Source organism: Cannabis sativa, chromosome 5 (assembly GCF_029168945.1).
Source record: "Cannabis sativa cultivar Pink pepper isolate KNU-18-1 chromosome 5, ASM2916894v1, whole genome shotgun sequence".
NCBI lineage: Eukaryota > Viridiplantae > Streptophyta > Magnoliopsida > Rosales > Cannabaceae > Cannabis > Cannabis sativa.
Genome location: NC_083605.1, coordinates 54,241,500 through 54,313,588, shown reverse-complemented (window position 1 = coordinate 54,313,588; position 72,089 = coordinate 54,241,500). Strand labels below are relative to the sequence as shown.

Below are 72,089 nucleotides of genomic sequence, written 5' to 3'. Positions count from 1 at the left end.
TAAAACGATAGAAAATTAAACACATAAGAGTATCAGAAATCTTACATTGGGTGCAGCGGAATATATGTCTCCTCCCACTCAGATCTCTAACCCTTGATTCCTTTCTGTAGCAGAGTATAATCAAGATCTGAGCCCGATAGTCCTTCTTTGTTGTTTCTGAATTCTACACAGCCTTCCTCACTATGATTGAGGTATTACTTGATGTGTGTGGGCACTACTCTAGCACTTATACATTTCGAAACAGTGAAGAAAGAGAGAGAGAGAGGGTGGCGGCTCAGAGAGAAAATTCTGTCAGAATAATGTTGTGTATCAGTTGTACAGTTCTGTTTAACTCTGAAGCCTTTGCCTTCTATTTATAGAAGACCACCTAGGGCTATGATTGAATTAATTGACATTTAATATTGAAAAAATCAAAGGGAAAAGGGAAGCTAAGTGGCCGGCCTAGGCATTGTGGAAACAAGGCTTGCCACTTTTCCAACTTTCCTTTTCCTACACTGATAGTTTCCTGTTTTGTCAAAAACTGCCAATTCCTTTGTTCAACCACATAAATGTCAAATCTAATTATTTAATAATTAAAATTAATTATCAAATAATATATTGTCATTTATTTTATTAATAATGAAACTAATTAAAGTTTCCTAATTAATAAATATGCCCTACAAAATCTCTATTTACTGTTTTGCCCTTAATAAGTGATAACTTCTCAAATAGACAAGTCTATCTTGAGAATTTTTAATTGATTAATTAAAATCAATTAAATGAGTCTTACAAGTAATATTATCTCAACTAGTGAGGGGACCATGGGTCTATATATCCGAGCTTCCAATAAGCAGATCTAGATTTTACCACTTAAATTCACTGACTTATTAATTCTTCATTGAATCCACACATAGAACTCAGAATTGCACTCTCAGTATATAGAATGCTCTATATGTTCCACCATATAGACACATCATTAGTTATCCATTGTTATAATCCTAATGTGATCAATGATCCTCTATATGGATGATTTACACTGTAAAGGGACTAAATTACCGTAACACCCTACAATGTATTTTATCCTTAAAACACTTAACCCTGTATAAATGATATTTCAACTAAGTGAAATGAGTACTCAATCATTTATCTCGTTTGGTTAAGCTCGAAGGAAATCACCCTTTGCTTACTATTCGCCAGATAGAAGCTATAGATTCCATCTTTATGTTAGCGCTCCCACTCAATCGCACTACCGTGTTCACAAAATGTATGTATTGCTCAGATTAAAAATTAGGCTTAACTAACAAATCAAAGAACACGAATAATACTCTTGAAATTGAGCCTAACCATATCAGGATTTCGATCATGTGATCTAGGATCAACTTATGATATTGAATTGAATAGATATTTACGGTAAGTTTCAAAAATCTAATTCAAAGTTCAATATCGGTCCATTCCAATGCATACTCCATGCATCCAACCTGAGCTTTACTTTAACCTATGTTCTGGAAAGAACATAACATTTCTCCAAATGTAAGTAAACTCTGTTGTAGATTGTCATATCAGTAAAACCCAGTGTTCTGATAAATCTAGGAATACTTTATTCACATAGTCATGTTTATTTTCCACTGTGTTGACAACACAATAAACATGATCAAGTATGTGAAAAGGGGTTTGGATGAATTTATAAATCAAATAGACAAGCAATTGATTAAGTGAACCAAAACATACACAAATGAATGAAAAAATACTTATGTTACTTTATTGATATCGAATAATCTGGATTACATTGAAACAGAGTTTTATTTAGGGCATAAAACCCAACAGTCTTTGTCTCTCTTGGTCTCCCTGCACAATACCAAAGCTGGGGCACGACCTTAACTTGTTCAGATCCGCCCTTGACCATCTCGGATCCAGTCTTAGCCTGCTCAGGTCCATCAGAACGCCCTCCGCGGGAACCTTTGGACTTGGCGACCTTCAAGGTAGAATGGTCCACAGTAGGTTGTTCCTTAGAGAGATCAATGGCCTCTTCAACTGGTGCCTTCTCCTTGGATGGAGTCTCACCACCTTTAGACTTCTTGGCCTGAGGGGACAAGCCCGAGCTCCCCCTACTCTCTTCTTCACAGCCTTAATCATCTTTTGAGACATTTCTGCACAGAAAAAACAATACAGTCAGAAGGAAACATAAAATATATGAAGTCATAAGAATCAAGAAAAATAAATGCAAGTCGAAGTACTCTGCACGCTGACAGGAGTGTTCTCTCGAACAAGCACGGATGGAGCATCATCATTCGAACAGTGTTCCTGCTCCTCCAGGACGGCTCTTCCTTTTCCCTCTACAGGGGTCGATGGCCGAGCAGGCACGCCAGGTTCCCTAATTTGAATAGCATGTTCTATCGACCTCTGCTCAGTCGGGAGGGTTTTCTTCTTTTTGAGCGGCCTCTCTTGCTCTAAATATTCTTGAGCCTCCTCCTGCTCAGAATATTCTTGAGCATACTACTTGGCTCCAGCATCACCCTTCAACTTAGCCTCACGCTTAAGTTGAAGAAGCTTATTCTCTTGCCCAACTCTTTTAGCCTGGCTCGGCCTGGACTTTTTCTTCTTCCCCTTTGTAGACTTGGGTATAAAGTCTGCCAAATAAAGCTTGTACTTCACAAAGTTGGCCTTTGAGGTCAACAAAGTGATATTTCAAGCAGCATCCGACAGCTGGAGAATTTTCTGGGCCCTTTTCCTAAGTCCCAATGTGAAGGGTGGACCGCAGTACATAAGGATCTATTGAAACCGAGTATAGGTAGTCTCCATGTCCTCCACAAAGTACTACTCGTCAAAAAAACCCCCAATCTTGCTAACCTCCGTGTCCACGGTGCCCGTCAGCCACTTGTCGTCTGGCTGAGAGAAGTAGAAGTACCCCGACCAGCTCTGCTTAGGGGTAGACTTCAAATCAAAAAGCCAGTTGATGTCGTGTAGGGACGGCTCACCCCATCCTTAAGTGGCGTAGAGGAAAAACAGGGCAGATAAGTACTTGATGCCCTTGGGAGTGAACTGTTGGAATTTATTTTACCAGGATCTTAGATCTACTCACAAGTATGTTTATTAACATCCTAAATAAGAACTTTCTAAAACGATAAATTAAACACATATAAAGTTTAAGAAACCTTACATTGGGTGCAGCGGAATATAATGACTCCTTCCGTTCAGATATCTAGCCCTTGATTCCTTTCTGTAGCAGAGCATTATCAATATCTGAACCTGGATCTCTTTCTCTGAATCTTTGATGCTGAATCTCCTTTGCTGATGATCTTTCTTCACGATCTTCCTCACTATGATTGAGGTATTGCTTGATGTGTGTGGGCACTACTCTAATCACTAAGGATTTCGAAATTCAAAGGAAGAAGAAAGAAGAAGTGGTAGCTAAAGATAGGGAGAGAGGAGGCTCAGTTTTTCTGAATCAGAAAGTCTGAAGAAAAGTCTATATATTTTTCCTGAAGCCTTCACTATCTATTTATAGCATTCCACTAGGGTTAGGTTTGAATTATTTGGCATTAAAATAATGAAAAAATCAACTTAAAATAGTTACATAGGTGGCCGGCCATAGCATTAGTGGATTGGACCTGGGGCTTTGCAATTTTGCAATTTTAACACCTTTTGTATCTGATTTTCTCAAAAATGCCAATTTCCTAATTCAAACATTTAAATGCCAATTCTAACTATTTAATAACTATAAATAATTATTAAATAATATTGTCATTTATCATATTTATTAATTGAACCATACAAAGTATCATAATTAACAAATATGCCCCTATAAACTCTTTCTTTACAATTTCGCCCTTACTTAGTGAAAAAATCACAAATAGACATAGTCTAATTTGAGAATTATAAATGATTAATCAAAACCAATTACATGAGTCTTACAAGCAATATTATCTCAACTAGTGGGGGGACCATGGGTCTATATAACCGAGCTTCCAATAAGTAGATCAAGAATTTAGCACTAAAATTCACTAACTTATTAATTCTTCGTTGAATCCACGCATAGAACTTAGAATTGCACTCTCAATATATAGAATGCTCTATATGTTCCACCATATAGACACATCATTAGTTATCCATTGTTATAATCCTAATGTGATCAATGATCCTCTATATGAATGATCTACACTGTAAAGGGATTAAATTACCGTTACACCCTACAATGTATTTATTCCTTAAAACACTTGACCCCGTATAAAGGATATTTCAGCTTATGTGAAATGAGTACTCCACCATTTATGTTCGTTTGGTCAAGCTCGAAGGAGATCATCCTTTGCTTACTATTCGCCAGATAGAAGCTATAGATTCCATGTTTATGATAGCGCTCCCACTCAATTGCACTACCGTGTTCCCAAAATGTACGTATCACGCTGACCTAAAAGTATGCTTAACTAACAAATCAAAGAACACGAATAGCCTTTCAAGATTGAGCTTAATCATAACAGGATTAAGAACATTTGATCTAGGATCAACTTGGCGATATTGACTTGAATAGATATTACGGTAAGTTTAATAAATCTAAGTCAAAGTTCAATATCGGTCCCTTCCGATGCATACTCCATGCATCCAACCTGAGCTTTACTTTAACCAATGTTCTGGAAAGAACATAGTATTTCTCCAAATACAAGTAAACTCTTGTTGTAGATTATCATATCAGTAAAACCCTGTGTCTGATAAATCTAGGAAACTTTATTCACATAGTCATGTTTACTTTCCAATGTGTTGACGGCACAATAAACAAGATCAAGTATGTGAAAAGGGTTTCAGATGAATTTATACATTATGTACATATAATCATGAAATAAATCATGTGAACCATGCAACATTAAATGTTATTTCTGATCTATATTAATAAGTAAATCTGATTATATTGAAATGAGTTTTATTTAGGGCATAAAACCCAACATGAACTGGGTCGGACAGAGGTGAAAATAGTTCGCACCTCTCTTCAAATACGGGTGCAAAGGCAGCAGCGCCCCTTGCTTCGTGTGGGCCCCTGACCAGGCATAATACCCTTTCTTTGGGTTAGTTTCCCGGTGATTTGGAGAAGCGAGATAACACTCAAGTCCGCACAGGTACCCAGCCTCGTCCAAATTCCTCAATTGGCCCTCAGTTATGTTGGACGGAGGACACACCCATCTGGCCCCTAAGGCACCTTGCCTCCTATGGGGGGCCGCTTCGGCAAACGCCTTGGTGACCTAGTCTTCTCCCTCAATGAAGAGGTCACCTTGCTCGGATACTGGCTCCCTGACCTCATTACACCCTCCAAAGCGTGGATGCCCGGCCACTCCTTCCTCCTCAGCCTCGGAAGGGCTATCAAGACAGATGTCGTCCTGCTCCTCTATCTCTTGGACCTCAATGTCCCCCTCATAATCTTTCTCCTCTGCGGCAGGCAGATCCTATTCGGCACGTGGCAGTGTGGCATGATGGGCCACATGAGGGTCAGATGCATTAACTCTCCGCACCGTCTGCTTGGTTCGAGCCATCATCCTTCTCTTGGACGGATATTGATGTGTATGTCGTGCAACAATTACAGTACGGACAACTATTGGAATACCAAAGTTACCAGAACTTGGTTGGCCTACGGGAAGGGTATCAGCAACACCAAGTCGGACATTATAAGTCCAGTTGGATGGAAGATAGCGCCTCTAACACTTCCGTAGTTCCCAAACGAAGCGACCATAACCTTCTCCTGCGATCTGCTCGGAGTAAAAGTGGTGTTGTAGTTCGGATTCTGGAGTAGGAGAATGTTCGCTACTCACTCCCAGTCCTCAAAACTTGAGTTAGAAAGTCCATCACTCGAGGAGGACGAACTGGCGCAAAGACGAGGTTGGTCCTCGTAAAGAAGTTGAAGCAGATCCTGGTCAATACGGTGTTCGCCTCCCCAAAACTCACTAGGATTCATCTACAAAAGACAATACATGAGATGAGTATTTGGCTGGGATATCGAACAAAAAATAGGCAACACTTAGCAACAAACCTGCACGGACGTGGTCCTCCCAGCCGAGTAGTGGAGAATCCGAGCAGCACACCAACACTTAGCAATTCCAGAATTTACATCGTAAAGCACAAGAGCAATCCCTATAAATCTAGGATCGTATCACAGAGATATGGCAAGCTGTCCCAATCCCACAATCTTTGTATTCTAAATATGTAATATGTATTCTTACCAATTATAGATATTGCAAGTAAAAGGGAAACCTTCCCTCAAGCATGTGGCCCTATAAATAGTGATCCATTCTCATTGGTAAGGGGGTCAAAAGAATCACTTGAGAGAGAGATCTAAGAGAGCATACTCAGAGATTTCACTGTAAGAGCTTTAAGAGAGAAAACATTGTGTTCTTCATTCTTAAGTTAATACAAATCTAGGGGAGTAGGCTATTACCGAACTGCTCGGAGCCGAACCTCTTTAAAAACCTTGTATTCTTTATTTATCTTCTTATATTACACCTAAATCATATCCTTTATCGCTTATTATTAAGACTCACTGTCGTTGGCTAAAAGCGAGGTCAACAGCCTGAAACCAATCTTAGGGAATTAGAAGTAAGCCACTGCTTGATTATACTTGGAATTAATTATCAAACATTAAATAGTTAATTCAGATTAACTTAAAATAGAAGTTCAAGCTTCACAATTAACCCACGTTAACACAGCCAGAGTATTCAGGTTACTTAAATTAATTGATTTAGGTCAATTAAAGAGTTAAGTTTGAAAAAGCCCTAAAAATAAGTGATAAATTTCAACAAAAGGTTCAAATCCCAAATAATTAATTAGCTTAGGTTAATTAGTTATTCGAGGTTCTAAAGAAACCTTTATGTAAGAAATTTTTTGCAAGAAAATATCTAAGTCTAAGCATTTAATCGAAAAACTAAAGGTTCAGGCCTTTAGAACCAAAACCTCACGAGGCTGGAAATATTAAAACATAGCAAATTCTATGATATAAACATAAATATCAGAGTAATTAATAAGATGGTTCCAAATACTTAAAAATCCCACGACAATGGTATAAACTATTATCTCCGCATACGCAAAGAAGGGGGACCTTTGTTCGCCAAAAATAAGAAAAAAGAGAAAAAAATAAAGATAATGTAGTTTGAGATAAGCAAGATTAATCAAGGCTGAGTAGAGTCATTCAATGGTTGCACATCTTGAGCTTTAATATTAGATGGGGCCTCCAGCATCACAGATTCGATTAAAATAGGTACTTTAGAAGTAGGAAGAGCATAGTCATCCACCTTTTCATCAACAAGATGGGTGGTTCCAAAATTAACCGCTCTAGATTCTTGAGATGAACCCTTAGCTTTCTCTGCCTCCTCCAGTGCCAAAAGCTTGGGAAAAAGCTCTTCCTTATCTTTGGCATCAAGGAGATCAATCATTGATTTATTGTGCTGCTAGAGGGTATATACTAAGTAGACAAAGGCCTATTGTAGAGCCTTGTCGTGCTGGGCTTCTTGCTCCTGAAGACGTCCCTTCAAATCTGGACTTTTACCCTCCACTTTGGTGATTCTTGCTTGGGATTCCTCAAGAGCCTTCATAGATACGGCCAGTTTACTCTCAACCTCATAAGTTCTCTTGATAGCCTCCACCGCAGCTGCCTCCGCCTTCTATTGCATCTCGAGATGATGCTTTACCTTTTTCTCCATGACAGGCTCCTTGAAAAAATTTTCTTCGATTATCTGAGCCTATTTATCGTACCCTTGGGATAAGATGTTAATCTGTTTATCTTTCTCTTAGACATCAAGCTTGGCTTGATTTAGGTCAGCTTCCAATTCTTTGATTTAGGTAAGAGCCTTGGAATGCAAGCCTTTGTACTTGTCTCCACGCTCCCTTTCTATTTTGTTCGCCTTCCTTTCATGGGTCAAAGTCTTGTCCAAAGAGTTAGACAATCTTTGCTTTATGGTAGCTTCCATCTTGGTAATGGCTTCAGCTAAAGCCCTCTTTGCATCTTCTCTTCTATACTCAGCATTGGCATGCTCCGCCCTCAGCACCTCTAGGTCATAAGCCAGTTGAACGACCAGGGAGCAGATCCTCTTTGCCATCAAGCCAATCTAAAAAAAATATATAAATGTTTCAAAAAAATATATATATATATATAAATGAATTAAAATAATGGAAAGACACGAAGCGTTTATTCATATCATAGAAGTGTTAGACTTAAAGCTAGCCTATGTCCTCACAAAGTCATCCACATACATCAGATCCCTACTTGCCATCATGGCAAACCTATCTACCTTGAGCCTACAACTTGTAGTAGCACTCTGTCACAATAAGTCTGCCAAAAATGGTGACACATCAGTCCCAATGCGAGGACACAGTTTCTCCATCAACTTAACTTTTTTCACAAGAGGAGGGTTGGCTTCGTTCCATCTGTCATAGTCAGCAAACTCGACATTACGCCTAGAGGAGATACTAGTGGACAACTTCTTCATCTCCTCAAATTCACAACCATGCCTCTTATGGTAGAACTGATCCACAACTTCCAGGCAGGCTTCATCCCCTTCCGTCAAATGCAAAGGCCTAACAGGAAGAGTGAAAGGTGTCAGAGGTAGTGGAGGTAGTTCAGTCATTTCCCTGGATAGTTGGCTAGAGGTGGCAGGAATAACTTTAGGCACTGTGGGGTGGAAGAGGAGGATCTTGATTGTCCTTTGATGTCTAGGTGCTTTGCCTAGGTGGCCTTCTGCTGTCAGAAGCGTTAGACCCCTTCTAGGACTGAGTATTCGTTGTCTGCCTCCTTGAGGTTGCCAACTACAAGACCTTCTCTTTGATCTCCACCTTTGCCTTTTTACTGGCACCACCATAAGATGAACCAGCCCGTTAGTCACCACAGGTCCATTGTAGTTTGAGCTATCCCCTCTAGAGCTCTCCATAGGAACTTGATTTAAAGGCTCCACAAACAAGGCAGCTCAGTCAGGTTTGTGATGACAGTAGACGCAACCTCCATGCCTGGAGCCTTAGAAGCAGCTTCTGAATTTGAGGCTGGAGGTGCTGGCTCCTGAGATCTACTTTCAAAAGCCTAGTTCTTCTTTTTGCCATCTCTACCTCCTTGCGTGATCACTTGAATCTCGTCAAATTGAGTTTTGATGCTACCTAAGAATTTTTTTAGTAGTACCATTTACAGAGTGACTGGTTGATCTACACAAAGCAAACAAAATATTCATCAAATTAAATTATAACAAAAGACATGGTTTTCACAACACATCAGCATGCAAGACATTAGAAGAGTCCAACCCACTAATACTAGCATAATTGACTTTTCCCCAAGCAAAAAGAGTGACGTCCTCTTGACCTAAGTTAGTCTCATATTGGAGGAAGCCAAGGAAGTAAAGTTCACTAAATACATCCACTCTGACATGATGGTGCACAGGTGGAATGAAATGGTTGGGACTCGAGACGATACAATCTACTCTAACTATATATCTACTGTATGAATACTTATGATGCTCTAAATTCAAGAAATATGGATCAAACCCACATTGATTAACCGTCTCAAAATTAGACATAGTGGGAGCCCTAATTATATGGAAGGGTGTCTTTCCACTACCGGAAGTGCTCGCTCTCGGAGCACCCTCGTTACGTACCACCTCCTTAAAGTAGATGGCAAGTTCTTCAGCCTTGCTTAGGCCCTCTAGGAATTGTCTCCTCCAATCCGCCAGTCATTGCTCATCAGCCTTTACTACTTTTAAAGCCTCCTCAGTAGTAATAACTACGATGGCCTCTTTAACTCTGTTTGGGTCCCCCCGTAGGGCATCCTAGACTACATCCTTCATGGAAAGGTGATCCACGTCTTGATGTGGGGCAATAAGACCCACTTCCCAAAGGTTCTTTGTGGTCACTAGTTTTTCCACTTGTAGCTCCTTGGGTGAGAAGGATTTATAGAAATTCACCCTGTCTTCCAGCTCTGGAGTCAGAGGTGACTAGGGAAGGCTATTGGGTTTTATGGCCTAAATAAAACCCATTTCAATATAATCAGATTTACTTATTAATAAAGATCATAAGTAACATTTTATGTTGCATGGTTCACATGATTTATTTCATGATTATATACATATAATGTATGAATTCTATTTAAGTCCAGAACATATGAATTTGTTAATGATTATAGTGTTGTCAACACAGTGGAATATAATCTTAATTATATGTTCAAAAGTATATTCCCTGATTTGTTAGAACACTGGATTTAGACTGGCATGGTATAATCAGCGATTGGTATTCTAACACCTTGGATAAGTGTTATGTCCTTTCCAGGGCATTGACAAAGTTTACCAGTATCGGATGTATGGAGTATACATCGGAAGGGACCGATATTGAACTTTGATTAGATATATTAAAATTTACCGTAATATGTATTCAATTCAATATCACCCGTTGATCCTAGATCAAATGATCTTACTCTTGATATGGTTAGGTTCGATCTCAAGAATATTATACATGTTCTTTGATTTGTTAGTTAAGCCTACTTTTGAACAATCAGGGTGATACGTACATTTTGGGAACATGATAGTATAATTGAGTGGGAGCGCTAACATAAATATGGAGTCTATAACTTCTATAGGAATTTAGAAGTGAAACGATGATATCCTTTGAGCTTGGCTAAACAAAGATAAATGGTGGAGATCTCATTTCACTTCGCTGAAATATCATTTATACGGAGCTAAGTGTTTTAAGGATAAAATACATTGAAGGTGTAACGGTAACTTAGTGCCTATTCAATGTAGATCATCTATTAGAGGGTCATTGATCAAATTAGGATTATAACAATGGATAACTAATGACGTATCTATATCGCGGAACATATAGAGCGTTCTATATGACTGAGAGTGCAATTCCAAGTTCTAAGTGTGGATTCAATAAGGAATTAATAAGTTGGGGAATTTACTTGGTAAATTCGGTTCGACTTATTGGAAGCTCGGTTATATATGCCCATGGTCCCCATACTAGTTGAGACTATACTGCTTGTAAGACTCAGTTAATTGATTTTGATTAAGCAATTATAATTCTAAAGTTAGACTATGTCTAGTTTATGAATTTTCACTAAGCAAGGGCAAAATTGAAAGAAAAGAGATTCTAGGTTATTTATTAATTAAGAGACTTTATATGTCTAATTAATAAATATATTAAATGACAATATTATTTAATAATTAATTTTTAGTTATTAAATAATTAGAATTGGCATTTAAATGGTTGAGTTTGAAAATTGACATTTTTGAGAAAATGAGATGCAGAAATGACAAAACAGCAAAATTGCATAAGTGAGGCCCATTATCCAAAGCCCATGGCCGGCCACACTTAATGGATTTTATCATTTATTTTTTCATTATTTTAATGCCAAATAATTCTAACTTAAACGTAGGTGGTTACCTATAAATAGATAGTGATGGCTCTCATTCACACTTAACTTTGTCAGATGAAAAGTTGAGCCTCCTATTCTTTTCTCTATAGCCGAAACCACTTCCCTTCTCTTTTCCTCTTCAATTTTGAACCTTGAGTGAATGAGTGAGTTCTGACACACATCAAGTGGTATCTCAACCATGGTGTGTAAGACTATAGGAGATTCCAAACAACAAGAAGGAGAATCAGCATCAAAGGAAGGAGAGAAAGAGATCCAGGTTCAGATCTTGATTATGTTCTGCTACAGAAAGGAATCAAGGGCTAGAGATCTGAATGGAAGGAGTCATTATATTCCGCTGCACCCAATGTAAGGTTTCCTAAACTTTATATGTGTTTATTTCATTGTTTTAGAATTCATATTAAGATGTTAATAAAACATACTTGGTAGTAAATCTAGATCCTGGTAAAATATTTCCAACAAAGGCAATCTAGCAGATATAAAAAGTAAGGGATCAGAATATAGCAAATAGGAGGAAAAATAGAATCTTAAAATCCAAATGAGGGAACAAGACTTACTTGCAAGATTGAAATCCAAACTGAGGGTAGGAACCCTCCTTAGTGGGAAGCTAGAGGTGAAGAAATAGTAATCCCTAAAGTCATGCATGTACTCCGTGTAACTTGTGGGGTAGGGAATACTCTTGTTGTATCGCTCCAACCTATAGAAGCCTACCTTCTTCTTGTGACCTCTCATTGGTTGGGACTTGATCTTGTAGAAATACAAGAGCTCCTCTGGCATCGGCACAGATTTGTCGTGTTCAACACAGAAGATGTAGTACCCAGATAACAAGCGGTACGCTTGCGGGTAGATGCACAAAACTTAGCATAATTGCACCTTGAGGGTAGATGCACCTCCACTTCAACGTGAGCCTAGCTCTAGCTGCTGAAGCCTCCTTCTGCGCACTTGTTGGGCCTCTCCTCGAGTATGGAGAGTGTATTCTTGAACAGTCCTAGAACACTTTCGAGTCCGCGTAGGGTCTCATACCTCCTTAGATTATTGTAGAACCTGAACAGATTGACATACTGGTCTGATTCCCAGGGACTGTCATTCAGGACTAACTTGAGAGCCTCTTCATACTCCATTGCTTCCTCCTCTGAGTCAACCTCTTTTCGACATGGACGCTTAGGCATAGTTTCTGTACAAAAAGAAGAAAATCCAAGCAGATAGCCCCCCAACTACTTAGCATAGAAAGGGAGATGGGGGTCCTCCCCCATAAACTTCTTGGAGAGGTCCCCAACTAGACTAACTATCCAAAAATGAGAACTCCTAGGAGGAACTCATTCCAGATAGAAAGTCAAGAACAATGCAGGAAGAAAGATGACAAAAGTTAGCATCAAACCCAAAACTAGAAGGATTTTGGGAGAAAGGAAGAACTTGCCATCACTTCTACCACAATTTGGTCTACTTCAGAAATTTCTAAACAAATTTTTTGAAAGATTATGTAATTCGTGGTGCCTAAATTTATTTAAGATGGTAATTGCACAAGCAAAAAACCCTAATTTCATCCCAAAACAGAGCGTGCAAATGTAATTCAAAACAACGAGTTTGAAAAACACAATCCATCGACAAAGAAACAACGTACCTAATGTTTGTAATGGAGATGTTAAGCTAATCAACGTTGTATCAGGCTGGGGAAGTCGATCACACCTTTTACAAAGACGAGACGCTAGAGTGATCAACAAATCAATATCTGCGTTGAAATCTAGACTTGCAATTTCTCTTCCCGTAGAAGTCCTGATCACTGGGGGTCGATGATATGGGAACTCTCGTGCTCTAATCCTCAACAACAGTCAAAGACAAATCTACAACATTTTCCAGATTGAAGAAGAAAGTTTTGATTCGAATTCAGTCTGTGGTTCTAGAGATTGTAAGGAGACTTGTGCGCTTCGAAGGATTGAAAATTTGAAAAAGAACTAAAAGTGGTAACTAGGAGTTATCAAGGGAATTTATACCCAAAAAGGCAATCCACGTGAGAAGGGTATAGACGACTACAATCTTTTCTCCAGAAGCACACCTTCCATCCGAAAATCGAGGAGTCAAACAATCTGAGCATATGATGGCATTTAATACACTTCAGAATCAAGATTCAAAGAAATGATAAAAATGCCCCTTTTTTGGTTTTTGCGCCGAAAATTAGACAATCGTCAAAATGTAGTCGTTCCTAGAAAGCGACTCCTCGATGGACGCACCTTGTCATGCACGCACGACTGACACGTGGATGCATTGTCATCACAGATAGAAGCCACCTTCTGTGGTCAAGTCACATTTGAAATATCACTATTTCATTCCTCGATTTCCACATGTCCAAATCAAGAAAGAGATACACGATTCCACCTTTCGCAGCATTTTGAAAGCTTGGGGGTAAATGTTATCTGTGTTTCCAGCATTTGACACGTGGACTCTAGATCAACATTCAAGATCCATCAATGGGACCCTCATTAAAGATAAAATGGGCCAAGCCCATCTAGGTGTTACCTTCCAGGAACATTTTGTGGTTCCACCCTCACAAAGTCTTTCGCTTTCAACAAACTGAGCCCAGAATACATGTCCATCACAATGAGACGGGAGAGGCAAGGCACCACGTTCCCATTAGACCCTTCCGATTTTCTTTTATATTCTTAAACATAAATAAGGAAACTCTAGTTATTAGATCGCAATAGTGCATCGAATCAAGATTAAAGGGTAAACTTCCAACAACAAATATTATACAATTAATTCAGATTAATTGTCCACAATTTGTGCACACGGTGTTGACCAATTCAATCACAATTCAATCCGTCTAGTCAACAAATCGTCTTCTTCATGGGCTGGACCTCATGAGAAAGCCCACAAATATTCTTTGTTGTTAACTCCCCAGTAGAAAGAAAAAAGGAAACCTAATGTAATTCTCAAACTGCTATAAATACCCCATTAATCTCATGGATTAGGGGTTGACCTCTCTTGCATATTTTGCTCAGGAAAACTTGAGAATAGACAGTCTGTGTATTTTCCTAAAGCATTTACAGGCATAAGCTTACTGAATAAGATTGACTCGTGTACTAAGGCTACTTAACGCCCCAACCACATTAAAAGTTGTTTATCTCGTTTTATACTTTCTCTATTGATTGTTCATTCTTCAATTCATATTATTTTTATTCTACTTTTAAAAATCTTGATAAACATTTAAGAATACTCGTCATAACACCATGTCTCTAGACTTAAATTTCATCTCTTTAACATTGGAGTTGTAGTGTCTTACCACTCTTTGGTGATACACTACCTTTCTTAGCTCAAACCTTTTAAATAATCCGTGAACTATTCATAGTATTGTAAATTGGTCATTCGGTCAAGTTTTGTCACACGTCAAACAAAATGATGACATGCTAGTCAATTGTGACATTAGTACCGTGTGTATAAATTAAATTAAAAAATAAAAATTATGCATTTGTTTCAAAAAATCATTTAACTAAAAACTAATTAATGATTAAGATAATTACATAAAACTAATTTTAAAAAAAATTATTATTTTTTTAAAATTAATTACATACCTGGTATTGACATGACACTAACGTAGTAACTGATTAAATAACCATGTCATCATTTTTTTTGCTACGTGTGATAAAACTTAAAAGAAGAACTAATTTACAACACTATAAATATTTCATGAACTATTTTTAACGAATTAAAAAATTCACTCGCATAATAATATATCTTACTATTATAAATATGGCTTATTGGTGTGATAGTTGATGATAAATTTGCCCTTTTTAAAATCTTACTATTACCAATATTGCCATTTTGTTGACTGGTCATAAGTGAAGTTTTATTATTCTTCCTTTTTCTTCTATATTAATAATGTCACCATTTTGTTGACTAATTCAACCAAGTCAGCTCCCATAAACTTTATTCTCTTCCTCTTCTTCTCTCCTTCTCTTTCTCTATAACTACACTTCGTCTTCACATTACGTTGGTGATGATGAGTTTGGGTGATTCAACCACATCCTCTATCTACACTTAGTATTATTATTTTTGTTCTGTGAAGAGTATATATCTATTTGGAATGGATTTGAATGGTGTGGTGTGGTAAATTTTCAGCTTCGACATGCACATCTCTAGATTGATTTAGATGTTAATACTAGGTATGTTTATTGATTTCAAAATCCCTAATCTTTTACCTCTCTTTCTCTCTATCTGTACATAAAAATGTAAAATCCCTAATTTTTTTATTCATATTACTCAATTTTTTTTCAAATCCCTAATTTTTTTACCTCTTTTTCTCTCTATCTGTATATATAAATGTGAGATCCCTAATTTATCTATTTTTTCAATATTTTTTCATAAATAAAATTTACAACCAATTACTATTTTGATGAAATTTATCTTCCTTTACACATATTTTAATTTCATTTTTTTATTTTTGAATTTCTTGGACTGATGCATGTTTGGTAATTTTTTCCTTAAAAGAAAAAGCAAAAAAAATATAGATAATTTTTGGTTTTTTTTTTAAAAAAAAAAACAAAAAATATACAACTATTTGTTAATTTATCTACATTTAGCTTACTCATCAAATACGTGTTACAATGCTAAATTTTTTATTTTTCATAATTTCTGAATGTCTGTTAGTAGAGTTTTCGAAGTATTTGAAGATAAATTTTTGATTTTATCTCATATTTTGCTACGTTTTGAACTAATTGATATATTAGTGCTGAGTCATTTTATATACGTGCTATATGATTTGTCAGATTGAGAGTTATCCTCTCTTTAAAGGTTAGTATAAGTATACTATTCTAACATGATCAAACTTATCAAATAAAGAGTTCTAAGAAGTGGAACTTTGCTGTAGAATACCAAGTTGATGCTCGTAATTGCTTCTGTAATTTAACTTCTTCAAACTCTCAGGTTTGGTTTACTGAGTCATTATATAGACTTATTTTGTTGTATACTTAAGTCATGCTTTCATGTATATATGATTTTATTTAGTGAAATTTATTATTATGTATTTAAGTTTTATGCTTTGATGGGTATATATATGTATGTTCTCGGTTTGTGATTGAATCTTTGTGAATTTTTTTGGGTTTTTTTTTCTTATTTATATACTCTTATAGTTGTATATGTGAGTCTCAACATCTCTCTCTCTCTCTGTTTTCTTTTTCTTTTTTGCAGGCATGTGTTAACTCTGTTTTGGTAGGTTTGGCTTACAAAATTCTCTCACACTTGTAAAGGTCAGTTTTTTGAATTGTAAAACATATTTACAGTAATTGATTCTCTCGTTTTATTCCAATTATTGCTAAATATTTCAAATTTTGACTTTAAGGGGTTCAAAAAAGCATTCTTGAACTCAATCTTATCTTTTGTTTTGAAACAAATGAATATATTGCACTAAAATAATCAACTCTGTGTTTTAAGAATCTGATACATGGGGCTTAATTTTAAAATTTTATATATTATTTAAACTTTTCTTCGATGACTTGATTTTTGGTTTAAGAAATGAATTATTTACATTTGATTCTAAAATAGTATATATACCTCTATTTCTTTCTCTTTCTCTTTTAAATGGAAAATTTGACTTTCTATCCATAGATTGGTGTTGATGCACATGTACCTTTTCTTTTTATTGGATTTTCATTTTTCCAATTTAGATTTAATAGAAATTATTGACATATTAAAATTAGGGTGGTTCTTCTAGGTTGTGTCTTGGACAAACGAAAGAATACTTAAAATATTTTACTGGCTGAGTCAAAATTATATGAAAAAAATTGATGTAATCATGTTATTCTCACAATCACTTGATTAAGATACTTTTATAATAGTAAGAAGTAAGATCTTGTGTACTTTTGCATTGAAAATAAAAAAAATCATAAAATTTCTCTAAATGATCCTTTCTTGTTGTGATATTAAGTTCTTTTTGTTACTCTTTATATCCGTACTACCGCTTCAAGGACTAACAGTAATACTCAAAATCTCACACTGTTATTGTTCATATATTTGCTTTGTTAGTTTGCTCTGCTATCATCCAACTAACAATGTAACTTATTGGCTTCTTTAATCTGCTGTACATAAACACTGACTTATTTATGAGTGTGTGTAATAATTCATTCAAATCAATAATACAGAAACACATTCTTCTCTTTCGTTCTCTCTCTCTCAAACTCAACATCTATAAACTTACCACAGAAAAAGGAAAATGGAAATGAGCTTCAAAATTATGAAACAAATAGCAAAGACTCAGAACTTCACCAATTTTCGCACATAGAAAAACACATTCGTCATATTGAAAATTTTGATTAAATATTGCTTCTTTATGACTTTTGTAATAAAGGTTCTTGTAGATACATGAACCAAAGTCATCTCTGCCAACAAATAAACAAAGTAAATACAAAATTACCGATATAGATTGTATACAAAACATGGCTCATGAATCATGATAAAATTGTTGACTTATAGTGCTCCTTTTTTGACATTTTGGCAGAGAGTTTGGTAGGTTCTTTACCAATTTCTAAGTTCTTATAGATATATGTATTACAAAAAATTCTTTTATATGTATTACTAAGTTCTTTTATGAGTGATAAGCCAAAAAATCCTAGCAGAGACATATAGAAACATAATACATTTTGTAAGAAAAGTAAATACAGTTTTAAATGAAAATCAAATTCAAGTGACAAACTAAACATAGAACGAGACCCATAACAATGATAGAAATATTTTATTTTGTTCAGTCTCTAGTTTCTTTTGTCACAACTCTATTAGAATTTATAGTGTAAAAAGATTATTACCATCTTTTAATTAAACCTTACATAATAGTGTACTATGGTGCTCTATTTTTAATTGTCTCAGCTCTCAACATGTTTCAGCTTGCGTGAATAACTTTTGTATAAACATACACTTACTAAGATTGACTTATAAGTTTCAACTATTATTTTTAAGTTTTTTAATTTATCCTTACAGTTATGACTTCGGTTGTTTACAATTTTAGGAACTTTCTTATTCTCTTTTGTGTCTGTTAGAGACTTAGGATTATGACTAAATTTAAATAAGTTTGATTTTGACGATTGATTTATGTTTCCTTTTCTCTTCTTTTTAATTGTATAGTATCATTGATTGTAATTTATGATTTTTTTTTTTAAAAGAAAAACTCTATCTTATCTATGGTTATCTATATGCCTTTAGAACAATCAAAATATGGGTTAAATATAGCTTTAAGATTTATTATTTGAAGTTACATGAATATAATTTTATTATTATTGACTTTATTAAAAATTCATTTAGTTTCAAAAAATAACTATATATTTAATTATCTTCTATTAGTGTAATTCTTTATTAGTGTATATATTAAAGTTGGTATTTTTTATTAGTGTATACATTGATATTAATATTACATTTCATTTTTTTGTAGATATTAAAAGAAAAAAAACCAGCTATATATTTACTCTCTACTGTTTCTTCAATTTCAACTTCAATAAAAGTATATTTTTTTATTACTTACATAAATAATAGATTAACTTTTTGTTCTATTTTTTTTATTAAAACATTGTTTGTTTTTTCACAAACCTATATATATAATTCATGATTATAAAATATTATTCAACTTCTTGTAAATAATAATTTCATAAACTTATTATATTATTGCTATACTCTTAAAAATAATAGATAAACATGCCACTCGACAAGGAAGAAAAAAGGAAACGGGCAAATTTAGCTACTAAAAAATAGCACTAAAATCTATCGGAAGCTAGAAAAAAAGAAATAAATGAGAAAAACCGAATTGCATATCGAACAAAAAAACTCAAACAAACAGAAGCTCCTGGTTACCAAATAGGTTAGTTTATATTCTGAAATAATTCAGATTACACAATCAATATAAATAAAAAAAAAATCTTAATTACCTCTGCTAAATTGATAATCCTATTTTCAAATAAAACAACAATAATTGATGATCGTTACCAAAATAGGAGTACCGTATTTGAAGTTGGTTAGTTATATATACCCTTATCTCTTACTCAATTTTTATGTATCTACAAAAAATATTAACTTAATAAATAAACTATTATAGGATCTACATCTTCGCAACAAGAACACAACAGATCTAATAATGGACCCAAAATACACACCAGTCTTCTTATACACCAAACTCTAAATGATATACCAAATGAACCAACATTATTACCGCAACCTTCTACTTGCAAACACTGTCAAGCAAAGCGATTTACCCACGAACCTAATGACTTTTGTTGCCTGGATGGTAAAGTCTCATTAAAATTAAATGATTGTCTGGCTACACTTTATGAATTATTTACATCTTCAACATTAGAATCTGAACACTTTAGAAAGTATGTTCGCGCTTATATTAAATTATTTTGCTTTCACCTATTTCGGGGCTAAAAATGACAAAACTTTAAGCAAAAGAAACAAATGAATATACACATTTAGAGTACAAGGACAGGTTTATCATTATATTAATGAATTACTTTCACATGAAGGCCCGCCATCTTTTTTACAGTTGTACTTCTATGATACAGAGCATGAAGTAGAAAACCAAATCAATACATCATTAATAATGAATCAAACAATAGTTGCACAACTTATAGAAATCATAAATATGAATCCTTATTCTTTATTTTTTTCGAAGTCTAAGAAACATTCCTAACTTACAAAACTACACAATCCATATACAGTCTAATGTAGGATTAGATCAAAGAGTATACAGCGCTCCTTTAGCTTCACAAGTAGCTGCAGTATGGATTGATGATAACTCCTCTAGAGAAACAGCAGATCGTGAGATTGTTGTGTATAGCCATTCAGGCTTTAGTCATAAAGTACAGTATTATTATGGTTGTTACGATCCATTACAATATCCTTTGTTATTTCCTTATGGAGAAACTCGTTGGCATGAGAAAATTAACCGAGCTGATAAAAATAGAAATCAATCTTCTCATGATAGTGAAATAGTTATTGATCCATCTAGAGCCACCTTTGCTGAAAAATTATTACAAAAAGAGAAAAACTTAACTAACAATAATAAAAAGGGGTTGGTTGTTTCTTGTAGAGAATACTACTACTATAAATTACAAATTCGAACAACTGATAAAGGGATATTACTTCATGCAGGTCGACTCTTACAACAATATGTTGTAGATATGAATGTTAAGCTTGAAATATCTAGACTAGATGTTTTTCGCAAAAAATAGATCAAATTAGGTGTGATTTATATCAAGGTGTAATTGATAGTATACAAGTTGGAGAAAATCGAGGTTCACAAGTTGGCAAACGAATTATTTTACCAGCTTCCTTTATAGGTGGACCTAGAGATATAAGGAAACGATATGTCGATGCAATGTCATTAGTTCAAAGATTTGGGAAACCAGATATTTTTTTGACAATAGCATGTAATTCAAACTGGCCAGAAATTAAAGAAGAATTACTTCCAAATGAAGAAGTACAAAATAGACCAGATTTAGGTGCAATGATCTTTAGAGCAAAATTAGCTGCCTATATTTATGTCATAGAATTTCAAAAAAGGGGTTTACCACATGCACATTTTCTAATTATTTTAAAATCACAATCGAAGATTATAGCGCCAGAATCCTTTGACAGATTTGTCTGTGTTGAATTACCCAATAAAAATATAAATCAATACCTTTTCTCCATTTTCATTAAACATATGATGCATGGTCCTTGTGGTCAAGTTAATCCATCAAATGTATGCATGATAAAAAATAAAAAATGTCAAAATCGTTATCCAAAATTATTTTGCCCTCAAACAACTTATGGAAACGATTCTTATCCAAATTATAGAAGAAGAGATAATAATGTATCAGTTAAAATACGAGGTAGAAATCTAGATAATCGTTGGGTTATCCCTTATAATCCTTATCTACTTGCAAAATATAACTGCCATCTTAATGTAGAAATTTGTTCGACTATTAAAGCTGTCAAATATTTATACAACTATGTCTATAAAGGACATGATCGTATTGTTGTTCACATTAATTCAGAAAATGATAAAAATGATATTAATAAAAGGCTAATTAGTAATTTTTCCCCTCGAAATTTGACATGTACCAAATCATGCCCCCTGAACTTTTTTGACCGTTAAAAATTCCTCCTGAACTATTGAGATTGTTAGATTTAAGGACTTTTGTCTAATTTTAGTAAAAAAATTCTAACATGGATGAAAGTTCAAGGGGCATGATTTAGTACATATCAAAGTTTGAGGGCATGATTTGGTAGATATCAAAGTTTGGGGAGCATGGTTTAATACATAAACAATCACTGAAACAGTAAAATTGAATGAAATTAGACAAAAGTCCTTAAATCTAACAATCTCAATAGTTCGGGGGGAATTTTAATGGCCAAAAAAGTTCAGGGGCACGATTTGGTACATATCAATGTTCAGGGAGAAAAATTACTAATTAGCCTTAATAAAATAGATCTCTACCAACTTGGTAGATGGGTCTCTCCTCCTGAAGCTACATGGAGAATATATGCATTTACATTAAATGAGATGCATCCACATGTACAAGTGTTACAAGTTCATCTTAAAAATAAACAATCTCTTACTTTTAAGGATGCAGATTATTTAAATAATGTTATAAGTGATAATAATATATCGAAATCTATGTTGACAGAATTTTTTCAAATGAATAAAATTGATGAAAAAGCTAAAACATTACTTTATAGAGAGTTTCAAGAACATTTTGTTTGGAACCAACAATATAAAATTTGGACTATTAGAAAGCGCTTTGAAACTTTTGGTAGGCTTGTTACAGTATACCCAATAGAGGGTGAGAGGTATTTTTTACGTTTATTATTAAATCATGTTCGTGGGCCAACCTCATTTCACTATTTAAAGACAGTTAAAGGTAAATAGGTAACCTCTTTTTGAGAAGCTGCTTTACTTAGTGCATTATTAGAAGCTGACACAAATCTAGAACAATTTTTATTAGAAGCCTCATCATTTAATATTCCCTATAGCTTACGTCGTTTGTTTGCTACCATCTTACTATACTGTTAACCTACTAACCCTAAAGAGTTATGGGAAAAATTTGAACAACCAATGTCTGAAGATTATTGTACTATAACAAACACCCCATCTACAATAAGAACTCATGTTCTAAATCACATCACATTTATTCTAGAATCAATGGGAAAAGATATCAATGATTATAACTTAGTTGATAATTATAAAAGTGATAACAAAATTGATAAACAATATAAAGAGATTAATGAACAATTAGCAATTGTTGTTAGCGAAGATGACATATTAGCTGCTAATTTATTAAATTTGAAATAGAAAAATGCATTCGACTTAATATTAAATACAATTTTCAACAATTAAACTGGCCTTTTCTTTAATGATGGTCCTGGAGGAACGGGAAAAACTTTCTTGTATAAGACCATTTTGCCTGCAGTTCGTTAAAAAAAATGATAGCACTAACTGTTGCATCTTTAGGTATTGCAGCTTCTATTTTACCTGGCGGTCGAACAACTCATTCTCTATATAAAATACCCATTCACTTAGATAATTATAGTTCTTGTGCAGTAGTAAACAATCAGGTTTAAGCAAATTATTGCAACGAACAAAACTTATTATTTGGGATGAGGCACCATTGTCAAATAAAGAAGCTATTGAAGCTTTAAACACATGTTGAAAGACATAAATAATTCCACTCTTCCTTTTGTTGGTAAAGTTATAGTTTTTGGAGGTGATTTTCGTCAGGTATTACATGTTGTTCCTAAAGGTACAAGAGAACAAATGATTAATGCAAGTTTAGTAAAATCTGATTTATGGCCCTTATTTAATAAAATTACATTAACAGACAACATGCGTGCCAGACAAGATCCCTTATTTAGTAATTATTTATTAAATATTGGCAATGGAACCGAACCAACTATAGATGGAAAGATACAGCTACTCTCATCGATGATTTTACCTTATGAGGATGATGATACTTCGCTAAACAACTTAATAGATTTCGTCTTTCTAGATATTAATAACTACATAGAATAGAAAATATGAATACAATACTCAATCGCGTAATTTTAACTCCTAAAAATAAGTATGTTGACCACATTAATACAATTCTTATTAATCGATTTCCTGGTAATTCCATAAAATATCATAATTTTGACGAAACCATAGATAAAAATGAACAAGGAGTACAGGAAGACTTTATGAATAGCTTAACACCAAGTGGATTCCCTGCCCATGAATTAACACTAAAATTAAATTGTCCAATTATATTACTTCGTAATATTAATACTTCTGAAGGATTATGTAATGGAACACGTCTAGTATGTCGACAATTTGGCTCTAATATTATTGATGCTGAAATAGTTACTGGTGATCATTGTGGAAAGAGAATTTTTTTTACCCAGAATACCTTTTACTCCATTGGAAAATGAAAAAAATATATTCCCATTTAAGTGCACTCAGTTTCCCATTAGATTAAGTTTTTCTATGACTATTAACAAAGTTCAAGGACAAACTTTAGATTCAGTTGGTGTATTCTTACCAGAGCCTGTTTTCTCTCATGGACAATTATATGTTGCTCTATCTAGAGCAAAAACTTTATCAGCTTTAAGAGTTCTCATTAGACCACCATCATGCAACAAAGCTGATAATAATCATACCTTCAACATTATTTATGAAGAAATCTTATTATTAAACAATACTATATAGAAGTTCTTATGTATGATTCTCTCTTATATATCTTTTTACTTTTTATCACCAATATTTATTATACATTTTAATTTAACTTATTACTATTATTTCTTTTTACATATCAAAGATGAATCCTCAGTATAAATTACTACGAGAAATTACACCAACTACTAGAGGATGGATAGCAAAAGTTATTGTTATTGAAAAACTTATCCCACGTCTCTCTCGCAATGGAGTATTGTACCAACGTATAATTCTTGCTGATATTGAGGTATGTTTATTACAACTCATAAATCTAAATAAACTGTATAAATTAAATTTAAATTTTGTTTCAGCTACAAAATATAAGATTATTAATTAATTAGCTATAAAATCTCTACAAAAGATACTTTCTTAAATCACTTTGTGTATTTTTAATTCATTATAAATAGAAAAATCGTACACAAGCTACTCTATATGGGAATGCAATCAATCATTTCGGAGATACCTTAAATGTTTCACAAGTCTACTTAATTTTTAATGCTTATATAAAGCCAGTACAAGAAGAGTTTAGAATTGTTGACAATCAATTTGAATGTAGCCTCAACACTTCTACATCAATTGAGGAAACAACTGAAGAAAACCAATGGAACTTTGAAGATCTCTACAACTTGTATTATCTTGATCAACTAGACGCATAAGTTGATACAAAAATTTTTGTTCGTAATATTTATATAATTTTAATTTTTATGATCATAATTATTATCAAATTACTAATGATATTTCTTTCAATGTTAATTACAGATAATGTTGCAGTTGTATTAAGTGTTGACCCAATGAAAAAAATCCACGCAAGGTCTGGACCTGCAAATATTCAAGAATTCCTCCTTGTTGATCAAAGGTCTAAAACTAATATGTTTTATATTTTCAAAAATTACTGCATATGTTATGTTAATATTTAACAAAATATATTTGTGCAGCTTGCAACCAAAAACTTTAACTATGTGGGACGAACTAACTGAGACCGTTGGAAAAGCAATATGTGAAATTCTTCCACAAAATCCTATTATAATAAGAACATGCTTGAAAGTTGTTTCACACAATGGTTAGATTTATTTCAACTAATTATTTAGTATTATTAAAAGTCATCTTATAATATATTTTTTAAATAATTCAATAGGTATATCTTTATCATCCAAGCAACAAAGTTCATTTATTATCAACCTTACGAACATTCCACAAATAAATGAGCTCCGTCAATGGTAAACTAATTTAAACTTATTTTTTATAAATTATTTCTTATTACACCTATCCATAAATAATTCTTATATATCTAATAATTTTATCCTATAAATTAATAGGAGCATTAACAATGAAGAATACCTATCTGTCATGGCTTGCACAAAATGCCGTCAAAAAGTAGATCTTGACAATGAAATATCATGTTTTAAATGCTACGGATGTAACAAATTATCTGTTGAGACAATTCTAAGGTTTATATTAACTCAATTTAGCACAAATCTTATTATTATAATTTGTTACTTAAATAAATTAATTTGTATTTGAATATATTAGATGCCGCTTTCAAGCTCAATTTACAGACCACACAGGCTCACTAATAGCAACATTCTTCGGCGAAAATACAGAAAAGTTTTTAAATTGTACCGCACAAGAACTTATTCACATCCCAAATGTAAATTCTACTACTTAAACTCATTCACTTTATTAACATACATTAATATTACTATCTTTCTCAATGATGTTGTTAATAACAGGATCAAAATATATTATCGGTTGCAAGACTTTTTACAACTTGTAAAATTTTTATTTACTTAAAAGCAAGAGCGGATGCATATAGTGGCGGAAGTCAAACCAAATACAACGTTATCTCACTGCTCGAAAGTGATGCTGAGTCGAGCACTTCAAATATTTCTAATGATACTTGAAGTATCTACAAAATAATATGAATAAACATATAAATTATGTACAAATATTATAAATACTATGTAAAATATATTTAAATAATAAGCATCATATATAAGACACATTAGATATGTAGTTAAAATGCTTAATTTTAATTAGCTTGTAATTATTGTTGTATAATATAATATATATTTACACTTTTTACTTTATTTTAAAATATTAAATCTTTTTTTTGAGAAAATTCAATGTTATTATAACTGGCAATCGTTTACAATAACAGAGAAAATAGGATTTGGGATTTCACCCATCCAACAGACATCTTCATCCACCTCGAGAGCATACTTAGCTAAACCATGTGCAGCTTGGTTAGCTTGTCTCTTAACATGAGAGACAGTTACTCTTGAGAAAAAGGACAAAAGACAACTAATATCAACTATTAAATCAGTAAAACTAGAGAGGTCCCGGGAAACTGAATTAATGGCCGAAGAGACACGCAATGCATCAGTCTCTATATGTGTAATCGGAAGTTGTAGTTGTAACACCCAATTGAGACTATGAAAGAGCGATTTAGCTTCCATTTCATCATATCGAAAGCATCCTTGGACTGGTTTAGAAAGAGCAGCTATAACATTACCATGATGGTCCCTTACTATCGCTCCACACCCCAGAATTTTTAAGTCTGTGTTTACAGCAACATCAACATTTAATTTGAGACCACAATCTGGTGGTGGTGTCTAGGGAAAAGCCTTGAAACTACGATCTGAATGTTGGTGGTCTGCATGTACAGCAGTAGAAGTGCTAGCTCTTTGATCTGTAGGGGCATACTCGGATGAACATGTACAGTTTGTTGCTGAATAGTGCAGCAGCAGTGGCTGTACTGGTGCAGGAAAAGTGAGACCGGTTTTTAGATCTACTCCGAGCATATTTCTCCAAGTGCGTGCTTGCAAAAGTGGCAATGGTGAGACTTGATCTTGGGACACCCCCATGAGTTACCTTGTTGCGCTCATGCCAAATAGCCCACATGGTACATATAATCAATTCAAAGTCCTGTTTTGAGTGAATTGAAGACAAGTGAATGAGATAATCACCATTGTGCATATTATGAGCATGATTATGGTCTATTTTGAACTTAGTTTCCCACCATACTTTCTTTGCCTTTGTGCAATTAAACATGGCATAACCAATTGACTCCCATGCATTACTACACAATGAACAAGTGGCAGAATTTATTACTTTCCTTCGGCAAAGAGCAGTAGCCACAGGGAGAGCATTTTGCATTACTCTCCATGCAAAGATCTTCACTTTTGATGGTAGACTTAGGCCCCAAAAAGTTTTCCACCAATCCTTATGTGTGCTTGATCCAATTGAATCTCGGATTTCGGCTAAGTTTTCAGCCAAGTGAAAACCAGAGTTTATAGTATATAGTCCAGTTGTAGTATGATGCCAAATATACCGATCATGACTAGGGAAAAATCTTAGTGGAATTGCAACAATTTTATCCACATCAATTGGTTGAAAAAATTGATTAAGCAGAGGGAGATGTTGGAAATTATTTTACCAGGATCTTAGATCTACTCACAAGTATGTTGTTTAAACACCCTAAATATGAACTTCCTAAAACGATAAAATAAACACATATAAAGTTAAGAAAACCTTACATTGATGCAGCGGAATTAATGTCTCCTTCCACTCAGATCTCTAACCCTTGATTCCTTTCTGTAGCAGAGTATAATCAAGATCTGAGCCCGAATGTCCTTCTTCTTCAAGTTTTGATCCTTCACAGTCTTCCAATCTATGATTGAGTTACTGCTTGCTGTGTGTGGGCACTTACTCTTTCACTAGGGTCACGAAAAAGATGAAGAAGAAAAGACAGAGGGTTTCGGCCAAGGTGTAGAAAGTGGGGAAGGCTCAGTTTTTCTGAAGAGAGAAATTTCTGTCAGAAAAGGTTTGTGAAAACTTATATTTTGACTGAGCCATCACTTTCTATTTATAGGCAACTACTAGGTCTAGGTTTAGAATTATTTGGCATTAAAATAATGAAAATATTAATTTGAAAAACTCCATTAAGTGGCCGGCCTAGATGTTATATTGGGCCTCACTTGATTTTGCAGTTTTACCAAATTTTATCTCTATTTTCTCAAAAACGCTAATTTTCCAATTCTAACCTTTTAAATGCCAAAACTAATTATTTAATAACTAAAATAGATTATTAAATAATATTGTCATTTAATTTAATTATTAATTAGACATATAAAGTCCATTAATAAATAAATAAACCTAAAAACTCTTTTCTTTACAATTTCACCCCTGCTTAGTGAAAATTCATAAAATTAGACATAGTCTAACTTTAGAATTATAATTGATCAATCACGAATCAATTAATGAGTCTTACAAGCAGAATGTTCTCAACTAGAATGGGGACTATGGATCTATATGCTGAGCTTCCAATAAGTGAACCAAATTTACCAAGTAAATTCCTACTTATTAATTCTTCGTTGAATCCACTCTTAGAACTTAGAATTGCACTCTCAGACTTATATAGAGCATATTGTATGTTTCACGATATCAATATACTATCTCATTTAACCATTGTTATAATCTTATTGTGATTTAAAGATCCTCTATATAGATGATCTACATCGAGATGGGATTTCTTTACCGTTCTCACCCCTCAATGTATTTCGCCCCTTAAAACACTTAGCTACCTGTAAATGGTGTTTAGTGATCTAATAATTAGTCAGTTAAACAAGAGCTCATCCATTTACTTCTATTTGCTAAGCTCGAAGGGAATCATCACTTGACTTCTATACACTAGTAGAAGCTATAGATTCCATATTTATGTTCAGCACTCCCACTCAATCATACTATCATGTTCTCGAAATATACGTATCACCCTGACCCGAAAGTAGGCTTAACTAATAAATCTAAAAACATGAATAGCACTCCTGAGTTGAGCCTAAGCATATCAGGATTTAGATTCTATTAATCTTAAGATCAACTACTGATATTGACTTGGAAAGATATGTATAACGGTAAGTTTGTAATATCTTAACTTAGTTGCAATATCGGTCCAGTCCAATGTATACTCCATACATTCGAAACTAGTTTACTTTACTAATGTCCTGGAAAGAACATAACACTTACTCCAAGTGTAAGTACACATCATCGCTGATTATCACATCAGTGTAAATCCAATAACACTGATGAAACAGGGACCAAAACTTTTGATTCATATGATCACAATCACATTCCACTGTGTTGACGATACTGTAATTGTGAATAAACATATGATCTGGATTTAACTGATTTTGTGTGTATGAATGTAATAAACATATTAAACATATTAAACCATTAGCATGTAGAATTCATGCAAACATCAATCACTTCAAATTTCTTATATTGATAACTAATCAGATTGTAAAGAGTTTTATTTAGGGCATAAAACCCAACAAACTCCCACTTGCACTAATATAAAACAAACTGTGCAAATAGGTCAATCTGATGTCTTGATCTTCAGATCAAATGTATACACTTATGAAACATCCTTACTATATGCTTTACTTATCAAGGGATACTGAAATCTTTACTGTTTTAAAAGTACATCTAAATTAACAGAAGACATATCTCTCATATTTTAAAATATGTAATTGAGATAATACAGTGTAGACTTTTCTTCAGTGATATAACTTTCTTGGATTTCGAATACACAAAGTTATAATTCTTCTCTGGTAGAGCTTGAATTATTATACAATAATTCCTCCACCCCCAAAGTAAGCACCATCTTATAGAAATCGAAATTAGATGGTGAGATACAAAGACAACTGATACACAGTTCCTTAATATCTGACATATAGATCACTTTCATAAATCTTTCTTGAATATCTTTTAATGTTCCCTATTTGATTACATCTCAGATAGCTCCCACTCAATAGCAGATGTCTGGTTAAATAAAACTTTTAACCTCTGATTGTTTAGAGAGTTACCTAGTTGTGACTTTTGTATTAGTCTGAAACTTTAAGTTAAGACTAAGTCATCAACATAGCAGACTGGTATTTGAAGTGAAAAATACATGCTAGAGATAAAGTAATCAAAATTAAGATACCATAAAATTTTATGAGGATTAAGAATTCTTGGTTCAAGTCATTCGAATGGACTGAAATAGAGTTCTTTATCTTATTCTCATAATTCTGATAAGCTATTCCTATCCATGTGAATGGTTAGATTTGCTTTTCAGTAGTGTTCTTAAGTACCTATCACAATTATCAACCTAATGAAGATGGGTATAGAATTTTAAAATTCTCCCACTCAATTAAGGTAGTGTGAAACTTTAACAAAGAACTTTTAAAGGTATCAAACTTTTACTTACAACAGTAAAATCGAAATGGAACATACAATCAAGATCAAGAATTTATATTGATAACAGCTGACTCATTATATTACTTCCATGTTTAAACAAGATATGTGTTTCATAGGGAATTGTGGAATAGACTCCACCCCTAAGAATATACATATAGGGTACTATGGATTACCTCCAACCCTAATTATATAGAGATTATGATCCACCCCTAAAGGTTGTAAAGATCATTATTCTCTAAGTGTGATAGAGTTTATGTGGAGTTGAATACTATCTAGAGTTCATTAGATATAAAAGATCGTTGAACTGCATAGTTTTCTTAACTTTTCTCCACCCCTATCAGATCATAAGATCCTTTTATTAAACAAATTCTTAATAATTGTATGAGAATTAACAATTATTGATAAACATAGAAATAATTTCTAGGGTTTATTTAATATAACTCTATGAAGAGTTGTAAACATTATAGAATTTGCATCAATAATAAAAACACTTACACATTCAAACATACAAATATAATGTTGTAATAATTGATGAAGATAAAATTAAATGAAGCTCAATCTCATTAATTGCAATAGGGAATTTCGAAAAAAAAAACTTTATTAATATTAAAAAAAAGTATTGCAACAATATGAGAGAAACAGGGATAAATATCCCTAACTAAAATTTGAAATCCAAATTGTCTTTAAACTAAAACAATTAATTCAAAAATAAATTGAAGAGCTTCATCTTCATCTGGACGATTTCACCCTTTGGTCCAGCTTTCTGATCCAACTCAATTGAGTTCAAGTAGCTTGGCCTATTAGAAGAAGAAAACAAATAAACAAAGTTAGTCCAGAATCATAAATCCAATTGGATAATAATTCACTAAAACTCTTAAAGTTTATAAATGGAAATACCTTGTTTCTTTGCAAGAAGTTTAGGACACTGGGGTTTCTAATGACCTTTCTCATTGCAGTGGAAACACTTTCCTTTAAGTGTAGCATCACCAGAAGGAGCAGCCTTTTTCATGGCTTTTGTTCGCTTCTTGGTGTTCTTCCACTTCTTCTTCGATTTGGGCTTTGAAGTAGAGGCAACATTTGCTTCAGGTTTTATCGTCCCATTACCATTCCCAGGATTGTGAGGTTTACTCCCTTTCTTCTTGGGTCCTCCAATCAAATTTTCATAAGTTTGAAGGTCATTGACTAATTCATGAAAGTCAATTTCCTTCTTATTCATGACATAATTTGATGTATATGGCAGAAATGTTGGAGTCAGGCTATTCAAGATAAGACTAACTTGAGTAGCACTGTCCATTTCAGCACCATGATTCTGGGCTTCTTGGAAATAACTAGACATGAGGAGAACATGGTCACGCACGTTTTGATGAGGTTCCATCCGTGCATTAATGTACTTCTTAGTCGCGTCAAAGCGTGACTGAAGCGATGCCTTACCGAATAGCTCATTTAACTTCGTCATAACTTCAGCAGCCTTCTCAGTTTTAGAAAACCGAGTTTTGAGGGTGTCAACCATGCTAGAAAGCATAAAGTATAGAGCTTTGTCATTTGCTTTCTGCCAACGCTCATACTTTTCTTTCACAACTTTGGATGCATTGTCCCCAGGCACTTCAGGTGACGGCTCAGTTAAAACAAACAAGGCACTTTCTCCTATGAGAGCAATATTTATGTTCTCATTCCATTTATTAAAGTTAGATCCATTCAGCTTGTTTTCAGTCAACAGTGATAACATGGGACTCATTTTGACAAAATAGGATACTACAAAATAATAGAAATCAACAAATAGAAATTAAATAATGGTTTAACACACAAAAATATTCAGAAATTATAAGCACATAGCAAGTAGGAATGATATGAGAAAATACTTAAAAATTCAATCCTAAATAATTTCCAAGGTTTTCAACAAACTGATATCAGTGTCCCGTTTAGGCGAGAGTCAAAGCTACCATCCATTGAATAGAGTTGTCAGCTCATCTAAAATGTTAAACATTCTAGCAACCTTTTATTTGATCAAGATCAGAATCCAGCGTTGTCCCGTTTAGGCGAGAGTCAAGGCCATTCTATCTCATGAGCTTCTACCATTGTTTCGCAATTTGCAAGTCAAATATGGTCGCCACCATTAGGGTGATCTATACCATATAAAATACTTACAAACCACTTATCATGCGAGATTAAACGGTGCGAAATTGCTAATGAACGTTCCTCCATTAGGGAGGATTACTCACTAAAACAAACGCGGTGTAAAACACACAATGGAGATCGAATATCTTAATAATAATAAAGCTCATTATTTAAAATGTATTTTCCTTATTATTCTAATAAATAATTCTCATTAAATTCTAAATTAAGAATTAAAATTCAAAAATAAGAATTTAATATAATATTTATAAAATTATACTTAGATGGTGATTGAAATTAATTATTTCCATCTTAGTAATAATCTTAAATATAAATATTAAGGAAATTAATTTAAGTTGAATTAAATTAAATAATTAGCAACTTAAAAATTTCCTTTGAGAATATATTTATTGGGTTCGAAAATTTAAAGTATATAAAAATACAATTTTCGAAAATAATAAAAATAGAAAAGAAATACTTCAAGCAAAAATATCACCTATCTAGATTTTCTTTTGACTAGTTAATTCAATTTCTAATAATATATATATATTTTTTAAATTCATTTATTTTAAATTAATCAATTAAATGAAAAAATCATTGATTGTAGTTGGTCCAAGAATTAATTAAAATAAATAATTAATTTACAACTCTATCTATTTTTCAAAATAAAAAATTCGAAAATATTGCATAAATAAAATGCAAATTTTGAAATTAATTAATAAAATAAAGAAAAATATATATATTGAAAATTATTTAAATTTAAGTTGAATAATTAAATTTCAACCTAAAAATAATTTTCTATTTAATTAAGTGTCATGAAAAATCAATAAATATTTAAGTATCATGATGAAAATCAACTTAGATATTTAGATTTTTCAAGTTAATTAAATGTATTAAATTCAAGAAATAAATAATTAAGTGTAGAGAAGGCTTAATTATTAATTTCTATTTAATACTAGGAAAAATATACTTAATAAAATTGTACCAAAATTAATTATTTAAATAATTAATTTCACAAAGTATAATTTTCCTATTTAAATATTAGAAATAATAAGTAGTCTAGAAATTACTATCTAGAAAATATCTTATTTGACTAAGTATCTTTTCAAAAAATTTGAAAAATATCTAATTTAAGTTAGATAGAAAAAATCTAAAACTTAAATAATTTCAAATTTAGATTCAATTAAATATCAAAAATTAAGTTGTAACCACTTAATTTGAAGATATCTTTTTAAAGTTAATATTTGAAAAGATATTAACCAAAAAATATCTAAAATATTCCATTTTAAGTTAATATTTGAAAAGATATTAACTTAAAAAATATCTTAAGAATCTTTAATAACTAATGCCTAGGATTCCTCAACTTGATTTAAAATTTAAATCAAATATTCAAATTTAAGTTAGATAAGAAAAATCAGTTGTTATAACTAATTTATAACTTAAATAGGAATATTTAATTAAATAAGCTCCAGAAAGAATCTTAGTTAGTTAAAATTCTATATTTAATTAAATACAAGAAAAATACAAATAGTTTGTATAGAATTAATATCTAAACTAAAAGTGTTTTTCTTAAAATTAACTTTAAAATATTAAAATGAAAATAAATTTCATATATTTTAAAAGTTAATTATGTTGCTAATTCAATTTTATTAGGTCAAACTAATATAATTAACCTAGTACAATTATTTAAATCAGGCCAATGGGCCTTCACAATTGGGGTAGTTCATGTGAGGGGGTGCTGGGTTCAGTATGTCGTACCCACTTCTATGGCTCCCAACTCTCACACGGCCCAAAAGAGAGGAATTTAACCTTAAAATAAATAACTGTTATTAATTGAATAGGTCCAATAACTAAATGGACCTAAATAAAATCTATCATGGTGTGACATTTTATTTAGCAACAACCTATATGCATCTATATAATAAAATAAACATATAGGCTCACACAGGCACACTTTGGATGGATCCTATCATGTTGCTAGGTCATACACAGATGAAAGAAGATTGTAAAATTTACCTGTTACAAATTATTAACTTGACCAAGGGAGCCATCAGATCATTAGATCTGGCAAAAAGTAACCATGGCTATTTGCAATCAAGTAATAATAGGTTTTGAAAAAACTTACACACAAGTTTAAACCATATACTCCTGCAACAAGGTTAGCTGGATAGTTGGAAGTAGGATTTATTTAATTTTAAATAAATAATTTCGAAAAATAAATAATTAAATAATTAAAAAAAAATTAATTTTCGAAAAATAAATAAAATATTAATTTTGAAATTATTTTAAAAAAAAAATATTTAAAATTAAACCTACTTTTTGAAAAATTAGGTTTCAACCAACCTAAATATCATTTCAAAATTTGCTAACTACTTTTAAAAATTAAATGTTATTTTAAAAATAAAAATTAAATAAAAATTAGAAAAGATAAATGAAATATCTTTTCAGATTTTAAATTTAATTTAAATAAATAAAATAACAAAATTTAAAAGTTAGCAAAATATCTTACATCTATTTAAAATTACATGATTATAGATATCTTATTTTAAATTTAAATAAGGTCAAAATATCTAAAAAGATTTAATTTTAAAAAAAAAAAAATCTTAAAAGATAAGATATAATTAAAAATATCTTCAAAGATAAGATATCTTAAAAATATCTTAAAAGATTTTATAAATATCTTATAAAATCTGACCTTAAATTTAAAAATAAGATAAGATATAATCAAATTTAAAAATAAGATAGATTTTTTAAGCAAGAAGATAGATACTAATTCTATTCAAATTCAAATTACACTAATATCTTGAATTAAATTTAAAAAAAAATATTAAATTAATTCAAAATGATAATTAGAATTGAATTAGGAATAGTAATAGCATATATACAAAACCATACAAAAAATTGGAAGTTAATTCCATGAAAAAGCATGAAAAATCGAAGAAAAACGAAAAAATTCGAAACTGGACAGATTTGCGATCGCAGGAAAATATCAGCACAGCCACGATTTTTTCAAATATTCAAAAAATCATAACTAATTCAAATAAAATCCAAATTAAGTTCTGTAAAAGGCTAACTTGCTTAATTTTTTCCATACTATCCAATAAAAATAATTCCAGAGATGAAATCGCAATTATTTTTCACGAAAATTTCACAAACATCAATCAATCATCAAATAACACTCAATACAACATGATACCATCCAAAGAACATACAAACAATCGTTTTAAAGTCCAAATTTCATGTATGTTGTTGGAAATTATTTTACCAGGATCTTAGATCTACTCACAAGTATGTTGTTTAAATACCCTAAATATGAACTTCCTAAAACGATAAAGTAAACACATATAAAGTTAAGAAAACCTTACATTGATGTAGCGGAATTAATGTCTCCTTCCACTCAGATCTCTAACCCTTGATTCTTTTCTGTAGCAGAGTATAATCAAGATCTGAGCCCGAATGTCCTTCTTCTTCAAGTTTTGATCCTTCACAGTCTTCCAATCTATGATTGAGTTACTGCTTGCTGTGTGTGGGCACTTACTCTTTCACTAGGGTCACGAAAAAGATGAAGAAGAAAAGAGAGAGGGTTTCGGCCAAGGTGTAGAAAGTGGGGAAGGCTCAGTTTTTCTGAAGAGAGAAATTTCTGTCAGAAAAGGTTTGTGAAAACTTATATTTTGACTGAGCCATCACTTTCTATTTATAGGCAACTACTAGGTCTAGGTTTATAATTATTTGGCATTAAAATAATGAAAATATTAATTTGAAAAACTCCATTAAGTGGCCGGCCTAGGTGTTATATTGGGCCTCACTTGATTTTGCAGTTTTATCAAATTTTATCTCTATTTTCTCAAAAACGCCAATTTTCCAATTCTAACCTTTTAAATGCCAAAACTAATTATTTAATAACTAAAATAGATTATTAAATAATATTGTCATTTAATTTAATTATTAATTAGACATATAAAGTCCATTAATAAATAAATAAACCTAGAAACTCTTTTCTTTACAATTTCACCCCTGCTTAGTGAAAATTCATAAAATTAGACATAGTCTAACTTTAGAATTATAATTGATCAATCACGAATCAATTAATGAGTCTTACAAGCAGAATGTTCTCAACTAGAATAGGGACCATGGATCTGTATGCTGAGCTTCCAATAAGTGAACCAAATTTACCAAGTAAATTCCTACTTATTAATTCTTCGTTGAATCCACTCTTAGAACTTAGAATTGCACTCTCAGACTTATATAGAGCATATTGTATGTTTCACGATATCAATATACTATCTCATTTAACCATTGTTATAATCTTATTGTGATTTAAAGATCCTCTATATAGATGATCTACATCGAGATGGGATTTCTTTACCGTTCTCACCCCTTAATGTATTTTGCCCCTTAAAACACTTAGCTACATGTAAATGGTGTTTAGTGATCTAATAATTAGTCAGTTAAACAAGAGCTCATCCATTTACTTCTATTTGCTAAGCTCGAAGGGAATCATAACTTGACTTCTATACACCAGTAGAAGCTATAGATTCCATATTTATGTTCAGCACTCCCACTCAATCATACTATCATGTTCTCGAAATATACGTATCACCCTGACCCGAAAGTAGGCTTAACTAATAAATCTAAGAACATGAATAGCACTCCCGAGTTGAGCCTAAGCGTATTAGGATTTAGATTCTTTTAATCTTAAGATCAACTACTGATATTGACTTGGAAAGATATGTATAACGGTAAGTTTGTAATATCTTAACTTAGTTGCAATATCGGTCCAGTCCAATGTATACTCCATACATTCGAAACTAGTATACTTTACTAATGTCCTGGAAAGAACATAACACTTACTCCAAGTGTAAGTACACATCATCGCTGATTATCACATCAGTGTAAATCCAATAACACTAATGAAACAGGGACCAAAACTTTTGATTCATATGATCACAATCACATTCCACTGTGTTGACGATACTGTAATTGTGAATAAACATATGATCTGGATTTAACTGATTTTGTGTGTATGAATGTAATAAACATATTAAACATATTAAACCATTAGCATGTAGAATTCATGCAAACATCAATCACTTCAAATTTCTTATATTGATAACTAATCAGATTGTAAAGAGTTTTATTTAGGGCATAAAACCCAACAGGAGATTCCATTCTCGGTGGTCTGTAATGAATGATGAGACTGGAACATTGTTTATACCCGTATAATTGAATGGTTTAAAATTAAAATGACTTGGAATCCATTTATCCACACCAGCCAATACATTGTGTCCATTACCAATCTTAAAACGCAATCCTTCTTCTAATAATTAGCGGCCCCAATGGATACCTTGCCAAGTAAGAGAAGGAGAGTGGCCAAGATGAGCTTCCAAGAAAGTGTTGTTGGAGAAGTATCGATGCTTTAAGAGTCGGCTGAGCAAAGAATTAGGCATTTGAAAAATTCTCCAAGCTTGTTTGGCTAGTAGTGCTTGATTGAAGTGTACAAATGATCGAAAACCCATTCCCCCTTCAAATTTCAACTTACAAAGCAATATCCAACTTCTCCAATGGATTTTTGAGCCATCTTTATTGGAGCCCCACCAAAAGTTAGCCATCATGGATTCCAATTGATTGCAAAAAGTAGCTGGTAAACGAAAACAACTCATTGCATATGTTGGAATGGACTGAACCACAGCTTTCAAAAGCACCTCCTTTCCACCTACTGAAAAAAGTTTTTCATTCCATGCATGTAATCTTTGTCATATGCGTTCCTTGATATCACTAAACATTTCCTTTTAATCTCGCTCCGAGAAAGCAGGGAGACCAAGGTAACGTTCATGACATTCACTTGTTGGCATTCCAAGAATTTAATGGAAGAAATTTTTTACTGCTTGAGTAGTGTTGGGGGAGAAAGACATGACTGACTTGGATGTGTTTAGCAGTTGGCCAGATGCTTTATAATAGATATCCAAGACCCTATTAATGGCAATTGCTGAATTGTTGGTAGCTTCACAAAAAAGGAGACTGACATCAGCAAATAATAAATGGGAAATGGAAGGAGCATGACGAGTTAACCTTAACCCCCTGAGATTTTGATTTGCTTCTTCGTGTTGTAGCAGACGTGAGAGCCCTTCAGAACAAATAAGGTGACAACGGGTCACCTTGGCGAAGACCTCTATTAGGTTGCACATGCCCAACCTCTTCTCCATTCAGCATAAATGAAAAACTAGTGGTGCTCAGACAACTCATAATCAAAAAAATCTATTTCTGATGGAAGCCCATTTTTCGCATAACCTCTTGAATATAGAGCCACTCCACTCTATCAAACGCTTTGCTCATATCCAATTTGAGGGCCGAGTAGCTTCTATTTCCCCTTGTTTTATGCTTCAAATGATGTATCAACTCAAAAGCAACAAGGATATTATCAGTGATAAGTCGATTAGAGAGAAAAGCACTTTGTGTTTCAGAGATAACCACTGGAAGAACCTCTTTGAATCTGATAGCAAGGGTCTTGGAAATTACTTTGTAAATGACATTACATAGGCTTATTGGTCTGAAATCACTCATACCTCGGGTAACCTTAATCTTTGGTATTAATGTGATGAGTGATTGATTAAAAGATGCCATACTGTGTCCGTCATTTAGAACTCCCAAAGCAATCTTTGTGACTACATCTCCAACAATAGGCCAATATTGGTGATAGAACATAGCAGACATGCCATCACTCCCTGGGCTCTTATCTGGATTAATCGTTTTAAGAGCATTAAACACTTCACTACTTGTGAATGGCTGTGTTAGAGAATCATTCATAGCTGAGGTGATTGTTGTTGGAATGGTGTCCAAAACATGGTTCAAAGCTTCTCTGTTTACTACTGATGCAGAAAAAAGTTCCTCAAAGTAAGATGTAATGATGTCTGTCATACCAGTTTTTGAACTCACCACAAGACCATTATGATCAACCAGAGATTTAATGGTGTTATGTTGTTTTCTGGAAGAGGCATAGGCATGAAAAAACTTGGTATTTTGGTCTCCATTTTGCATCCAATCTACTCTTGAACGCTGTTGCCAATACATCTCTTCTTGAGCTAGCAAGTCATCTAGAACATTTTCTTGACATTTCAGATCATGCAACACAACAGGGGTGTGATTATTGATGTTGTTCAAGTTTGAAACATTTTTCTGCACTTTTGAAATCTTTTTTTTAAGATTCCCGAACTTGTGTCTATGCCACTGCTGTAACAAACCAGCACAGTTGCTGATATTCTTGTTGAATATTGCAGCAGCATTATCGGCATCAGCACGCTGCCAGTTCTGTTGTATGATATCAGTGGCTTCTTCCTCATGTAACCACATCTTTTCAAATCGGAACCTCCTTTGCACTGGATGTTGCTGGTGTGTTGCCGAATGTTGCAATACTTTGACAGAGATTGCTCGATGGTCAAAACCATAGTAATCAAGGTGCTGAGTTAAAATCGGTTGAAAAGTATCACACCATGAAGTGTTCACAAAACACCAGTCAAGTCTCTCCTTTAAAGCATCAAGTGAAAGCCTGCCTTTAATCCAAGTGAATGAATCACCTTCAAAGGCCTGCTCATGAAGGTGACAATGGTCAAGAACTTGTCGAAATTTGTCCATTTGCGCCTCACTACGAAGAGCTCCACCAGACTTATTGGTATTTGACAAAATTTCATTAAAATCTCCAATTACTATCCAAGGTAGTAAAGGAGCAACATCCTTCAAACGTTTGAAGAGTGTCCAAGTGAGATGTCTATTATGAGCAGCCGGTTCACCATAAAAAGCAGTAAAATGCCAAGTCGGACCATTTCCACAAGCCATATAGCAATCAAAAATATTTGTATTATAGTTCAATAAGGTTACATTTACATCGTCTTTCCAAAGCAACATTAAACTTCCACTAAGACCAACACGAGGGACTTCAAGTCCGTTATTGAAATGTAAAACATTACGAAAGCGAGAAATAGAATTAGAACCTAGCTTAGTTTCCATAATAAATAGAACAGTCGGGGATTGCTCTTTTACAAGCAATTTGAGATGACGGAAAGCACTCGGGTTCCCCAAACCACGAGAGTTCCAACTTGAGATTTTCATGGCTGCTTGCGGAGCTGAGATTCAGACTCCGTAGAATTGTCATTGTCACCAGTAGAATCCATGTCATCAATGGAAACATCAAAGTGTGATTCATTATCCCCTGACAAAGAGGAAATGAATAGTGCTTGGTTACCCCTGCATCTCTTAAGAGTTTGCCTCAGACTTAAGCTCTCAGAAGTTCTCTTCGTAAGTCTATTTGGAGATAGATTTTCCTTTCCCATTTGTGGTTCAGCAGAAGCAGTGATAATCGAGTTTGGGTTGTTGTAAAGCTGAGTTGGTATTGGAGTACTCAACTGACTGAATGTAGAGGAGGCCTGGACAGAAGTGTTTGGTGGAGGATATGCTGCAAAAAAATTTGATGACACGTCCATAGCAGCCAGAGGAGTAAAAACCCGTGTTAAGTCAACCACATTATCGTTGGATATTGGCTTTGATTGCGCCTGGGACATTGCTGCAGAAAATTGCAGCACATTGCAAGTATGTTGGGCAGTAGGTGCAACCGTGTTAGGGACCAAAGTTGCTGGTGTGAAGTTAATATTCATGGCAACACCAGTAGACATAGTAGTGGTGATAACTGCAGGAATACGAACACCAATCGATGTAGCAATATCAAAACCCGACTGCACAGATCTGTTAACACCAGTTGAAATGGCAGAGGGAACAATCCTTGATTGTGAAGATTCACCCATAAGTAAGTGTGTTGGATGAGGACTTTCACGATTTTTTAAGTTTGGTATGGCCGAAATAAGTGAGGTTTTTGCCAATCGGGTAAGTAATGGCCAAGCATTGCCCTTGGAAAAGTCAGTTCTATAGAGATCATAATTCGAAATCGGGAGTGGGGCACCTTTCATTGTAGGCCTATATTCCAAATCTGGTTCAATACCACTATCCAACTTCTCAAGGTAGACAGAACACTTGTTAAAAGGGTGTCCCAATCGGCCACATTCCATACAGTATTCAGGTAACCGTTCATACTGAAATTTCACCCAAAATTTCTCTTTTGCTTGCTGTAAAGTGATCATTTTGCCTCGCAAAAGTGGTTTAGTAATGTCAATTTTCACTCTGACACGCAGAAATGGTCCCCAACCTTCACTAAGAGAATCCTCAAATACATCCACATATTCACCAATAATGTTACCAAGAGCAATTGCAATTCCTTTAGTCTTGCTAAGGAAAGGGAGTCTGAAGATTTGTACCCAAAATGGTGTGTAGATGAGTGAATCAGAGTGAACTGTTTGTCCTTGAGTGGGAGAGTACAGCACAATGTGGTGATTTTGGAAGTGAAAAGGTTCTCGAAGGAGAGCCCTCACTTTATTGCCCTCACAGCCGAAACTTAGAGAAAACATATCCGAAGATTCCGTGATTGTTACTGGGAATCTACCATTCCAGTGCTGCGCCATCTGGTTTTTGAATGTAGATAACCAGACTTTCTTACTTGTAAGAACTTTAGCATAGAGAACAAGATCAGAAACCTCTTGGTGTCGAGAAGGAATCAGATCAGTAAGATCAAAGACCCCCTCTTCATCCTCAGTTAGGTTCATAGGCTTTTTCATCTTTTGCATAGTTGAATCCATGGCTACAAAGAGATAAATCTATCGAATGCAGATGGAGGGATGATCATTTTAGTGTTGTGATGTGAAAGAGAGATAGAAAACTCAGGGAAAACCATAAGAAAACTGTCAAAAAATCGTTAAAAACCACAAACTGCCACAGAGCACTAAGGAGGGCAGACGCTCTTCTCGATGTTTAAAATATTAAATCTTAATTTTACATTTTATATTTTATCACAATCAATTATAGAGTAAAAATGAAAATAAAAAGATGAAATGAAGAGTTTGACACAAACTCACCTAGTATTATATAGGTTATAATATGAGATTTTTTCTATTATAGACCAAAAATAGATGAAATTTACATTTATGACCCTAAAAAAGGAAATAAACAAAAGTGGAAACTAAAAAGTTGGTAATTACAAAAATACCGGCTGAGAAAACGGAAACCACCATTCTCAACCCAAACAGCCGATCCTTCTTCGTGACCCAGCCGTCCAACCCCAACAACCCAATCTCAACCATTTTTCTTCCAAAACCAGCAAAATCAAAATCTAAAAAAATGTAGAACTCCTAGGAAACAAGCTGAATCCCGAAAATCCAAAATCAAAAACGAAAAGGAAAAAAAAAAACCAGGAAACCTCCATTGATGTACAAAAAAAACTCAAAAACAACAATCATTGAACAAAGAAATCGCGATCAGAGGAGAAGAACCGAGTAGAAGGAGAGCTGGAAATCAAAGAAACTCACCCATGATTGAATCAGAAGGAGAATTGAAGGTAAACAAATTTTTTCATGAACGTGGAAAAAACTTTTAGTGTAGATGAATAGAAATTTGATATTAATTGATGAAAACCGGATTAAATTGAAATAATAATGAAATATTGATGAAGCTGAGAAAAAAACAACAACGGTTTGCATGAAAATAAACATTAACGCATATAAATAGTTGCTACAGTGTTTTATTCTGAAAACTGTTGTTTACAAGTTGTTTTACAGTGGAATAATAGTTGTTTGGGATCTACAAACTAGAAAATATGAATCTATTGTTATTAATTACTGATTGCTTTTAAAATAGTTGTTTGATAGTTGATTTAACCTATATAAATAGTCGGCCAGCTGAAAGTGTTAGATGCATAAGTTATTGCTGGAAAGAGTTGTTTATTGGTTGTTTTGACAGATTAAAATAGTTGTTTGCAACTACAAAAACTGAACCAAGTAAATAATTTACATTATTTCAGGAAACAGAACCATTACAAATATTGGTGCAGAGCAATGGGCATTGGGATGACAACAAAAACTATGTTGATTATGAATCAAGTGGAGAATTAATTTCGACCAAGTGCACTTTTGAGGAACTAATGAGAATAATGATGGAAGAACTCCAATGCAACCATGAATCAACACAACTACAACTGAAATATCAACTGAAGGAAGGAGGCCAACCACTACAAATCAAGGATGACAAAAGTCTGTTGTTCTACATAAAGCTATTAACGAAGGAGGTTGATTTCACAAGGTACCCATTGTGTGTGAACAAAACCAGTAACACGGCACCACCTAACCAAACAATGGTGTGGAACAATATGATCATGGAATCGTATGAGAACAACGCAGCACAGGAAGACTTGCAGCAACCTGGAAACAACACGGCAACAACTTCCAAGCAACAACTATCTGCGCAGACGATGGGATCTGGTGAAGTTGATACATTTTTCCTAGAAACAGGAACAGTGTCATCAGAATCAACCATACAACAACCAGAAAACAACAGAGAAAAAACTACAGCAGTAGATGAAGATTTCGACTTCACCGACTATGCAAAGCTTGTGGCTGCAGAAATGGTACAGCAACTCGAAAACAACCAGGAAGAAGAAGAGGAAGTGGACAACACAGAAATGATTATCATCAATGACAAACGACATGAAACAATAGAGAAGGGGCAAATTTACAAGGACAAAGAAACATTGATAAGTACACTATGCTACTTTGCAATCAAGAAGACATTTCAATACAAAGTAGTGAAATCTTGCACAAAAGAATACAACATAGTGTGTTTGGACACAAACTGCAAATGGAGTTTAAAGGCTACAAAAAATGGAAACACAGAAACATTCATAATAAGGAGCTACGAAGAAGAACACACATGTGCAGTTACAATAAGATTTGGAGATCAACGACAAGCTACATCAAAGTTGATAGCAGATTTTGTAAAACCAAAATTCTTGAACCTGAAAACAAAGTGCAGCCCTGCAGACATAAAGACAGAAATGAAAGACAAATACGGAATAAAGATGAATTACATGAAAGCATGGCGTAGTAAAGAGCGAGCACAAACCCAGCTACATGGAAATGCTAAAGAGTCGTACAATCTCTTGCCAAGATACCTGTACATGCTACAGAAAACAAATCCAGGTAAAAAAAATTTAAAAATTTTACTTTGAAAATATTTGTGAAAAAACAGTTGTTTTTGCGTTGTTATTTCGTTGCGTACATGTTGTTTGACAAAATCCTGTTTGATTAAAATTCAGGAACATTAATAGACATAGAGAAAGATGATGATGACAGTTTCAAATATGCATTTGTTGCATTGAATGCTGCTATAAAAGGTTGGCCAAACTGCAAACCAATCATCGTGGTAGACGGTACATTCCTAAAGGCCGCGTATGGAGGCACGTTGCTCACTGCCAACACACAAGATGCAGAATCGAAAATTTTTCCACTAGCATACTGCATAGTTGATTCTGAGAACGATAAATCGTGGGAGTGGTTCTTAAAAAAAAATAAAAGAAGCATTCGGGGTTCGAGAATGTCAATGCCTAATATCAGACAGACATGAAAGCATCATCAAAGCAACTAGGAAAGTGTTCCCTGAAATAACACATGGCTACTGCATCTTCCACCTCTTGTCGAACCTCAAAACAAAATTCAAAAAAAATGCAAAGCATTTCAGAGTGCCATTCTTTGCAGCTGCAAAAGCTTACACAGAAATGGAGTTTGAATTCCATATGAGGGAGCTAGACAACTTGGATAAGCGCATAAGACCGTACCTGGAAAAAATTGGCCATGAAAAATGGTCAAGGTATCATTCAGAAAACAACAGGTGAAAACTAATAAGAAGGATAAAATTAATGATATATTCAGATATTTAAAGCGTTGTATTTGCGTTGTTTTTGCGTTGCGTTTGAGTTTTTTTTCAAAAGTAGAACTATGATAGAAACTGTCCAAATTATAGGTACTCTACCATGACATCAAACATAGCTGAGGCACTGAACTCAGCAAATTTAGCAGCAAGGGAAACACCAGTCACAACATTAATGGAGTGCTTGAGGGCACAAATGCAAGAGTGGACATACAATAATAGAAAGGAGGCACAAAAATGCACAACAAGGCTGACACCATCATCTGAGAAAAAACTCATAGGGAACTATGTACAGTCATTGCGACTAACAGTAAGTTGAGATTATCGTTCGCATAAAGTAAAATGAAAACAGTTGTTTTTGCATAGTTTTTTGGTTGTTTTAAAGTTGGTTTAAAACATGCAGGTGAAACCAGCAAACCAAAACCTGTTTGAGGTGATAGATGAAGACAGAACAAGAATAGTAAACTTGAAGGAGAAGACGTGCACATGCAATAGATTTCAAAAAGATGAAATGCCATGTAACCATGCAGTCGCCGTCATGAAGGACTTGAACATAAACACATACAACTACTGTGCACAATACTACACATCAAAAGCATGGCTGCAAACATATGAAGAAACAGTATACCCAGTTGGAAACGTAAGAGAATGGGAACTTCCAGAATTTTTTGAAGACATCATAGTGTTGCCTCCAAAGGAGAGAATCAAGTCTGGAAGGCCGAGGAAAAGAAGAATGGCAGCAGCTTGGGAAACAAAGAAACAAAACAAGTGTGGCAAGTGTGGACAAAAGGGACATAACAAAAAGACCTGCAGGAGAAATACAGCATAGAAGTGGAAACAACTACACATCAACCAAAAAACAACTATATTAAAACATTTAGAAAACACATACTGCATATTACGATTGGTTGTTACATATATTTTTTTATTGTGATTTTTTATGTGGAGAGATATTGATAATAGGGAATTGGTATTATTATCATTAATATACAAAAGAACATCAAATATTATAGTTAAATAATTAAATGAGTGGAAGAAGGTTGAAATTAATAAGAAGGAAAAAAAACTACATAAAGTGATTAAAATGCAATTTAGTTGTTTGTCAGATGGTTGTAATAAGGTTGTTAATAGTATGCTGTCATGAGTTAAAGTAAATATAAAAATTAAAAATCCAAAAATATGAACAAATAAAAAACCAATTCCAATAAAGAAAAAAACATGATAGAAACAACAACTTGTCTATGATTATGAACATAATCTGGTAATAGAAAAAACAAAAGCTAAATAAAAAAAGTAGTATTTCCAACAACAACCAATAGATAACTAAGACAAATTCTTCTTTGGACCCTTTGGAGGAGCCTCATCTTCACTATCAATAAAATCCAATTCTTTCATGAGAGCATACTTATAGAACAACACAGCAAGCCTATCACGGTGTTTCTCAACATCAAATATGGGAGGAATCAGTTTCATATCAATGAAGTATTCGGCAAACGATGCAACGAAACAACCACAGTCACTGCAAAACAACCAAAAAACAACAGCAGAAAAACTTAAAAAAGTAAAATAACATACAAAATTTTAAAAACATTTGAAAATAAAAAATAAAAACAACTTACTTTGAGGTTTGTTGAGGCAAACCATCAACCTTAACAACTTCGAAAGGGTCTAAACAAACCGGTTTATTTTCCTTTTTGAACTCATCAAACAAAGCAAAAAAGTGGGGCAACAACACCGCAAATGGCTGACAAGCTTTGATAGCAGCACTATCTTTCATAGCAGTCGACAAGGAGTTGTACATGTACATACGCCTTTCCTCAATATTCAATCGACCAAGAATCCAATGTGATTCAGTCTCCATATGGATGATAAACAAAACATGATCGCACAAATGCCAAGGGGAACCACATAACATTTTTCTACCTCTGATATAATCAGCAATGGCATGCTGGGCAGTTATCAAAGAAAGATTTTTTTTCTGTGCAATAAATTTTTCATACAAAGCATGAATGGTTTTGAAGAATAAGCAATCGATGGTTGTGAACTTAACCTTTGGCTCCTTTGCATACTTTCCTTTTTTACGTAGATAGTAAAAAATGATGTCCAGATGCTAAACAATAAAAAATGAGAAATGTTCGAAAATCAGAAAATGAATTATATTTCAACAACTAAAAAACAACCAACAAAGAACATGAAGAAAACTACAGACTGAAATTTTTGAAAAAAATCAAAAAAAAAAAAATAAATTAACTTACAGAATTAGTTTAACATTGGCCAGGATATGCAAGCTTGTGGAACCACATCTTGGTTGCAACATCTTCCACGCCAAAACGAAAAGGGGGAACAATCTTATCCTTACCCTTCAAGTAAACCTTGTCCTTGTCATGCCTAACATTTTAAAAAAAAAAAAATTGAAACATAAATAGTAAAGTAAAAAACAAAAAATACAAAAACACAACAAAAATGCTGAAAATAAACACTTACGGATCTTTCTTCGATCGGCGTCCTTCACCAAGCCACAAGTCAAAATCATTCTCGTCTTTATGTTCTACATCTTCACCAATCTTATCATCGAGAGGACACAACCCAGCCACATACTTAACAACTCCATAACCAGAACCATCTTTAGAACTAGAAATGGAAGAGTCATACTCCATAAACGGAGACGTCAGCGCTATGGGTTTCTTAGATTTCCTCTTGTCAACAAGAGGAGTTTCTTCAACGGGAATTGGGTCATCTTCAAGTTCAATGTTAGAATCAACATTGAGACCTGTTGCACCCATCTAATATATTTTTTCCACAAAAATGAAAGAAAAAAGACAGTGTTAAACACAAAAAGTATGAAGAAACTAAAAAATAACCAAAAAAAAAAATATACCTCAAAACAAACAAGACGACGATCCATAACCTCAACATTTTCAGAAACTGAAATCTGCTTACAAGGATCACCACCAATTCCATCTGAAGACATCTGTTTATATATGGTATTAAAAAGTAATTAGAGCATGGTTAAAAAATAACAACCTTTACACAACCAAAAAACAACACAAAAGCAACATTACCATAATCTCAACTGCTTTTACACCGGACTGAACAGTAGCCTCAACATCTATTTGAGTAGGCCCGTCATTGAAATCAACGAAATTCTTGATACAGAAAATAAAGGAAAAAGAAAATGGAAAAAAAAGTGAAGTTATTTTTTGTGAAAGACTTCAACAACTAAAAAAAAACTACATAACAACTTAAAAACAAAATAAAAACAACAAGTAAAATAAGAAGACCAACAATAAATTGCGAACAACATAATCTATAAACACAGCCATATAAATAACATAATAAATACAAATAAATAGTCTGAAAAATAGTTGCAAATTTCTTAAAAAAATAATAAAAATAAAACATAACAAGAGACATAACAAGAACATAGAATTACAAGACCACTACCTAAAACGGACTTACAACAAAATAAACCACACAAAGTAACTAAAACCTAGTTACATTGTCTACTTATCTACCTTCTCCTCACTATCAGTGGATTCATCATCACTGCCCTTATCATTTTTTTCTTTTGAGTCAGAATCTTCATCAGCTTGACCATCCTTCTCTTCACCTTCACTACCCTCACCTTCTTCATCACCCATAACATTCTCTTCTTCATTGTCATCAGTTTCTTCAGATTCATTTAAATCAAAATCTGCTTCATCACCACTTCCATCATCATCATTGGAAGAGTCACTGCCTTTGTCCTATATTGAAATTACAAATTAAATTAGTATAAAACAACTTAAAAAAAACCGAAAAACAACTATTGAAAAACTAAAATACCTTGGCATAGGAATCGGCAAAAACAGTAGAAAACTGTGTCTGCATTGAAGCCATCTGAGCACCAAAAGAAACAAACTGTGCAGACACAAACTCTTTCAACTCAACCAAATCAGATGAAATCTTCTGTTGGGAAGTATGCAACAAATCGATCTTGACCTCCAACCCATGAAATTTCTCAGAAAAAGCATCAAGCTTGACAGAAATGTCACTCTGAGCAACAGTTGGCTCTTCGGGAACAGGAAGACTCTTGTAAGAGTTGTAGTCAGTGTCAAACTTGAAACTGCTCAGTTTCAAAGCTTTGAACTCACCAGCCGTGGGCCTCATATTTGAAAGTTGCAGCTGATCAAAAAACACCAAAATGAAAATTTCAATTATGAAAATTATTAATAATGAAAAACAACATAAAAACAACTACTGAAAAACCAAATTACAACAAACAGATATACCTTATCTTTGGAAACATCAAAAATAGTAGTCTTCAAAACTTTGAAAGTAGGCTGACTATTGCATGTCCACTGAGTGATCCTTGGAATACGAGAGTTTTCCTTTTGGCAGTACTTACCTTTCATGTACTTACAACACTCGTAGAACCAAATTTGAAGAACATGAGGACAACCAATCAAAGTGTAAAAAACACTCGGCCTCTTTCCCGAACTCCTTGCCTTCCTAACACCCTCAACCCAACTATCAAGCTTACCCTTCAATGAGGAAATAGTCAATTCAAAAGAACTCCGGCCCCAAGCAAACTCATTGTACCTCCCACTATCTACAACATCTAAAATAGACTTGGGTACATTTTTATGCTTAGTGCCACTAAGCAAGAACCACTCCAAAAATACAAAACTGCCAACTTCACAGCATCCTCATCAGAATCACCCCACCTCTTGGTGGTAAAACATTCCCTAACAGATTCCTTAGTGATAGAGGACGAAGTTGGCCAATATTTTTCACAAAGACTGTTAACGTCTTGCTTAAAATCTAAAACACTACAGTCACCTTCACAGTCTAACCCAGTAATCAATGCAAACTCCTCAATGCTAAACCTAAGCCTAACACCGCGTATCATTACCCACAACTCAGCATCATTAGGTTGCTGAACCTCCCGGAGCAACAACCCATGAAACACTTGGGGTTGAACTTTAAAATCAGGAAGGTTAAGGAAATGACCAAAACAGGTTTTGGAAAACATTTCAAGCTGTACATCTGAAAGACAAGACTTAATGTTCTCTATCACCTGGAAAGTAGCAGTGGAAAAGGCTTTCGCAATGAATAAATTCTTCTGGTCATAAATATAATCCCATTCCTGTATCAATTGAAACAAAATAAATCAGGACAAAAACAAAAAAAACTAAAACAAAAACAGAAAACAAATAATAAAAATAATTTTTTTTTTTTAAAAAAGGACACCTTAGGGGGATTTTTCTTTGGTAGGTCAAATCCTTCAACCTTCACTGAGGTCCTAGCATGGGCCTGCAAAAAAAAAGAAATACAAAGTAAAACATAAGCAACAAATCTTAGATACAATAACAATGAATATATAAAAATGTAGTAACCAAAATACAACCAATAAAAAACCTAAAAACAACGTTTATGAAACCCTTACAGTATGATAAATGTAAGAGATAAACAACTTTCAAAAAAATACAGTAACAACACTGTCACAACTTATAAAAAAAATAACTAAAATATTAACAACACTGTACAAGCTCGTTGTTATGAAATTTTGAAAATGGTAGTCGATAATAGTAGTGTGACAAACAACCGAGAAAAACTCACAATAAACATATACAAAACTAAAGAATAAACAACACTGAAAGATCTTGTTGCAATTGAAATTAGAAAAATGCTTCTCAATACTAATAGTGTGTAAAACAACCGAAAACAAATTCACAATAAACATATAAACAACCAATGGGGAAAAGCAATTCAAAACTGTAACAAAATACGAATTGAACTGGGCAATTTTTCAACAACCAAACAACAACTGAATAAAAACAACAAAACAACATCAACCACAATACATGACAGAAATACATAAAGAACACCAAAAAAACATAAAAACATCCTAATAAACACCTAAACCAGTGACCTAAAAAGCTCATGTAAAAATTAACACAATAAAATGAAACCAAGCAAATTTAAATTACATTCGATTCAACTTTAGGCTTTTGGTCCTCAGCATGCACTTCATCCTCAAAATCAGAATCTGAGGAAACCTAGAACAAAAAATGGGGATAACTTTAAATCATCAAATGTAACACCACAAATAAAACAACCAGAAAAAAACTAAAGAAAAATTTAAAAACAACAAAGAGAAACTTACATCGCGTGCAGACTTGGAAATTTTTGCTCTCTTAGGCTTATGAGCATCAGCTTTAACTGGAAGGGCTCTTTTCTTAGTGCCCGATGTCTCTGGAACATCACCCACTAAATTTTTAGCAATTTTTTTTAACCCCATCTTAGCTTCGACTTTGGAAGTAACAGTTGGAGGCTTCTTCAATTTTTTAGAAAGTTTCTTCGCCAGAGATGGTGATTTCGAACCACTTCTAGTGGTTGCCATTTATATAGAAAAAATATAGTGGAGGATGACAATGTAGGTTGAGGAAAACGTGGGTGAGGGCTTGGAGAAGGTGATCGTGGGAAGAAGAAATGGGTTAGGGCGTGATAATGGTGATCGTGGGAAGCTCGGTTTGAAGAGTGGAAGAATCAGATAAATGAAAAATTCAAAAAAATAAAAATAAGAAAGGAGTTATGAGGTGGCGTGTGTGTACGTGTGTAAGGAAGAAGGGAAAAGGTAAAATTGTAATTATTAAACTTTTTGAAAAGTAAAATTGAAAAATGTAAAAGTTAAAAAAGTTTAAAAAACCGTGTATTGATAAAAATGTAAAAAAGATGTCAATTTTGACATGAGGTGTAAAAATCTCTTATAATATCCGTAATTTTAAATTACACATGTAAGATCGATGTGATGTGAGAACGATTTTGGGGGTACACAATTTGGTTCTAACAAAATTTTGGGCAAAATTTAAATAATTTTTGTGTCAAATGACGATATTATCCCTGGAGCGGAGACGACCTGCGGGCAAAAGGGCTTTAATACTGGTGATTGTTGATCCTAGCGGCAGAGAACGCCAGTGGTGGAACTAGAAGAAGAAAAAAAGAAAGAAAGTAACGTACGCCATGGCCAGATCTACAACCAAGGACGCCCAAGCTCTTTTTCAATCCCTCCGTTCTGCCTATGCAGCCACACCAACTAAGCTCAAGGTCTCACTCTCTCAATTCACATCTCTTTCTTTCTGTTTACCCAAAATCACGATCTTCACCTAGATTTCCTTCCTCCGCAGGTCATAGATCTCTACGTGGTTTTTGCTGTCATGACAGCTTTCGTTCAGGTAAACTTCGATCTCTATCTATGCACTTTAATTTGGCTGAAATTTTATGAAAATGTTTGTTCATATAAATTGGGTTTTTGTGAAAGTAAATACCTTTCGTACACCCATCTGATAGATAGACTTGGGAATTCGTAGCATTATTCTTTTTTCATCATTAAAGCTTGAAACGTGATTAGATTTTGCTAATTGTGTCTCAAAATTTGTTTCTGGCCTATCCTGTTTGGATGTTAGATCATGAATTCATATGTTTTTTGTAGTGTCGTTCATAAGTCAATCAAAATTGTGAGCAGAAGTCAATGATTAGGCCTAGCATTGTTTGGACTTTTTATTAATAATCTGAAATTTTGATTTTCATTTTGTTGATATGTTTTGTGCTTGGCTTAAATCTTTAATTGTTTAATTCCCATTTGCTTTTTCATTAGCCTTCATTGTATTTGGAACCAATATAAATGTTGGTAATCAATTTTCGTTCGTTATTGTATTTTGTTATTTTGTGTGATACAAAAATTAGAGGTAGTAGTGGCTTGACTGACTCTTAAAAATATGTTATCTTTTAAACAGGTAGCTTACATGGCTGTTGTTGGATCCTTCCCATTCAATTCCTTCCTTTCAGGAGTGCTTTCTTGTGTTGGGACTGCAGTCCTTGCTGGTAAGCAAATTTCATGTATTAGTAAACCTAAATTATAATCCTCATTTCAACATCACGATGCTGACAAACGATTGCTTTCTGTTCCTAGTTTGTCTTCGCATTCAAGTGAACAAAGAGAACAAGGAATTCAAGGTGAATTTTGGTTTCATTCATAAACTAACCGTCTTGTGTTTTAATTGATGCTGGTGTAGTTCTGGAAGAAAATTTCAGGCAAACTATTTAAAGAAGACTTTTACTTTTTTTTTTTTATTTTTTTCTTATCAAGAAAGAAACTCCATTAATCAATCGTACAAGTTTACAACCATGTCCTACCCGCACCCCATTCGGAGCTAACACTTTCCCATTACAGCTGATCTATATACATGGATGCCAATTTATCCCTTTTACAAACTTACTTCCATATTGATTATAAAAAAACAAAAAGATCCTCCTGCATTGCTGAATTTATATATAGACATAAAGAATTGTTGGGTGTTGTGTCATTGTATTGTAATGTTACATACATTATTCATTTAGCAGTAATGAAAGTTTTGTTGCTCATACTCTTCTATACGTGTCATTGCAGGATTTACCAGCAGAGAGAGCTTTTGCAGATTTTGTTCTCTGCAACTTGGTGCTTCATTTAGTTATAATGAACTTCCTTGGATAATTTAGCATCTTTAACTACGATAATGTTTTTTTAGGACCATCAAAATGAGACAACTATAAAGTTATATGCCTTTGGTGCAGCATTCACTGATGGTTACTCTTTGTGAAGTTTGTGATGTATGCAACATGAGAATGAAGATAATGTGGGTCAGAAATTTTGGCTTGATTTTAATTATTGTCAATTTTAGAGCTACATAGTTTTTTTTTATTATTCTTTTTTCTGAGTAGGTTAAAGTTCTTTTTTTTTGGTTGTTGTTGTGAAATCCTTGGTCAGAGAGAGGGCCAGGAGAAAAATATCAGTGATGCTAAACACATGTCTGGCCCTGAATAGAAGAAATACAATTAGGGTCTATTTGGTAAGCATGATTGGACTTGATTATTAGTGTTTAGGCACGTCGAAAGTCTAGAGAACTAATCCAGCTTATCTCATTTGTTGTTTATCCCATTCAGTAGGGTTAGGGGTGTTCATCCATTCCAATCTGCACTATTTTGCTTATAGTACATCCGATTTGCACTAAGTGCGAATTTTATTTTTTGGATCCAATCCACACAATAGCTCAAATCCAATCCGTAAAAGTGTGAATTGTATCGGTTATTTTAGATTGGTTACTTTTTAATATTTATAAAAAAAAAATATATTTTTTTTTTCACATAACTAACAACAAATAAAATAAATTATTGTTATTTTATGTCTCCAATAACAAACTAAAATAAATAAAATAAAAATTCAAAGGAAGAAAAAAAATTGTATGTATAAAGAAATGTTTAATTTTGTTTTAAATTGTATGTAGAAAAAAAAAGTTTGTATAAGAATATCCATTAAGTTTTGAAATATAATTGTATTATATGTATTAGACTTTTAAATTATCATTTTTTTTTTACATTAAAATGTTATTTGTATGTATATATATTTTTTTAATTTTTGTATAAATATGTGTGGATTGGATTGGATCAGTCATTTTTATATGTCAATCAATATTCAATCCGTACAAGTGCGGATTTTGAATTTTCCAATCCAACCTGCACAAGTGCAGGTATCCACACTTTGCGAATTGGATTGGATTGGATCGTGCGAATTGAATTGGATTGGCTATTTTATGAACACCGTATTGTGGGATAAATAATCCCATACATGTGATATTTTTTTAGTATTATTTTTTTAATTTTGATTTTATTAATATATTTTAAAATTAATAAAAATTTAAATGAAAGAATTATTACAAATTTATTTATAGATTTTTATTAAAAATTTATTCATTAAATCTAGTATAAATTTATAATTTTAAATTATCATGCATTAATTAACAATAGTTATTTAAATTGATTTAAAGAGAAACACTATAATAATAAAATTATAATATTCTTTTTCAATTAATAGAAAATTAATATCAATATTTTTTAAAATTAATATTTGTATAAAATTAGTGATTAAAGTTTTATTTAGTATAAATCAAGTATTTTTATTTCATTATTTTAATTATTTATTAAGTAAAAATATGATAAATTATTTATTAAATAAATATATAATAAAATATTTATGTTATATATTTGATTATACATGATATGGATTAAATCATAGTTCTCTTGGCTTAACTTCTTAGTTTCTTATTCTGACAATCCATTATTTGTTTAAACTCACAATGGATTTTGATCACTGGTGTCTTCCAAGTCATAACATGGTGAGTTCCTTGAAACTCTCCCACTACGATAAGGTACCGTGATTTTTGTCTAAGAATCTAAATGGTATTTTTCTCTTCCAATTGTGTTAAAAAACAACAGAGGCAGTGGGATCATCTTGTATAGAATAAGATGATAAAATACTTTTGGAATCAAGAAAAAATATCTCCTTTATTTGCTACTTTATTTTCAGACTTAGTCATTTTCTTAGAAAAGTAGTATTTGTTTAAACAAACACTTTCTTATCTAATGACTATGGGATGGTCCACCCCTAATCACTTAGAATAGCTAACAAACATGCAAACCTTGGTTAACAGTTCCAGCTTTTCTTAAGATTACGATTAGGTCATCCATGAATCTAGTAATGGTTTACACTAAGTACCCAACCATTCCATCATTCTGAAATTTTTTTATTATTAGGGTATATCCCTAAAAGAAATTAGGCAATGACTAGTAACTAATCATCAATATGCAAATCGAATTTCTGAGGAGGTAAGTTTGGATATAATTCAAAAGTCAACTTAATGATCTTGAACTGCATATCTAACAAATATTTCTCCACCCCTATCAGTTTGCAAGATCTTTAACCACTTTCCTTAATGGTTTTTCACCATTGCTAGAAATTTATAAAATTTTTCAAACATTTCAATTTTTTTTGCTTAAGGTAAAATCTAGAGTGATCGTTTTAAGAACATAACGAAAAACTCATATCCACCCCTGGATGTACATCCATCTGCGAATGAGAGGATTATATTTTCAGTGGATATAAGCACATTTACTCTTTGCAGAGACTGATCTTGTCAAAACCACTATGAACAAGATACAAATGTCATAGATTTATAAAATATGTGGTTATGGTCTTTTGATGACTTAGGTATAGTTACATTAAAGAGTTCTTAGAGAAGTCCAAGTGGATTCTAGTCACAGAATACTAAACTCATATTCCATACTTTAACATACAGTTGAATCCATTGATAGAAAGTGGATATTAAACACTTGTGAAAGTGTAACTGTTATGTATTTTGGAAATAGAAATATTAGAAAATATCTATTTGGAATCTGAAATTTAAAGTCAAAGTTTTAAATTTATACCAAATATATATGAGTATTCTTCTCTCTTGGACCACCACTACTAATCTAACTTTGAGTCTAATTTGCCTAAAGAAGCATATATACATACAAGTAGGAGATTCTAAGATTGAGGATTTATATCATTGCGGGATAGAATATCAGGAATATTAATCATGTGCGTCATTTAATTTGTTATGAGAAAATATAGAATGACATTGTATGATTTATAAACTATTCATCCAATGATATATCATTGAGCTAATTCGAAATGAATAAGCTAAGAGGAATAAGGATAATTTCGTATTTAAATAAGAATCCAACGATGCTCCGATTAGCGAGAGTCAAAGTTATTCTTATTTATACAATCTTCTTGTTTCATATTGTAAATATTAGTCTAAGGTGTCATCAATTGATGAACAGCTAGATCTTGCATTTACAATATTTATCTATCGAGATCTCACACTATGATGTTTGTTTAATGGATGAAAATCCATTAGGGATTTATTCCATTAAAACAACAAGCCTAGTTAGACCAACAATGAAGATTCGAAATTAAACTACAAATAATAACAGAAAATAACATGGTTTAATATAAATTCACACACAATTCAGAAATTATTAGCACATAGCAAGTAGGAATGACAAGCGAAAATACTAAAACATACAATCCTAAATAATCTCCAAGGTCTTCAACAAACTGATATCAGTATCCCGTTTAGGCGAGAGTCAAAGATACCATCCATTGAATAGAGTTGTCAGCTCATCTAAAATGATAAACATTCTAGCAACCTTTTATTCGATCAAGATCAGCATCCAGCGTTGTCCCGTTTAGGCGAGAGTCAAGGCCATTCTATCTTATGAGCTTCTACCATTGTTTCATACTTTTGCAAGCCCTATAAATGTCGCCACCATTAGGGTGACCCATACTAAAATAAACACTTACAAAAAAATACTTATCTTTCGAGATTCTACGACGTTATTCGCTAATGAACGTTCCTCCATTAAGGAGGATTACTCACTAAAACAATAACTATGTAAAACCAACAATGGAGATCGAATATCCTAATAATAATAATAAAGCTCATTATTTAAAGTGTATTTTCTTCTAATGTTTATTTTAATCAATTTATTTTAAATATATATTTATTTAATTAAAATTTCCAATTTAGAATAAAATTCTAAATATGGATTTTAATTTAATATTTATAAAATTATACTTAGATGGATATGAAAAATAACATGAATTATTTTCCATCTTAGTAATTGTTGACCGAGGTTTTCGGCAACAAATAAAATAATAAGAGTTTAAAGAGCTGTAAGAAATTAAGAGGAGGATTTTTACGTGGTTGGGGCGTTAATGAGCCTTAGTCCACGAGTCTGTATATTTATGAGTGTATTTAATACAGAGAATGTTCTTGGTGAGTATTTACTCTTCTTGCACTTATGCAACCTAAAATTCTCGACCCCCATTAATGAGCTTTGAGGGGGTATTTATAGTGTTTTTGTGGGGTGATCCCCAGAATTATAGTACATGTATTTCTGTAACTATCAGTAAAGTTGTGTATTCCCAATGAATATACCATGGGTAATGCATGGTCAAATCCCTAGGTGTTGTAGGGATTTTATGTGGGTTGTCCTTATTGTCTTTTGACTGATGTGATTCTTCACAAAGTAGCCGTCATTAGACTTAAGTGATCATAGCCTTGTAGGTGCAGATCGGGGTTTGTGTCGTCAGACTTTATTGCGTGTGGTAGTTCCTGTTGGGTTTTATGCCCTAAATAAAACTCATTTCAATATAATCAGATTTACTTATTAATATAGATCAGAAATAACATTTAATGTTGCATGGTTCACATGATTTATTTCATGATTATATGTACATAATGTATGAATTCATCTGAAACCCTTTTCACATACTTCATCCTGTTTATTGTGTCGTCAACACATTGGAAAGTAAACATGACTATGTGAATAAAGTTTCCTAGATTTATCAGACATAGGGTTTTACTGATATGATAATCTACAACAAGAGTTTACTTGCATTTGGAGAAATGCTATGTTCTTTCCAGAGCATTGGTTAAAGTAAAGCTCAGGTTGGATGCATGGAGTATGCATCGGAAGGGACCGATATTGAACTTTGACATAGATTTATTAAACTTACCGTAATATCTATTCAAGTCAATATCGCCTAGTTGATCCTAGATCAAATGTTCTTAATCCTGTTATGATTAGGCTCAATCTTGAAAGGCTATTCGTGTTCTTTGATTTGTTAGTTAAGCCTACTTTTAAGTCAGGGTGATACGTACATTTTGGGAACACGGTAGTGCAATTGAGTGGGAGCGCTATCATAAACATTGAATCTATAGCTTCTATCTGGCGAATAGTAAGCAAAGGATGATCTCCTTCGAGCTTGACCAAACGAACATAAATGGTGGAGTACTCATTTCACATAAGCTGAAATATCATTTATACGGGGTCAAGTGTTTTAAGGAATAAATACATTGTAGGGTGTAACGGTAATCTAATCCCTTTACAGTGTAGATCATTCATATAGAGGATCATTAATCACATTAGGATTATAACAATGGATAACTAATGATGTGTCTATATGGTGGAACATATAGAGCATTCTATATACTGAGAGTGCAATTCTAAGTTCTATGTGTGGATTCAACGAAGAATTAATAAGTTAGTGAATTTTAGTAATAAATTCTTGATCTACTTATTGGAAGCTCGGTTATATAGACCCATGGTCCCCCCACTAGTTGAGATAATATTGCTTGTAAGACTCATGTAATTGGTTTTGATTAATCAATTATAATTCTCAAATTAGACTATGTCTATTTGTGAATTTTTCACTAAGTAAGGGCGAAATTGTAAAGAAAGAGTTTTAGGGGCATATTTGTTAATTATGATACTTTGTATGGTTCAATTAATAAATATGATAAATGACAATATTATTTAATAATTATTTATAGTTATTAAATAGTTAGAATTGGCATTTAAATGGTTGAATTAGAAAATTGGCGTTTTTGAGAAAATAAGATGCAGAAAAGATAAAACTGCAAAATTGCAAAAAGTGAGGCCCAAATCCACTAGTATAGGTCCAGCCACTTTTATAGGAATTTACCTCTGATATTTTCATTATTTTAATGCCAAATAATTCAAACCTAACCCTAGTGGAATGCTATAAATAGATAGTGAAGGCTTCAGGAAAATTACACTTAAATTTTCTATTTTTCCTTTAGAGAAAAACCTGAGCCTTTCTCTCTCCCTATCTTTAGCTGCCACTTCTTCTTTCTCTTCCCTCTTGAATTTCAAAATTCTTAGTGTATGAGTAGTGCCCACACACAGCAAGTGATACCTCAATCATAGTGAGGAAGATCGTGAAGAAAGACTTTCAGCAAGAAGGAGGTTTCAGCATCAAAGATTCAGAGAAAGAGATCCAGGTTCAGATATTGATAATGCTCTGCTACAGAAAGGAATCAAGGGCTAGATATCTGAACGGAAGGAGTCATATTATTCCGCTGCACCCAATGTAAGGTTTCTTAAACTTTATATGTGTTTATTTCATCGTTTTAGAAAGTTCATATTTAGGGTGTTAATAAACATACTTGTGAGTAGATCTAAGATCCTGGTAAAATAAATTCCATCAGTTCCAACACGCCTCCTCCCATGCAGCATTAAATGCGAGATGACTGCTCAGAGGAAGCTTGACATCTCCCGGAGATGCTTTGATGCCACCTTGGTCTCCGGGAGCATAGGAAACCTTGTAGGTCTTCTCCGGGAGGCATATCCGGGATAAGTTCTTGCTTTACCAAGACTTGGCTATTAATTTGAGTTCTAAAACCTTTGCATCCACGTGTCCTTGTCTGGTTGGTCCACGTACATTGGGCAAAATCAGGGGTAACATTTACCCCCAAGCCTTGTTTAGCTGTGAAATGAACAAGGCTTGCTCAGATGCTTCCGGTTGGCTCCTCAGTTTCCTGGCACGTGCTTCGGGCGTGTGACGGTGTATTTAATGATCACCATTACTGCAGTGATTCACTTCTTGGAGGCGTCGATTCGTTTCTTGCCCATTAATTGATACGACGCATTAATGGGTGTCAGACGGACACTCAAGCGTTTCCAGCGCCTCGATGACAAACCAATTTAGCCGTTGGATCCTGAGAATTCGAATCGTGTGCCTTCCCAACCGCACGATTGGTAGGTGATCCCGCCTGTTCCACATGCACTTCGGCTTATAAAAGCCACCCTTCTCCCTTCATTTGGTTACTTTCAGACTTTCACCAAATTTCTTCGAATTTTCCAGAGAGAAAGAAACCCTCGAACCAGAAAACCCTCAAACACCATAGGCTTCTTACTGACCTTCCTTCACTATTGTCAGTCAACGTTTGACCGTCGATTAACAACAACGCCCAGTTCCAAAGCTTTATGTAAGTTTTTCGCCTCCTGTACTTTATTGTTTGTGCTCATTGCATGCTTCACTGTTCATCTGCTTTTTCTGGGTTTGATGTTGAATTTTCTGGGAATTTTCGTCTTGAGTTTCTGTGTAATGCGTTAGATTCCCCTTTTTTGGTGTTTGAGTTACTTTTATTATGCGTATTATATTTTTTCCAAAGGCCCATCTTTTCTTTACGCAATGACCTTCAAGGGTTCAGAGAGGACTTTGTCTTTCTCGATTTTTACCCTTTTTCTCTTTCTTTTCTTGGCTTATTCGTAATGTCACCATCTGTGGGATTCTTGCACCCGACTTTTGTCCAGGAAAACCTTCTAAGGCTTTCTTATTGACAACCGTCCGGAGGGGGCCTCTTTCCAGCGGTTAGGGGACCCCCATTCCCTTTTTGACTTAGGGCTAGGTTTGGGGCTTGACTGCTGGAATTTTTAATATTTTTCAGAACCAAAATGTCTGCATCCGGTTCCAAGTCTTCTCAGAAAGGAGGGAAACGCCTGGCCACCCTGGAGGAGGTGATGAAGGGTCCCGTGGCCCAGGAAGGGTATAAGCCTCGTGCCACGGGGTGGGAAGCGACCGAGCTTCACTCTACCCTCACTTGCCCCCACCATCTGGAGCACATTGTGCTGGTGGCAGGCATCAAGCCCGCGACTTCCGGGACTTACCACCGGCCGCCTCGGGATGCGGAGACGCCCAACCACAATTACGAAGGCTTCGGAGCTTGGAGTCAAACACACTTGATGACCGGGGCTATGCTTCCTCTTCAGGATTATTTTATTAATTTCCTTGTATTTGTCGGCCTTGCGCCATACCAACTCATTCCTCAAGCTTACCGCCTGCTTTCAGGCTTTTTTATTTTTTACTCTGCCCGGGGCTGGGGCTCTCCCAGTTCGACACAGATATTGTATTTTTATGAACTTGTTTCTGTCCCTAAGAAGGGGGATAAACTTAAGGACGGATTTTAAGGTTTTCGGGCCCACCCTTTGAATGAGGGCCCGGTCCCCTTCAACCAGCAAAAACACGTCAAGGAGTATCGTCACCGCTTCTTCTTCTCCTCCGGGTTCCAGGCTGTGGAACACTCGGAGCTTCTCACGGAGTGGGTTAGGATCCCTCCTTATGAGCGGACTGCACCCACTCAGCTCTTCCTTCAACGGGCCAAGACCTTCGCCACATATGACAAGAAGGCCCTTGACGTCGGGGGGTTGGTCACGACGGAGAATTGTCGGAAGGCCAAGCTGATCCTGGGGCATCAGTCGGTGGATGACTCCAACCTTTCCAAGGTCATCTGCCCGAACGTAAGGGTTCCGGCCGCGGAGAAGGTACTCTGGGAGGACATCATCGCCACGACGAAAGATAAGTACCAAAAGTACCTCTTCCAAAAGGCCCAGGAGCAGGCTTACGCTAAGGCCCAGGCGGCTGCCGGGAGGCCCCTTCGTATTGGGAGCCCAGTGGAGAGGAGGGCCCCCAGACCAAGGCCTACGGTCCAGGTGCCGAATACTGGGGCTCCCGATGCCAGCACTTCTGGTTCTGGTAAGTCCCCTTTAACGATACATTACGTCCCTCCTGTTCGTGAATACGCTAGCCTTAGGCCTATAGGGTTCGATGAACGTCTCCTTAGGTTTAGGATGCCCTCTACTCGGTGGGGGGATCATGCAAAGGAGTATTACTTCTCCAACTTAGGTGATTATTTAGGCCGGTGCCGGATGGGTTCTGGACCTCCGGTGCCCGTTCCCTTGGATCCTTCGGCCTATCTGTCTTCTAGCTGGTTCCGTCCCTCGGACAGCTATCTCGGGGATGATGCAGCCAGTGTTAAGATTCGGGACTTTGCTAGGGCCGAATTAGAGAGTCAGGGTAGGACTAGCTTGATTGCTTTTTAAGTGTTCACTGCTTTCACAGACATTCTAACACTTGACTTTTTCCTTTTGTTGCAGCAACTGACCCCATGGAGGCGATCTTGGCCACCCTTGCTGGAGCCCACAGTCCTGATGTTTCTGTTGGAATTTATTTTACCAGGATCTTAGATCTACTCACAAGTATGTTGATTAACACCCTAAATATGAACTTTCTAAAACGATGAAATAAACACATATAAAGTTTAGGAAACCTTACATTGGGTGCAACGGAATAATATGACTCCTTCCGTTCAGATATCTAGCCCTTGATTCCTTTCTGTAGCAGAGCATTATCAATATCTAAACCTGGATCTCTTTCTCTGAATCTTTGATGCTGAAACTCCTTATTGCTGAAAGTCTTTCTTCACAATCTTCCTCACTATGGTTGAGGTATCACTTGCTGTGTGTGGGCACTACTCTTACACTAAGAATTTCGAAATTTAAGGAAGAAGAAAGAGAGAGTGGGTTCGGCCAAAGATAGGGAGAGAGAGAGGCTCAGTTTTTTCTGAATCAGAAGTGTCAGAAGAAAAGTGTAATTTTCCTGAAGCCTTCACTATCTATTTATAGCATTCCACTAGGGCTAGGTTTGAATTATTTGGCATTAAAATAATGAAAATATCAGTTTAAATTTCCTACAAAAGTGGCCGGCCCAATACAAGTGGATTTGGGCCTCACTTTTTTGCAATTTTGCAGTTTTATCTTTTCTGCATCTGATTTCTCAAAAATGCCAATTTTCTAATACAACCATTTAAATGCCAATTCTAACTATTTAATAACTATAAATAATTATTAAATAATATTATCATTTATCATATTTATTAATTGAACCATACAAAGTATCATAATTAACAAATATGCCCCTAAAACTCTTTCTTCACAATTTCGCCCTTACTTAGTGAAAAATTCACAAATAGACATAGTCTAATTTGAGAAATATAATTGATTAATCAAAACCAATTATATGAGTCTTACAAGCAATATTATCTCAACTAGTGCGGGGACCATGGGTCTATATAACCGAGCTTCCAATAAGTAGATCAAGAATTTAGCACTAAAATTCACTAACTTATTAATTCTTCGTTGAATCCACGCATAGAACTTAGAATTGCACTCTCAGTATATAGAATGCTCTATATGTTCCACCATATAGATGCATCATTAATTATCCATTGTTATAATCCTAATGTGATCAATGATCCTCTATTTGAATGATCTACACTGTAAAGGGATTAGATTACCGTTACACCCTACAATGTATTTCTTCCTTAAAACACTTGACCCCGTATAAATGATATTTCAGCTTATGTGAAATGAGTACTCCACCATTTATGTTCGTTTGGTCAAGCTCGAAGGAGATCATCCTTTGCTTACTATTCGCCAGATAGAAGCTATAGATTCCATGTTTATGCTAGCGCTTCCACTCAATTGCACTACCGTGTTCCCAAAATGTACGTATCACCCTGAACTAAAAGTAGGCTTAACTAACAAATCAAAGAACACAAATAGCCTTTCAAGATTGAGCCTAATCATAACATGATTAAGAACATTTGATCTAGGATCAACTAGGCGATATTGACTTGAATAGATATTACGGTAAGTTTAATAAATCTAAGTCAAAGTTCAATATCGGTCCCTTCCGATGCATACTCCATGCATCCAACCTGAGCTTTACTTTAACCAATGCTCTGGAAAGAACATAGCACTTCTCCAAATGCAAGTAAACTCTGTTGTAGATTATCATATCAGTAAAACCCTATGTCTGATAAATCTAGGAAACTTTATTCACATATTCATGTCTACTTTCCAATGTGTTGACGGCACAATAAAATGGATCAAGTATGTGAAAAGGGTTTCAGATGAATTTATACATTATGTACATATAATCTTGAAATAAATCATGTGAACCATGCAACATTAAATGTTATTTCTGATCTATATTAATAAGTAAATCTGATTATATTGAAATGAGTTTTATTTAGGGCATAAAACCCAAAAGTTTCCCCTCCTCCTACTTCTTCCCAGATGGTCACCCCCGGGAAAGCTTCTTCTAGCTCCCCTCCGAACACTATTGACTTAGTGGACGAGGGGGAGGTACTTCTTGAGGAAGCTAAAGAAGGTGAAGAAGAGCAAGGGGCTCTTCCTGAGGAAGTTGAAGAAAGTGAAGAAGAGCAAGAGGTTGCTCTGGTGCGCAAGCGCAAAGGCAAGATGGTAGCAGAGGAGTCTTCTAAACGCCCGCGGAGGGTGGACACTCCGGCCCCGAGCCATGACTTTGGGATCCCCCCCGAGGTAGAGGAATATATAGTGCCTCATGGCATTATGCTGACTCCGGTCCCCGGAGATGAGGAGAGGCAAGAGCTTCGGAGAGCCAAGTATAATTATGCCCTTGACGAGTACACCCGGGGGCACGCTGAGGTGGAGGCCTTGAGGAGGGTTTTTCGAGAGGAGCTGCAAAACTCTCTTAACGAGGAGAACTTCTAGAATCCGTGGGATCTGAACAACCCCCTGACGGACTGGTTCAACCGTTTCTTCGGGCCCACCTTGGCCCCTTTTGCCTCCGAGATGACAAGTGAGTACGTCTCCCAGCTGACTCGGTGCGCGCCTAAACGGTACGCTGCTCGTGCATCCTTGAACTCCGTCTACCAGGTTCAGGACATCATCCATGCCTTGGCTGCGGTAAGCACTTTGTGATTTGTTTCTTTCCTCATTATTTTACTTAAGGCCTTCACTCACTCTTGCTTCCTTTTCCAGATTACTGCAGAGGCCGGCCGCCTTTCCAAAACAATAATTAATCATGGCTTCGTCTTGTCCGAATTCGGGGGCATAGACGAGGTCGTGAAGATCCTGCAGGACCTGTCTGCCGAAAGGCGGGCGTTCATGGAGGAGGCTGAGAGAAAGGAGGCTCTCGCTAAGGCAAAGTTCGAGGAGGAGGCTAAACAAAGGGAAGCCCAGGCAGAGGCGATGCTCCGAAAGGAGGTCCTTCGGAGGGATAGGCTGGAGGCGAGGCACCGGGAGGCGCTGAGGGCGGAGGGCGAGGCCACTGCCACGACGAAGCCCGAGCTTCGGGAGGCCAGGGAGGCCTTAGACGAGATGGCCGCCAAGGTGAGGTCCTTAGAGGAATTACACCAGGCGGACTTGGAGTCCAGGGCTAACTTAGCCGTGGAGATGAAGGAGCTCAAGGACTTTAAAGACCAAGCCTTAAAGAAGGCTAAGAGAGACGAGCTCCTCTCCCCTGTTTCCTGCAGCCGTTGCATTAAGCGCTTTGATGACGGCGTCTACATGGCCTGGTCGACAAATGGCCAGAGTATCAAGCTTGACTTCTACCCAAAACCTGCGGAGATGATTGCCAAATTTTGGGAGAAGAAGAAGAAGCTTGACGCCATGCTTGAGGCGCGTATTGGTCCTCGCCTTCCTCCTCGCATTGATTAGGCCGTTTGAATCCAGCTCACTTCACCAAGCTTTTTCTTATCTCTCTTTTTTTTTATTTACAACTATTTTTCTTTTATTTAAGACAGTCTTTAACTTAACAGCTGCCTTATTTTCTAAGGGGAGACAATGATTAAGGCAAGTCCCCGGGCCCTTTGTATATATATTTTTTTTGACCTGTCCTTGGGGCAGGATTTTATATGCATGATCTATCTCTTTTTTTTTTTCGATGCATGCTCTTTCTTTTGGACCTGCCCTTTGGGTCAGGATATTTATACATATGCTCCTTTTTGATGCATAATTTTTCCTTTTTGGACATGCCCTTTGGGTCAGGATATTTTACTTTCAGCTTGTTTTTCATCTGTCTGTGTGGTATGCTTTAGTACCCCCTGAGTGGCATGAAAACTTTGTTTTTAAGGCACTCAGTTTTATTTTAAAAAAAAGGTTGCATAAACTTAGACGGTACAAATCCTTTAAACAAAGCCTAAGCTACACATTTGGACTATTGGTAATATTTTCGGAGGTGATCGGCGTTCCAGGCCCTTGGCACAAAGGTTCCATCCATTCTTTTTAGCTTATAAGTTCCGAAGCCGATTTCGTCCTCGATTTCATATGGCCCTTCCCAATTTGGCCCAAGTACCCCCACTCCGGGTTGTTGGGTGGTTGGGAAGACTCTTCTTAAGACCATATCCCCAATAGTGAATTTTCTGTTTTTAACTTTGGAGTTAAAATATTTGGTCACCTTCTTTTGATAAGCTGTCATTCGTATTTGTGACTCGTCCCGGAGTTCTTCAACTTGATCCAGCGCTTCCTGTAATAAAACTTGGTTTGTAGCTGGATCGTAAGTGGTTCTCCTGTGGGACGGGAATAACGTTTCTACCGGGACCATTGCTTCACAACCGTATGCCATTGAGAAAGGCGAGTGGCCGGTCGTGGTCTTGGGGGTCGTCCGGTAGGCCCATAACACTCTTGGCAACTCTTCGGGCCAATTGTTTTTGCAGCCTAGCAGCTTTTTCTTTAGGGTGACCTTTGGGATTTTGTTGACTGCTTCTGCTTGTCCGTTTGTTTGCGGCCTTGCCACCGTGGAGAAGCTTTTTACGACTCCGTGTTGGTTGCAGAAGTCAGTGAACTCTTCACAATCAAATTGCTTTCCATTGTTAGAGACTATTTTGTAAGGCAAGCCATATCGACACACTATGTTTTTAATAACAAAGTCTAGTGCTTTTTTAGCAGTTATAGTCTTCATGGGCTCAACCTCCGTCCTTTGGTGAAGTAGTCTACTGCTACTATTGCATACTTTACTCCTCCCTTTCATGTTGGCAGGGACCCAATAAGATCTATCCCCCAGACCGCGAAGGGCCAGGGGCTAGTCATCAGGGTAATCTCATTGGGAGGAGCTCTCGGTATGTTCGCGAACCTTTGGCACGAATCACATTTTTGGACGTAGTCTATGCAATCTTTTTTCATTGTTGGCCAGAAGTATCCTTGTCTCAAAATTTTCTTTGACAGACTTGGTTCTCCTGTATGATCTCCACAAAACCCTTCATGGACCTCTAGCATAATTTTCCTAGCTTCAGGGTCCGATACACACCTTAAATAAGGCATGCTGAGTCTTCTTCGGTAAAGAATTTTATCCATCATTACATAACGATGAGCCTGATACTGAATCTTTCTGGACAGTGCCCTTTCTTGGGGCAACTCACCTTTTGTTATGTATTCTATGATGAGGACCATCCAGTTGGGTTCTTGCCCAACCGTTACTATGGCCTCTTTTATTTTGATGCTTGGCTCTGCCAAGCGTTCCACGGGTACTACCCCCAGTCCTTCAATTTCACTGTCCGAAGCTAACTTAGCCAGACAGTCCGCGTGAGCGTTCTTTTCCCTGGGGATTCTTTCTACTTTATAGTCCGTGAACTCGTGGAGCAGTTCACGGACTATCGTTACATATGCGGCCATTCTTTCACCGCGTGTTTGGTACTCCCGATATCTGTTCACGACCAGTTGGGAGTCGCTGTAGACCTTTACTCTTTTGGCCCCCACAACCTTTGCTAATCTCAGCCCTGCTATTAAGGCTTCATACTCGGCTTCGTTGTTTGAAGCTGAAAAATCGAACCGTAAGGCTGCCTGGAGTCGAAGTCCGCTTGGGGATATCATTGTAACCCCTGCTCCGGATCCATGTTCGTTGGAGGCTCCGTCCACAAATACTTTCCATGTGGGGACCGATGGTACGGGCGCGTTCGCGGTTGCCTCGGCTTCATTACATTCGGTGATGAAGTCCGCCAACGATTGTCCCTTTATGGAGATACGGGGTATGTAGTGCAAGTAGAATTGACTTAACTCCATCGCCCATTTGAGGAGCCTTTCGAACGCCTCTGGCTTTTACAAGACTTGCCGGAGTGGGTGATTGGTCAAAACCTTGATTGGCTGCGCTTGGAAATAAGGCCTCAATTTTCTTGAGGCCATTAGGAGGCAGAAGACTAGTTTTTCGATGACCGGGTACCGCGTCTCCGCCCCTATCATGCACTTGCTGACGTAGTACACGGGATGTTGAGTTTTCTCTTCTTCCCGGACTAAGGCCGCGCTGACCGCGTGCTCGGAGACGGCCAAGTACAGGAACATGTCCTCTCCAAGAACGGGTTTTGATAGGATTGGAGGCTTGGCCATGTGCTCTTTCAATTTTTTGAATGCCTCCTCGCACTCATCCGACCATTCAAACTTTTGGCACTTCTTCAAAATTTTGAAGAAGGGAATGCACTTGTCTGTAGACCGGGAGATAAAACGGCTCAGGGCAGCAACCTTTCCGGTTAGGAGAGCTTGGGGGATGGCATGCTCAGGAGAGCTTGAATTTTCTCTGGGTTTGCCTCAATCCCTCTCTGGCTGACGATGAAGCCCAAGAACTTTCCTGATTTGACCCCAAAGGTGCATTTCTTTGGGTTGAGCTTCATTCCGTATCTCCGGACTACATCGAAACATACTTCTAAGTCGTCCGCATGGCTATTGCAAGCTTTAGACTTGATTAACATGTCATCTACGTACACCTCCATGTTTCGCCCCAGGAGGCCTTTGAACATCCGGTTGACCATTCTTTGATAGGTTGCACCAGCGTTCTTCAACCCAAAAGGCATGACTAGGTAGCAGTATACCCCCTTATCGGTCCTGAAGCTAGTGCACTCTTGATCTTTCGTGTGCATCTTTATTTGGTTGTAACCAGCGTACGCGTCCATGAAGGACAATAGTTTGAATCCGGAAGTAGCGTCTACCATCTGGTCAATCCTGGGCAGAGGGAAACAGTCCTTTGGACAAGCCTTGTTTAGATCAGTGAAGTCTATACAAACTCGCCAAGTTCCGTTAAGCTTCGGCACCAGGACCGGATTGGCTAGCCATTCCGGGTAGTACACGTCGCGGATCATGCCGTTTGTTAAAAGCTTAGCCACTTATTTCTCTAAGGCCTCGACCTTTACTGAATCGAGGGGTCGTCGCTTTTGTTGGACCGGCAGCATGTCCGGGTTGACGTTGAGGACGTGGGTGATGACGTGGGGACTTATGCCAGTCATGTCCTCTTGGCTCCATGCAAAAACGTCGATGGCGCCCTTCAGTGTCTTTATTATTTTTTCTTTTTCCTCCGGGTCTAGGCTTTTTCCCAGCCGGAGTACCTTGGTGGAGTAAAGGTCACACACTGATACCTCCTCGACTTCCTCCATTATTTCTACAATTTTTTCGGACCCCACGCGGGGATCCAACTCGTCTTCTTCAGCCATTTCTGGCTCAATAGTTTCTCGGACCATCAGCACGGGTGGGTGGGTGGCAACGTTGTAGCATTGCCTCGTCTCCCCTTGATTTTCTCTCACCGTCCCTATCCCAGCTTCCTGGGTTGGGAACTTCAAGCACAAGTGCTGTATTGACGTGACTGCGCCAAAGTCTACCAATCCCGGTCGACCGAGGATTGCGTTGTATGCTGTTGGGCAGTCCACCACCATGAAAGTACAGTACTTGAACGTGCTCTGAGGGGTGTCCGGGCACAAGGTGACTGGAAGTCTCACTTTCCCCATTGGGATAAGTGTTGTTCCATTAAACCCTGTGAGTTGGGAACCACTTGGCGAGAGGTCTCGGTCAAGGCCTCTTTGAAAAGTAAATTCACGGAACTCCCGTTGTCGATCAGGACTCTGGCCACCACTTTATTGGCGATGGGGGTCTCTATGACCAGCGGGTCGTGGTGGGGAAAATGCACCGTCTTAGCGTCTTCTTCTGTGAATGTGATGGGTTGATCCATCAGTCGGGGCCTTTGAGCTAGGAGTTGAGTAACTTCCCAAACCTCATCGTGTTTCATGGCCCCTACATACCGCTTTAGTTCTTTGCGGGTAGTTCCCCCGATATGGGGTCCTCTCGAGATCATGGCCACTCTCCCGTTAGGTCTAGGTGGCAGACCGGGGATATGCTGGGCATCACCGGGGGGAACAACTAGAGCCAATACTCCTGTCGCACCGCCTGGTGTTCCCTGTGGCAAAGCCCCAGCCGCCTGACCTGGGTTGAGATGAGGCAACCGATTCTTGATCCACTCGTAGAGGTGTCCCAATCGGATTAAGTTTTTGATCTCGTCTTTGAGATTTTTGCATTCATTGGTGATGTGCCCAATGTTGTTATGGTACTCGCATCTCTTGTTGGGGTCCCTCCGGGAACTATCCTTGTACAGCGGCAAAGTACACACGTTCTTGGGAGTCCGTTAACTCCGTGTATTGGGTATACTGGGGAGTGTACCCCCTCTTCTGTCGCTTTTCCTCCGTCTGCGTGCTGCCTTTGGAGGACCTTTTACTCCTCGAGCCTTGGGAAGGGCCGGCCAGGCTGGCAGTTGGAGCGGAGTGCGAGGGCGCTTGTCCATTCATCCCCGAGGGGTTTCCAAAATGAGACGATGCGGGGGCCAAGGCCGGGCCCTGGCTGTATCCGGGAGTAGCAAAGAACTGTATGCCGCTCATCGAAGGAGCTGCTGCTGGCACAGTGCCCGAGGGCTGGGCTCCGGGCATATACCCTGCTATCCCAGTGGGATAATATCCTCCATAGGCCACTATTTGGGCCTCTTCAAGATTGATGTATTTTTGGACTCTCTTCTGGAAATCCTGGAGGTATGCAGCTCCTTCCTGTTGTAGTTCGTTCCAGAATGGAGTCCCTGTACGGATGCCTGCCTGGAGAAGGGCAAGCTGTTGTCCGTCATCAACTTTCTTGGTCTTCGAGGCTTCCTCCCGGAACCTCTTTATATAATTCTTTAAGGTCTCCGTAGGCAGCTGCTTGATGTTAGTCAAGGTGCTGGCCTCAAGATTAACCTTTCTTGCGGTGACAAACTATCTCCGGAAGTTGGTCTGTAACTTATTCCAACAGCCCACGGATCCTGGCTCCAGTTTCTTGAACCATTCCTCCGTGGACCCGCTTAGAGTAAGCGGGAAGCACAGACATTTAGCGTCATTGCTGGCCCTCATGACCGTCATGACCCGGTTGAACCGTGATAGATGGTTGCTTGGATCGGAGTTCCCGGTATAAGCTGCCATTTCGGGCATCTTAAAATTCTTGGGGAGCTTTGCTTCCAGGATGTGATTGGCAGATGGCTCCCGGTCCTCACAGTCTGAGTCGGAGTCGTCGCCTTTCTGTCTCTGGGAAACTCGGGCAATATCTTTTCGGAGTATGGCGAGTTCCACCATGATTCCTTCGTTTAACGTTCCCGTGGAAACCGCGGGCCCGTATTTCCTTTGGTCAAGGTGATCCCGGAGGTCACCTTGATTCCCATTGATTTGAGAAAGGACATTTCTGTCCTCTTCTTCCTCTTCCTCCGGGCTCCTGGTGCACGGAAACGCTTTTTCGGTCCTCTCGATC

At 35.5% G+C, this 72,089-nt stretch overlaps 4 protein-coding genes and 1 long non-coding RNA gene across 6 annotated transcripts; 4 read left to right on the top strand and 1 right to left on the bottom strand.

Moving 5' to 3' along the window:
* Window positions 1–16,398: 16,398 nt before the first annotated feature.
* On the top strand, window positions 16,399–25,149 carry LOC133037658 (uncharacterized). The gene is made up of 4 exons (XR_009687717.1): window positions 16,399–16,596; window positions 24,163–24,306; window positions 24,819–24,915; window positions 24,995–25,149. It is a non-coding gene; the product is annotated as an uncharacterized LOC133037658 (long non-coding RNA).
* A 17,749-nt stretch (window positions 25,150–42,898) lies between these two features.
* LOC115704417 (uncharacterized) lies at window positions 42,899–45,705 on the top strand. 2 transcript variants are annotated; one of them, XM_061115754.1, is made up of 4 exons: window positions 42,899–44,473; window positions 44,590–45,161; window positions 45,294–45,510; window positions 45,604–45,705. In XM_061115754.1, exons 1-2 carry the CDS (start codon window positions 43,420–43,422, stop codon window positions 44,895–44,897), a joined length of 1,362 nt encoding a protein of 453 aa, XP_060971737.1. In that variant the 5' UTR covers window positions 42,899–43,419; the 3' UTR covers window positions 44,898–45,161; window positions 45,294–45,510; window positions 45,604–45,705. The 2 variants fall into 2 exon arrangements, with proteins under 2 accessions (XP_060971737.1, XP_030487483.2); XM_030631623.2 differs by having other exon boundaries at window positions 45,294–45,705.
* On the top strand, window positions 45,049–46,029 carry LOC115718047 (uncharacterized). The gene is made up of 3 exons (XM_061116528.1): window positions 45,049–45,140; window positions 45,294–45,510; window positions 45,604–46,029. Exons 1-3 carry the CDS (start codon window positions 45,049–45,051, stop codon window positions 46,027–46,029), a joined length of 735 nt encoding a protein of 244 aa, XP_060972511.1.
* Window positions 45,857–52,009, bottom strand: LOC133037943 (uncharacterized). The gene is made up of 3 exons (XM_061115755.1): window positions 49,472–52,009; window positions 49,026–49,364; window positions 45,857–48,946 (listed from the first exon to the last, which is right to left on the bottom strand). Exons 1-3 carry the CDS (start codon window positions 49,592–49,594, stop codon window positions 48,704–48,706), a joined length of 705 nt encoding a protein of 234 aa, XP_060971738.1. The 5' UTR covers window positions 49,595–52,009; the 3' UTR covers window positions 45,857–48,703.
* Window positions 52,010–52,057: 48 nt separating this feature from the next.
* Window positions 52,058–53,907, top strand: LOC133037944 (dolichyl-diphosphooligosaccharide--protein glycosyltransferase subunit DAD1). The gene is made up of 5 exons (XM_061115756.1): window positions 52,058–52,289; window positions 52,370–52,417; window positions 52,979–53,066; window positions 53,155–53,198; window positions 53,632–53,907. Exons 1-5 carry the CDS (start codon window positions 52,206–52,208, stop codon window positions 53,713–53,715), a joined length of 348 nt encoding a protein of 115 aa, XP_060971739.1. The 5' UTR covers window positions 52,058–52,205; the 3' UTR covers window positions 53,716–53,907.
* Window positions 53,908–72,089: the final 18,182 nt, after the last annotated feature.

What these genes read in the sequence shown, in the direction of transcription:
- LOC115718047 (XM_061116528.1), top strand. Translation starts at nt 45,049, where the DNA reads ATGGAGTTTGAATTCCATATGAGGGAGCTAGACAACTTGGATAAGCGC. An exon ending in GGCCATGAAAAATGGTCAAG is followed by an intron (nt 45,141 to 45,293) that starts GTATCATTCAGA and finishes TCCAAATTATAG; the next exon opens with GTACTCTACCATGACATCAA. An exon ending in TACAGTCATTGCGACTAACA is followed by an intron (nt 45,511 to 45,603) that starts GTAAGTTGAGAT and finishes TAAAACATGCAG; the next exon opens with GTGAAACCAGCAAACCAAAA.
- LOC133037944 (XM_061115756.1), top strand. Translation starts at nt 52,206, where the DNA reads ATGGCCAGATCTACAACCAAGGACGCCCAAGCTCTTTTTCAATCCCTC. An exon ending in CCACACCAACTAAGCTCAAG is followed by an intron (nt 52,290 to 52,369) that starts GTCTCACTCTCT and finishes CTTCCTCCGCAG; the next exon opens with GTCATAGATCTCTACGTGGT. An exon ending in TCATGACAGCTTTCGTTCAG is followed by an intron (nt 52,418 to 52,978) that starts GTAAACTTCGAT and finishes TCTTTTAAACAG; the next exon opens with GTAGCTTACATGGCTGTTGT.
- LOC133037943 (XM_061115755.1), bottom strand. Translation starts at nt 49,594, where the DNA reads ATGAAAGGTAAGTACTGCCAAAAGGAAAACTCTCGTATTCCAAGGATC. An exon ending in TTGATGTTTCCAAAGATAAG is followed by an intron (nt 49,365 to 49,471) that starts GTATATCTGTTT and finishes TTTTTTGATCAG; the next exon opens with CTGCAACTTTCAAATATGAG. An exon ending in TTGCCGATTCCTATGCCAAG is followed by an intron (nt 48,947 to 49,025) that starts GTATTTTAGTTT and finishes ATTTCAATATAG; the next exon opens with GACAAAGGCAGTGACTCTTC.
- LOC115704417 (XM_061115754.1), top strand. Translation starts at nt 43,420, where the DNA reads ATGAGAATAATGATGGAAGAACTCCAATGCAACCATGAATCAACACAA. An exon ending in GCTACAGAAAACAAATCCAG is followed by an intron (nt 44,474 to 44,589) that starts GTAAAAAAAATT and finishes ATTAAAATTCAG; the next exon opens with GAACATTAATAGACATAGAG.